The sequence below is a fragment of the Piliocolobus tephrosceles genome, chromosome 9 (assembly GCF_002776525.5).
Source record: "Piliocolobus tephrosceles isolate RC106 chromosome 9, ASM277652v3, whole genome shotgun sequence".
Classification (NCBI taxonomy): Eukaryota; Metazoa; Chordata; class Mammalia; order Primates; family Cercopithecidae; genus Piliocolobus; species Piliocolobus tephrosceles.
The window spans coordinates 97,743,163-97,806,674 of record NC_045442.1 but is presented as its reverse complement, the minus strand read 5'-3'; the positions used below and the strand labels follow the sequence as shown (position 1 = coordinate 97,806,674).

The window sequence follows — 63,512 nt, the reverse complement described above, 5'->3', positions numbered from 1 at the left end:
GGGCGTGGTGGCACATGCCTGTAATCCCAGCTACTCGGGAGGTTGAGGCAGAAGAATTGCTTGAACCCGGGAGGCAGAGGTTGCAGTGAGCCAAGATCGTGCCATTGCACTCCAGCCTGGGCAAGAAGAGTGAAATTCTGGCTAAAAAACAAAAACACCACTGACAATGATTCTGTGGTCTGGGACAGCCTGATGATTTGCATTTCTTACAAGTTCCCAGGTAATGCTGTTGCCCCTGGCAGGGAACAGAGCTTCAAGAAACTGCATTAAGAGACTGGGAAAACTACATTTAAATACTGACAGATGACACGAAAAAAATGACTACATTCTATCTCAGTATCTATATAAGACTGTGGGGCAGCCCTGTAATAGAAGAAAGAAAAATGAACCAAAATAAGAGAAACAGTTTAAAATCCATTTGAGGTCCCAACGACTTGAACTACATATACTTAAGAACATGTTCAGAGTAATTTCAGGATCATCAGCTATCATTTTCTAGATTTTTTGAAGGGTAAATGATTTGACCGAAGCAGGAATGGAACAACTTGGTTTCTTTTTCTAAATGGAAAAAGGAGTGACCCTGAAAAACCCTGGGCTTCTAAGTTTAACTTCGCTACATAGGAAGTTAAGGGGAAAAGACCGAGGAAATAATCACAAAATCTATTGTCAAGGCCTTGAAAAGAACGGGGCATTGAGTAATAACAAGGATGGCTTTCCAAAGAAAATGTGCTTTCCAACCGTTTTAGATTTGAAAAGGATCTTAGAATCACATGATCCAGGCAGCTTATTTTAAAGATAAGAAAACTGATGTACAAAGAGATTTTTGTCCTCAAGGTCATACAGCTCGTTGGCAGCAAATATAGGCAAGGATCCAGTCTCTTGGGCCATTCACTGTCCTCACCATCCTGAAGCAGCTGTGGGTTCTGATGACTTCCACTGGTAGCCTCAGCTGCACCTAGGTCTTGAGCTAGTCTGATGAGGACAGGCCACATATTGGGAGTCCCTGGGTGCATCATGGCGAGGTCAGCTGAGGCCTGGCATCCAAAGAACTCATCACCAGCCTTATGCCATATGCCACAACAGCCATCCAGACTCTTCTGGTTATCTGGGACAGAGGTGGCAGCTGGCTGTTCTGGGAAAGGCGGCATCTAACTGTGCTGACTTTAACAAGACTGTTCACTCTGTTTGTATAATTGGCTCATCAGTACCCCAGGGAAAAATCACCTAAAGTGTACGTTCATTCAGCCCAAAAAAGTAAGTACTTACTATGCCCAAGGAGGCATTGCAGTGAACAATGTGGAGCTTCAATCGGAAATAAATTCCTCTATCCCTAAATGCTGAGTGGATACATGGCTTATCAGACTGAGGCAGGAGAATAGGGTCTGGAGCCAGGGAAACTAAGACCCTTTCCCACTGACTTCCTGGAACTAAATTGAAAGGAAAACCCTAATTTTCCATGTCTAAGTAACATAAGGACCAGAGGCCACTCCCTTTGCAAACCCCCACCTTTTCTGTGTGGCAGATGGGAAATTGAAAGTACTTCTGATTGGTTGCTTTTTGCAAGCAATGAGATGTTTGCATAGGAGTGTAATTTTATAACTTTACTTCTGCCTCTGATTGGTTGGGGAAAGCAACCCCAACCCAAATTGTGAGCCAAGTCTTCCTTTGCATAGAAGTGCAACTTTGTAACTTCACTTTAGCCTCTGATTGTTTGCTTTCCGCAACCAATAAGACTGCTTTGCACCACTTCATTTACATGGGGTGAACACCAAGTGGCCAATGAAAGACGTCTAAGCGGGTATTTAGATTCTGTATCCTGGACCCTTGAATGGCTGCTCGGCCTGCTCCCACCCTGAGGAGTGTACTTTCGTTTTCAATCTCTGCTTTTGTTGCTTCATTCTTTCCCTGCTTTGTTTATGCATTTTGCCTAATTCATTGTTCAAAACACCAAGAACCTGGACACCCTCTATGGGTAACAAGATGATTGTACATTGTTGTGTCATCAAATGGACACTCCAGATTCATGGAACAGCATGAGTGTGTTCCATGCTTAGCATAGCACTTAGCACAGCCTTGGCAAACAGTGTACAACACAAAGAAAGTTAGAGCCCTTCAAGGCTCATACCTTCAGTTTTCAGGTGTGGAAATTATAGTGCAGAGAGGCGAAACAGCTTGCATAAAGTAACAGCTCTTTGGTGAAGAGCTTGGGCTGCACTCTGATGTTCTGGCTCACAACTCAGATTTTTCTACTTGACTGCATACTATGAAGACAGATCATATTAATATAAATTAAAGGCCTTCATATTACTTTCAAAGGGAAAGGAGAAAACGTTTGGAATATGTGTGTTGGTCTCTCTGTTCTGTGAATAACAGGAGTTCTTCATAGCAAACACAATTTCTCAACCAGCACAATGGAATCACCCAGGAACCCTAAGATAACACCGATGCAAGGAATCCAACCAACAGATTTGAATTCAATTATTTTGGGGACAGCCTGAGCACCAGGGGCTTTAAAAGATTCCAGATGATTCTCATGTACAGTCAAAGTCGAGAGCCACTACTCTGCAGGAATTACCTTGAGTGCGTTTTGGCTTAATAGAGCCAGAGAGCTTCAGAGATTCTGGCAATGAGGCATCTTGCAAGGACAGCATAGATTTCGATAAGGAATGAAATCCAAAATCCTCTGGTTTCTCTCTCTCTCTCGAAGAATTTCTGGGCAAGGGGAAGGGAAGGACGACCAAGGGGCCTCTATTTACTTCCCTGCTTCTGTGTGTCGCTACTTCCTTAAGGGTCTTTTTTTTTTTTTTTCTCTCAAGGCTCAGATCAAATTGTAGCCCTAAACCCCATTCCTTGGTTCCTGTTTGTGAGGCTGATAAAAGCTCTGACTTCCTCACATGCATTGTAAATATTACTGAAAATAAGAGACTAGAAGCACAGAGAGTATCTGGTATATGATATCCTGGCTTGCAAAGTACAATATTCAGAGTCTACCATAGCTAGCTTGCTCTCTGAGATGTACAGACTCGGTTCCAGCTGTGAGTCTAGGAAAGAGGCCTCTTCCAAGGAAGCCTCCTCTCCATTCCCTTTTAATGTTTTGTCACTTCTTCCCAATTGAGGTCGAGCTCTATGTGTGGCTCTCCAGTAGAGCTTTCTGAGATGACAGAAATGTGCTATATCTTCTCTGTCCGATGCAGAAGTTGCCGGTCAATGCCAGTGGCATGTGGTGACTGAGCACTTGAAGTATGACTGGTGCAACTGATGAACTCAATTCTTATTTTATTTTAATTAAATTTAAATAGCCACATGTGGCTAGTGGTCAACATGTTGGGCAGCACAACACGACCATGCTGTCTAAAACATGCAATTATGTACTAGCTTACAAGAGCATTCATGTAGAAATAAATTTTGCAGTACAGAAATGAGAAAAAAGATAGGGCTCTTTAGTGGAGTTTTGTCAGAAAGAAGGGCAGCGAAATATAGTTGTGACCTCAATATAAGCTAGATAAAAACCAGGTAAAAGTTAAAATGCAATGCTAGCTTCATCATTGACAAAAACCTCTCACAAATCAACAATTTAATTGAACCTAGAGAGCAAATTCAAGGAGAAATGATGCAACAACCATCTTTTCAACTGTTCCCAGGACTTCTTGATTTCTTTTGTATCAAATTACTCTGACCATCACATTCCTCTTATATTAGCACTTCCTGGTTCCATAAGGACTAGAAATAGACATTCGGGATCCCCAAAAACAAACAAAGCAAAACACCAAGGTTTTGTTTTTAGTAACTTAACCTTCTGAACCTCCTGTAGTGTTCATTCAAATGTGTAACAAGGGATGGAGTTAAATTCTCTGATAATCTGAAAGACAAGGGAAGCAGTATTTAATTCAGAGAGTTACAAAGAAAAAGATTATTTTAGATCTGCAATTAGCATCTGAACCCATTTAAGCCTCTAACAGTTGCCTTGGCCTGAATTGACTTGTTCCCAGTATTCCATTGCCTTCCCTATGTTTCCCTGCTGGTAATCCTCAGGGAGTTTTGCCTGCCTTCTTCTCAGACTGGACCCTAGGCAGTGTACAAAGTTCACAGCCTCTGGACTCAGATTGCCTGAGGTTGAAAACTCACTCCACCAATAACTGCCATCTTGGGCAAAGTACTTAACTTCTCTGGCTGCGTTTGCCTCACATACTAATGGGGATGTTAATAATATCACGCATAAAGTTGTTTGGTAAAGAAATGAATTAGTTATGTGCAGTGGCACATGCCTGTAGTCCTAGCTACTCTGGAGGCTGAGGTGAGAGGATTGCTTGAACCCATGTGTTCAAGGCTGCAGTGAGCCATGATCAGTCACTACACTCCAGCCTGGGTGACAGAGCAAGACCCTGTCTCTAAAAAAATTACTAAGAAAGAAATGAATTAATGTTTGTTGAATGTGTAGTATATACGTGTTTTTTTAATACACATGTACCCTATTGCTATTAGTGAAATTAAATTTTAGTCAGAGAGCCTGAATTCCTGTTCGGCAACCTACTAGTTGTATGCTCTTGGTCTAGTTACTTCTCCACCCTGACTTGCAGTTTATACTCATTAAAAAATAAGACTATCATAATCATTCTCGAAGAGTTGCTGTGGAGACTGAATGAGAGTATCTGCAAAAGTGACATTAGATGAAATTCTATCTGCAGAACCAGCCCAATCTGGTTCAACTTTGTGTAATAAAAGTGGTGAGTTGTATTTCAGTTGCCATGAACACCCGGTTGCAAGTTACATGATATGAGCATGCCCGGACAAACCAAGTGTGCAACCACAGACAGAATCTAAGTGCTTGGACTGAGGAACAGGGACAGAATTAAGAAGGATCCAATCAGATCAAGCTCTGAAGTTACCCCATAGCAGGATCCAGTCAGATCGTGACTCTCAGCATCACCTCATTGCAAGATCCAGTCAGATCATGCCTCATTACCCTCTGACTATAAAGTGCCCCAAACCCAGCTTGGGGAGACAGATTTGATCCTGATTCCTGTCTCTTTGCCTGGCTGCCTAGTGATAAACCTTTCTTGTTGCAAAAATCTGTTTCTTTGGTATGTGGCTTTCTGTTGCATGAGGGTAAATGGACCCAGTTTGGTTCAGAAACAAAAGTTCTTACGGTAAAAAGGTTATGCTCCTGTATCCCCAGGGAAATGTCTACTGGGCTCTCAAGGAGCTTCAGGGTATCAAGGCCTGTGGTCTAACCCTCTGCTTTGCAGATTCAGAAATCTGAGTGGTCAGCATGTGTATTAGTTTGTTCTCATGCTGCTAATAAAGACATACCTGACACTGGGTAATTTATAAAGGAAAGAGGCTTCACTGACTCACAGTTCAGCATGGCTGGGGAGGCCTCAAGAAACTTATAAGCATGGCAGAGGAGGCAGCAAACACGTCCTTCTTCATGTGGCAGCAGCAATGAGAAGTGCAGAGCAAAGGACGAGAAGCCCCTTATAAAACCATCAGATCTCTTGAGAACTCACTATCATGAGAACAGCAGCATGGGGGTAACCACCTGCATGACTCTATTACCTCCCACTGGGTCCCTCCCTTGACATGTAGGGATTATGGGCACTACAATTCAAGATGAGATTTGGGTGGTGATGCAGCCAGACCATATCAGCATGTGAGAACACACCCATCATGCAGGAGTGGACAGGCTTCAACCAAGCCATGAGACTGAAGAATGCAAGCTGAATGCCCATTTGCTCATTTTTCATGAGAAATATGCCACTATCTCAGGCAAAGGAGGTCAACCAGCAGAGTCTCGCTTTGTAGCCATTACAAATCATGTCAGATCTGAATCAGAGGCTTCTTTAAGAATGAGTACAAAGACAAAGGGGTTGGTTACGTAGTCCTGACATTTCATGGAACTGGGAGATAATCCCTGATGTGTCCCTCTGCAAAGAATGCCAAGCAAGGGGATCAAATTGGTTCCATTCTCAGGCCTGAGCACTGCCTCTCTTGTTCAGTGTATAAATAGTGCTATCAAAAATCTTGCACCATCCCTTTTCTGTTTCTGGAGTCCTGCACCAATTGCTGACCAGGGTATTCCTTCCATAGATACACAAATGCCCTTGTGGCATTTTGCTGGTCCTGCTGACCAGGAAGTCTTTTAGTGCCTTTTCATTTACCTCCATGAGCATCCATTAGATGTCAAAGTCATCATTTGAAGCTCAAAGAGTAATCTTTTGTTCTGGTTCCTAAGTCCACGTAACAAAAGGCAAAATATTTATGTTATTGCTTTTATGTAACTAGTGATTTAAGGTTATAGTTACCTAATAAAAGAGTTTAAAACCATTTCTCCCCCAGGTTGCATTTGTTTGTTCATTTTGTGTGCTGGATGTCTTCTCTTTGACCCTCTGATACCTCCTAATTTGTGTGAGCCATCTGCTCCTTGTTGGTATCCTTGATGATACATTTTGTTTTGGGTTTTAATGTTTGTGATCATCTGTGTAGATATATGTACTGTTAACATTTTGAGTGAATGAATGCTGTGTGAATCAGCTCATGGCAGAAATACTGATGGCATGGGAAGCATGAACTCTGGGCTCCCTAGATCAACTCAGATGACACCATCCACTACCCAGAATCTCCACCCACAGCCTGGTGCCCCCGTCTTCTGCATGACCCAGCAGTGGCTGCATGGTGAGGAAGCAGCAGGGATGTGGGGGGAAAGGTTCATCAATGTGCGAGGCCCTTTTACTGTCCAGAAGAAAACCAGTCAGGTCCATGAACAACAGCAGCAGTAGGAGAAATCACATCCAGTGCATCTTCACAAATTATTCACTGACCATTTTTAGACCTAGAAAGTTCTTTAAAGACCTGAACCCTTCATTTTCCATGTGAGGAAACAAGCGCAATGCTGTGAAGTCATGGAGCTAAAACATTTCAGAGTCTGGTCAGGGATTTTCAGCGGATTCATTTCCAGTCCAGTGACTTCCAGAAGGCAGCTGCTGCACCTGAAGATTTAAGCAGCAAGAATTCCATCAGAGGTTTTTAAACATTTAAGACATTTTATTTGCTTCATGCAAAGAACAATTTTCTTTCTTTTTCTTTTTCTCTTTTTTTTTTTTTTTTGAGACAAGGTCTCACTCTGTCACTCAGACTGCAGTGCAGTGCCGTGATCACAGCTCACTGCAGCCTTGACTTCCCAGGCTTGAGCAATCCTCCCACCTCAGCCTCCCGAGTAGCTAGAACTACAGGCACACATCACCATGCCCGACTAATTATTGTAATTTTTGTAGGACAAGGTTTCCCCATGTTGCCCAGGTTGGTCTCAAATTTCTGGGCTCCAGTGATCCGCCTATCTGGGCTTTCCAAAGTTCTGGGATTGCAGGCATGAGCCACAATGCATGGCCTTAATGTAGAAATTGCATCAACTTGCTTCCCACTTAGACTTTCATTAAAATACATCAAAAAGCATAGAAATAAAAACTTTTTTGTCTAGACCTCTAATCACTGAAAAAAAAAATTTTTTTTTAAATATGTATTCATTCAGGCCAGGTACAGTGGCTCACACCTATAATCCCAGCATTTTGGGAGGTCAAAGTAGCTGGATCACCTGAGGTTAGAAGTTCGAGACCAGCCTGGCCAACATAGCAAAACCCCATCTCTACTAAAAATACAAAAATTAGCCAGATGTGGTGCCACATGCCTATAATCCCAACTACGTGGAAAGCTGAGGCAGGAGAATCTCCTGAACCGAAGAGATGGAGGTTGCAGTGAGCAGAGATTGTACCACTGCATTCCAGGCTGGGCAACAGAGCAAGACTGTGTCTCAAAAAAAAAAAAATATATATATATATATATATTCATTTTTATTTATGCATATGTATATGTATCGTGTGTATACATAAGCATGTGTATATACATATGTGTGCATGTATGTGTGTATATATCTATGTGTGTATACATATACCCACACACACACACACACACACACACATACTTCCTGTTTTTCCTTACACTTCGCTCTCATTAGTTTAGCTTGCTTGCTTTAACGCTGAGCATGTGCTTCTTTCCATGGGTGGTTTAGCATTAATACTTTGGGAATTTGGGAATTGTGACAGGCTCTTTCAAACTGTGAGGAGGGAGCTCGATATTCAATAGAAAAATAACCTATCAAATCACATTTTTCCTGATGTGCGTTAACTTACAAAAAAGTAAGTGGAGTTATTTCTCAAACTTGCTATCTGAGGGTAATAAGGAACCCAAGGCAATGCCAGAATACTGACATTTGGCACAACAGAGAGGTTGGGGTTCACCAAAGCCTTGTCTCATACACTTTGTCGTTTTAATCCAAATTCTAAATGGAGTGACTTTTATGCATTTGGAGTCTCTTCTTGTCACTTGAGAATATCACAAACTAACATTTTCTGTTTTGATATAGTTTTCCTATTTAGATAAAATCAAGTTTATTTTCTTATTTATTTTTATTTTTTGTTTGTTTTAGGCAGAGTTTTACTCTGTTGACCATGTTGGAGTGCAATGGCATGATCTCAGCTCACTGCAACCTCTGCCTCCTGAGCTCTAGCTATCCTCCCTCCTCAGCTTCCCTCCTCAGCCTCCCCAGTAGAGCAACTACAGGTGCATACCACCATGCCCAGCTAATTTTTCTGTTTGTTGAAACAGGTTTCGCCATGTGTGCCCAGGCTGGTCTCAAACTCCTAGCCTCAAGTGGTCTACCAACCCGGGGCTCCCAAAGTGCTGGGATTACAGGTATGAGCCACTGTGCACATCCAAAATGAATATAGTCATAAAGCACATATGTCAAAATTAATATTTTCAGAAAGCATATTGTTTCTGCAAAAGATTTCTCTGCAAAAGCATATTTCGCTTAAAAATCCAAGACTTTAGCTGACCTTAAGTCCAACCACCTAGGGACCCAAACCCCAGAAGCCAGGGAGTGGGAATTCCTTCTCAACTGTCTTTCCTCTCTGTTGACCTGGGAGACACAGTGCTGCAAGAAGACGACTGGCTCTTGGTTCAGCAACACACATACGAAAGTAGCTCTTAAAGAAAAAATGGTGGAGGAGAACTCACTGGAAGGATACTGAAGGCTCCCTGACCAGAGGGAGGCTGAAGGAGCCACGTTGGAAGGAACCCAGTTAGCTGGAAAGGTCCAAGCAGTACCTCTGAGCAGAAACAGTCTAGAAAGCTGCCACCAGCACTGCACACCCTCTTGTTCTCACTGTAGTTTCTATCCACCTTTTGTCATGAAACCGCCTTTGCAAAATTATGACTGAGACAGTGAAAGAGATCTAACTTAATCAACTCCATCTTGCTTCTCATCTTCAAGCTGTCTTTGTTCATTCCTGGGCGTAGGCTGAGCTAACTCTGGGAGAAACTTGGTTTATAGTTTAAAACAAAGACAATAACAGCCCTTTCCCAAAGCAGACCTCCTTCTTGCATGGGGACTAGATTGCCTTTGTAAGACTAATATTAGCCATAATGTTAGAAATTATGGCTTAGGAGTCATGCAGCTGAAGGCTATAAGATTCTGACCCTCTCTAAACTGCTCCTAAGATCAATGCTTGAGATATTTTGCAGACCCTGCGCTTGATGGATCAGTTGGCTCCGCCCAGATCAATAAACTGGCTCATCTGATCTTGTGGCCCCCACCCGGGAACTGACTCAGTGCAGGAAGACAGCTTCTACTCCCTATGATTTCATCCCTAAACAATCAGCACTCCTGGCTCACTGGCCTGGGTTCCCCCTACCCACCAAATTGTCCTTAAAACCTCTGCTCCCCAAATGCTCAGGGAAACTAATTTGAGTAATAATAAAACTCCAGTCTCCCACACAGCCAGCTCTGTATGATTATTCTTTCTCTATTGCAGTGCCCCTGTCTTGATTAATCAGCTCTATTGAGGCAATGGGCAAGGTGAACCCACTGGGCAGTTAGTCATATGACACAAGCCTTATGTCGAGAACCCAGGCAGGAAATTCTAATGGCCAGACCAAGGCCACATGTTTAAGGCTTGGACTTCAGGGACAGGGAGCAGGAAGGTATACCCACCTTCTTTTACTTTTTGGGGTAGGAAAGGCACACTATACCACCAAAAGTACAAAGAATGAAAGGGTACCACAAATAGGCAGCGTAGTTGGATACTGACCAACCAAAAAGCCTGAAAACATAAAACAAAACAACTGTCACTCGACTTTCTAAGGGAGTGGCACCAGGTTAAAGTGTCCTCCACCTGAGGCACAAGGGTATTCTTTTGTCTCTAAACTCAGGCGAGAACTCCCAACCCCTTCACGCGCAGAACTGGAATCGGGGTGTGAGTAGATCTCCAACCCACATGGGAGATAGTCCTGAGAGCATGGGCTTTGAGCAAGAGCAACAGGGTTAGTCTGCTGGGCTTGCAATGTATCAACCACATCACCATAAACAAGTCCTTTTACCTAACTGAGCCCAGCTTCCTCCTCTGTTAAATGGAGCTGATAAGCATTGTTCCCCTCTTGCACTGTTGTGAAGATTCAATGAGGTAATACATACCAAATGCTGTCCTTGGGACAGAGTTAACCTCAATCACTGCAGCTCTTTTCATTAACATGAGTCTCTCTGGTAGGGTATAAATGCAGTTCAGAATTCCCCCAAACACACTTTCATTTGGTTCATATTACCACTTCCCTAGAATTATGAGTTAAAAATTTCTGTGTTGTCATCCGGACATTTGTCTCTCATTGTGCTACCCAAATAATTCCCCAGGAGAATACCTGGATATCACCTTCTTACAATGACCTCAGAATGGGTCCCATGCTCCAATATATTTTATGCACTTTGCCTGAAACGTATTTGAAACCAGCATTTAAAACATCATCAGTTTATTTTTATTTATTTATTTATTTTTTGAGATGGAGTCTTGCTCTGTCGCCCGGGCTGGAGTGCAGTGGCCGGATCTCAGCTCACTGCAAGCTCCGCCTCCCGGGTTTATGCCATTCTCCTGCCTCAGCCTCCCAGGTAGCTGGGACTACAGGCGCCAGCCACCTCGCCCAGCTAGCTTTTTGTATTTTTTAGTAGAGATGGGGTTTTACCGTGTTAGCCAGGACGGTCTCGAACTCCTGACCTCGTGATCCGCCCATCTCGGCCTCCCAAAGTGCTGGGATTACAGGCTTGAGCCACCGCGCCCGGCCCAACATCATCAGTTTATACAACAGGAATGTTTCTACTGATCTCTTTAATTCTAGAAAAGTTCTTCCCTTTGGGTTGAACTTGGGTTGGGTTGAATGTTCAAACATTAGCATGGTTTTGAGGCCTGGGAAAGAGCACTGCAGGGTATCTCAGTTGCTATCTGCTACTGCTGATATGCTGATGTGTACAAGGAGGAAAGCTCAAGTGTCTGGCTAAATGGAATGTGTAACTGCTGCCTGAAGAGGGGGAAAATCAAGAAATCACCCAGTGATAGGGGCTGTCCAGTGAGCAAGTCAGCAAAGGGCTGCAGAAAGTCAAGAGAGACATTTATTATAATACCTAGGGCTTGTATCAATGATTCCAGAGCTGTTTCCAGCAGCTATTTCCTGTGGATAATAGCTGGTGTCTTGGTTCATGGAAAGAAAGTGAAGCCTGACCCTGATGTGCAGTTTTCCAACTTCCCTCCCAAAGCAGCAGTTGCTGGGCTGGAATCTCCAGGCCTGATTTCAGTGGGTAGAATGGCTCTAGAAGGGGACACCAAGACTCAGGCAGATGCAGTATCTGGGACACAGCTGCGACGGAAAGCGAGCTGGACCATCCCAAAGGGGCATCTGTCTGCAGTGGCTGTTAGAGGCAGGTCCAGGTGCAAAGCTACAGGAAATCAAGGACACCCAAAGCATGAGTGAAAGACATTGTAATGAGGGCTGGGGTGGCATCTGGAGAAGCCACCTGAGCCACTGGGGGCCCAGCAACAAGGATGTTTTATGACGTGCTTAGGATGGGTTTGCTAAAACATCTTGCTGCCGCAGAGACATAGAGGGCTTCGTGTTATAAAGCAGTTTCTCTTCATCTGGCAAATTGTTCCTCCCTCAGCTGGACTTGGAAATCTACCTACTTAGAAAGCCAAACTAGGATCAAACAAATGCACAAAGGAGAGTCTGATGTCCTCTAGTACAATTGGTTGGCACAAGTTCAGGTGGCATCTGGAACACAAGAGTGACTTGAAGTCAGACCCTGGAGCAGCACCCGGGATATGCCCTCAGCTTGTCCTGTGGAGTTCGTACTCACTGAAAACTCCATCATCCTCTTGTGGGTTCGGGCACAGCCTGTCTCAACTGCAGAAGCCTCCAAATGCCGTAGAGTTAATATAAGCCAGATACACTCAAGCCTGTAATCCTAGCACTTTGGGAGGCTGAGGCAGGAAAGTCACTTGAGTCCAGGAGTTCAAGACCAGCCTGGGCAACATAGTGAGATCCTATATCTACAAAAAAAATTATTTTAAGCCAGGCATGGTGGTGCACACATGTAGTTCCAGCTAATCAGGAGGCTGAGCAGGAGTATGGCATGAGCCCAGGAGTTCAAGGCTGCCGTGAGCTGTGACTGTGCCACTGTACTCCCACCTGGACCAGAGAACAAATCCCTGTCTCTAAAATAAGTAAATGACAAAATAGAATTAATATGATTTTTAATTCTTAAAAATCCAGAGGGATCCTCCAGCTATGCTGGTAAGATCCTCCAGCATATACCTCTGTGGGGGTTTTGGCAAAGAGACTCAGCATTGCAAACCACAGTGGAGAATCTCATGGCTCTGAGACAGTCACTGAGGGTCAAGGCTGTATCCTGCAGGTGCATTGGGGTATAGAAATGGATGCAAACACAGCTTTCAGCAGTTGCATTCCTGACCTCATAGTTCCCTGACCTTTATCTCCTCTCCAGTCACATCCCCACATGGAACACTGAGACACCAGCTGACCCTGAGGCACTGGGGACCGTCACACACATCAACACGTACAGACTCAGGTACCTATTCTTCAAAGCTGATCACAACCTGCTGTTGCTCATCTTCCTCTTCCCATTTTTATGTATATTTGTTTTGCAGCTGCCACAGTGTTTTGTTTACAATGCAGATAAACAAAGGGTCTGTCTGTTTGAGAAGTGTGCTTCCTCCAAAATTATAAATTTTGAAAGAAGGCAAAAAAATAACAAGAGAATCAATTCAAGTAGAGCCACTCAAAGGCTAAGACCTGGATATGTTAAAACAGTATCAGGTCCTGCCCTGGCTCTCAGGATGCCAGTTCTGTGATTGCACTCCATGTCTGTGCTAGAACCCTCTTGCATTCCAGGAAATTATGAGTTGGAAAACCAAACAGGCATGGAATAAAGGGAATATCTCCCCTAATACTGGGAAGGCCCTCAGGAGGCACATTTAGCTTGAAAAACTTGCCCAACCACTCAACCAATGCATGCCAGAGACTTCAAAACCAGTCCTGATCATGTTTAGGGCTCGGCACCTCAACTAGAAAACAGTCCTCTCAATTTCCTAAGGAAACTGGTAGAGTATCAACGCCCCTTCCTCACTTACGTGCTGACATTTTTCCTTAAGATGTTGAACCCCTCGTTGAACAGACCGGCAAGTAATCACCAAGAATTATTTCAGGAACCCGTGTTTATTCATATACCTTCCTCTTTAGTTCGGAATGTTTTTAATCTTGTGAATCAGTAACCAACCAATGTGATTGCTGCTGATTTTAAATACTTATGTTGTTTTTAATGCGTTTTACAGAGCTGGGATCTGATGAGTATACATGTAATAAAAACACATCCTCTTATCTTTTTTTTTTTCTTAAACACATTTTCCTTGTACGATTTGGCAAAAAGACAGATAACTTATAGAGCAAGTTCTTTTGCTGTTTATATTTCTCCTGGCAGATTGCCAAACAGCATTTAGCAGCGTATTAATCAGGTAGAATGTGAGCTCCACAGACCACTGCATTTTCCTACTGCACCTGAGAACTCCAGTGGAAGTCTCAGAAACTCTTGTTGAGTCAGAAATCTATTTTCAATGGATATTGAATTCATAGATTGTATATTTTCACCTTCCACATCCAGGTGAAGGCTGAGACCACTAGCAGGACCTCCCAACCCAGGAAATGTGGCAAACAGAGAGCCATCGTGACTCTCTGGACATATTAGTGGGGAAATGTTGTATTCTCTCTTACTCATATTACATCTTAGAAACATCTACCAGCATTGCCTATAGATTTGTAAGATGAGCAGAGTAATGAAAATGACACAATGTGATTCGTTATATTCTCATTGGTGGTGACTTCTCACAGAGGTGGCAGGGCAAGTGAGGCAAATGAAGCTAAGCTGTTTAGGAAGGAAGGAAAGAAGGAAGGAAGAAAGGAAGGAAAGAAGGAAGGAGGAGGAGGAGGGAAGGGGGAAGGGAAGGAAGGAAGGAGGAAGGAAGGAGAGGAGGGAAGGAAGGCAGGAAAGAAGGAGGGAAAGAGGGAAGGAAGGAGGGAAGGAAAGAAGGAAGGAAGGAGGAAGCAGGAAGGGAAGGAAGGAAGGAGGAAGGAAGGGGAGGGAAAGAAAGGAAGGAAGGAAGGAAGGAAGGAGGGAAGGAAGGAAGGAGGAAGCAGGAAGGGAAGGAAGGAGGAGGGAAGGGGGAGGGAAGGAAAGGAAGGAAGGAAGGAGGGAAGGAAGGAAGGGGGAAGCAGGAAGGGAAGGAAGGAAGGAGGAAGGAAGGGGGAGGGAAGGAAAGGAAGGAAGGAAGGAAGGAAGGAAGGAAGGAAGGAAGGAAGGAAGGAAGGAAGGAAGGAAGGGAAATGGAATAAAATAATGACATGAATTCAGGATATTTCTGTGCAAGAAAATCCAAAAGGTCAATTTATTACATCTTTCATTATTAGATTTGATGCAGATCTGGGAAATACTATAAATTTAAAATAATCTTGCAGCTTTTCTCACCATGAGTATGTTGAGCTTTTAGGTCTTTCGAGGAGAGGGCTTATTCCTGCCTTGCCTGTTCTTCTTGGAGACTTTCTGTGTAATAAGCTAAACTTGTGAGTTATCAGACCTCAGTTACTCAAAAGGAAGGGAATGATGATCCCCAAGGCACTGGGACCTGAAGCAATTGCTTCAAGGGCTGTGAAGTCATCAGCCTCACCTTCATGTAGGCACTAGTCTAGCACAACCTATGATATGCCCAGTTCGGGCAGGAATAACTCCAAAGAATATCCACATTTTGACAGTCTTAAGACATCAGGAAAATTAGACTTCTCCACATCAGCAGTTTTTTTGTTTTTTGTTTTTTTGGGTTTTTTTTTTTGAGACAGAGTCTCTGTCTCCCAGGCTGGAGTGCAGTGGTGCAATCACGGCTCACTGCAAGCTCCGCCCCCCGGGTTCACGCCATTCTCCTGCCTCAGCCTCCCAAGTAGCTGGGACTACAGGCGCCCGCCACCACGCCCGGCTAATTTTTTGTATTTTTAGTAGAGGCGGGGTTTCACCGTGTTAGCCAGGATGGTCTCGATTTCCTGACCTCATGACCTCAATCACCCGCCTCAGCCTCCCAAAGTGCTGGGATTACAGGCCTGAGCCACTGCACCTGACCCACATGAGCATTTTTAAAAATTGGACTCGGGGGCCCTACTTGCAAATTGTGTGCATGTGTATGTGTGCACACACAAGAATATGTTTCCAGGATATTTGAATGCAAACAAAACTATGCAATGAAAACTTGATTTGGGGCCTGGAGCGGTGGCTCATGCCTGTAAACCCAGCACTTTGGGAAGCCAAGGCGGGCAGATCACTTGAAGCCAGGAGTTCGAGAACAGCCTGGCCAACATGGTGAAATCCTGTCTGTACTAAAAATACAGAAATTATCAGGACATGGTGGTGCACGCCTGTAGTCTCAGATACCTAGGGGGCTGGGGCAGGAGAATCACTTGAACCCAGAAGGCAGAGGTTGCAGTGAACCAAGATCACACCACTGTACTCCAGCCTGGGTGACAGAGCAAGACTCTGTCTCAAAAAACAAACAAACAAAAAACCCAAAAACCTGGTTTGGTTTACAAACTGCCCCAAAACAAACTTCTGAGCATAATCTTCTCTTAAAGATAAGTCTTGCATGTAAGAAAGGGTCGTATATTTGTATATTTTTTCTGACTTTGTTTTATTCTCAGCAATCTGAGGAGTTTGTTCCCTGGAGCCTATTTATAATGATGCTTCAGGTTCTGCTGCGTGTCCCCTTTGGCTTTCCTCCTAAAGCAGAGAAGCATTTGCACAGAGCACACCAGGTGTTACTTTCATATTCTCAGACATACTAGAATATATTAACACAAACACTAAATCAAAACACAGCAAAATTAGTGATCATTGCCAGAGTATGTAGCCCAAACTCCTTATGACAGCTCAGAATCTTAGTACCCTGCGTCTCTGTTCTCACTGTCTACATGATTGTACAATTTGATACTGATAGTAATTGACATTTTAACTATTAGTTGGGTTCACATAAATTATAGACCAAAATTCATCTCACTTAGTCAGCATCATGTCGACCATTTCCTTTGGCTTGGTAGATAATGACATATCCAAAGACCAGGTTCTTGGGGTTTCATGTTGCTGGCTTGCACCCAAAGAAAACTCACTCCTCTGGCCTGAGCCCCAATTTCATGCTTGGGAGCTAAAGCACATGACAGCCATTCGTCATTTCCATTTCTTTTTCTTTTCCTTTTTTTCTTCCTATGATCTGGAAACCATTTCACCAAAGGAAACTGGTAGAAACTCTGGTAAAGCATTAAAGAAACTGAAATGTATGGGTGTAACTTTCCTAAAGAGGACAACATTTCCAAAGGACACAGCGTTCCTGGGCATTCTGTATGCCTTTTTAACTGGATCTAACCAACCTAGATATGGGCACAGTCCTCTCAGGGGTCAGCTACCATCCCATGCTCCAAAAGCAAAAGCATTCATCACCTGTTACTTTTTGTTTCTTTTTTGAGACAGGAGGTCACTCTGCAGCCCAGGCTGGAGTGCAGTGGCACAATCTTGGCTCACTGCAACCTCCACCTCCCAGGTTCAAGCAATTCTCTCACCTCAGCCTCCAGAGTAGCTGGGACTACAAGTGCATGCCACCACGCCTGGCTAATTTTTGTATTTTTAGTAGAGATGGGTTTTCACCATGTTGGCCAGGCTGTTCTCGAACTCCTGACCTCAAGTGATCTGCCCACTTCAGCCTCCCAAAGTGCTGGGATTATAGGCATGAGCCACCATGCCCGGCCCACCTGTTACTTTTCTATCCTTCTATTAACTGTAGTATCCTCTCACAAGACACTAATGCAAATGTTTCAATGTAAAATACCATCTTGTTAATTATACTTTCTGAATTCAGGCATGGTAGCCAAGCAAAAGAGAATGTACACTTTTCTAAAATCTAGATATCAGGAAAACAAAACTAAGACACCTTGACTCATCCAGCTCACAAAAATCACAGAAGTAAACAGGGTTGGTTGCTATCAAGAGAGGAATACAAACTAATGAATCTCATTCAAAAATGTCACTAACAGTGTTTTTCCTCCCTCGCAAAGGGATAGTCAGTTTTTCTCTTACAATGGCAGTTCAGGAGTGAGGAAGATTCTTCTGTTTATCCATTGGAAAAAATACTGTGAAAGAATTTGATCTATAGGATCCTTGGGAGACCACCTTTCTGAAATCCAGGTGCAGCTCTCTGTCCAAGATAAATCCAAATAACATTCCTAAGAAAGTCCCTTAAAGAACAGAAGCATGTATTGAATGATAGGTGAGCAAAGGAGCAAAGGAGATGGGGGGTTCCCAAAAGAAAACAGAAAGATTTATTTATCAACGGAGGAGGTGGATATTGCTAAAATTATTGAGTTAAAAGTTTGCCCTTTAGTTCACAAAGGAAGCTGGGGAGAGATATCAGAAACAGATGGCAATTTCCCAACTGGAAATGGAAGAAACCCTGGAAGAAATGGAAGAACAAATGCTCCAGTCTCACAGTCAGTCAAGGACTTAGACTTCTTAGGAGATGGTGCAAGTTCATTGACCTACAGAGCTCTAAATTCTAAAGTAAAAGGAGGATAAAATGAACATAATTAACCTATTTAAGCTTTAATATGTAACTAGAATTATTTTTTTGAGACTAGATCTTGCTCTGTCACCCAGGATGGAGTGCAGTGGTGTGATCATGGCTCGCTGCAGCCTCAACCACCACCCTCACCAAGGGGTTCAAGCAATCCTCCCACCTCAGCCTCCAAAGTAGATGGGACTACAGGCGTGTGCCACTACACACAGCTAATTTTTTGATGTTTTGTAGAGACAAGGTCTCACTATGTTGTCTGAGCTGGTCTTGAACTCCTGGCCTCAAGTGATCCTCCCACCTTGGCCTCCCAAAGTGCTGGGATTACAGGAATGAGCCACCACATTTAGCCTAATTATTATTATTAGATTGCAAAAATGTTTTGATGAGCCGAATGGCAAGAAAACATATAAACAAAAACAAGGCATCGCTTACTTCTAGGTCAGTTAGTGGTGCTCATGTAGCAGTGCTGCCTCAACCTCCCAAATTCTCTTTCTCTGTTCAAGACCTACTTCCAGACACTACCCTGCAAAGGAGTTAATGTTTGGTTCTTTTTCTGGGTTCCTAGGATCAAACCCAAAGAGAGGATGCCTACAACAAACCTGCCTGCATCAGAAATTGATGCAGGTGTTTCATTCTTACTCTTTTTCCATTGGATTCACTTTCATTAAAACCACAAAGCATCTGGCAGGCACTCGGTACGTGCTAAGCCCAGTGCAGGACACTGGACAGAAGAAGATGGACAGGACCAAGTTCTGTCCACAACATGCTCAGCATGTAGTTAGGGAGAGAGACAAAGAGACAATCCTAAGACAAGGTGATTGGTGCAGTTAGGTGATTAAAAGGAAGAGCAGAGAAAAGGGTAGACTCTGGTTTTGTTTGAGGGAATCAGGGAAGGCTTCCCAGAAGACACAAAAGATGTAACTCAGGCCAGGTGCAGTGGCTCAGGCCTGTAATCCTAGCACTTTGGGAAGCTGAGGCAGGCAGATTGCTTGAGCCCAGGAGTTCAAGACCAGCCCGGGCAACATGGCAAATACTCTGTCTCTACAAAAAATACAAAAATTAGCCGGATGTGGTGGTGCACACCTGTGGTCCCAGCTACTCAGGAGGCTGAGGTGGGAGAATTGCTTGAGCCTGCGAGGCAAGGTTGCAGTGAGCCGAGATCATGCCACTGCAGTCCAGCCTGGGTGACAGAGCCAGATCTTGTTTCACACAAAAAAAGATGTGACTCAAAAAAGGTGCAGGGAGAACAAGGTAGAGAACGCAATCAAGAGAGAGGACAGCAGCATTGAAGGCACCAAAGAGGTATTAGCATGTGTCACATTCTGGACACTAAGGCAGTTTGATGTGGGTAGATTTTTATATCTATAGAAGATGAGGGGAAAGATAAGACGACAGAGGCAGGCAGGACCCAGATGGAGCCAGTCCTTCCATGGTGGACTGAGAAGTCTACATGTATCCGTAGATGATAGGGCCATTAAATGATGGTGAGCAGAGAAGCAGCACCGACAACTCTGCCTTGAGGAAAGTACATCCCTGGTGCCATTGTAGTATCTGAATGGGAATGAGGCAAAACCAGGGGGTGGAGTGGATATATAGTTACTGTGATACTCCAGGTGAGACAGCAAAGCTTGAAGGTGACAGATCACCAAGAGTCCTTCTGATGCCTCAGATACAACAGGCAGACATGAAGGAGTGGCCTGATGCCAGAGCCTGCTTTCCTTCTTCATGGGATGGTGCTGTGGTCCTCAGAACTGACAGGTGAGGTGGGCAGGTAAGGAACACCTGGCAACGTGGAAAGAGAATGATCTTATCTGGGCTGCAAATGACCCTTAAGAAAACCATGGAATTGGGTCTGCATTCATGGCACCTGCCACATAGTTCCACTGTTGTCAGCCCTGGTGTGACCGGAGGCCTCCGCAGTCCTCCCCCAGAGATGGACACTTTTGTGGCTCAGGCGCCTGGCTCCACATCCTGCAACAGCACCAGCCAGGGCAAAAGCCCCCAGGGCCACCTTCACAAAGGCAATATTTTGAGTACCCCCACCCCTAAAATGAATTGTTGAATTTTGTGAAATGATTTTTTTCTGCATTTGTTGAGATGCTCATATGGAGTTTTATACTTTACTTGTTAATGGAGTGAATTGCGGCCAATTTAAATATATAATTCAACTAAAAAAGTGACAACAAAAATGTAGTAAAATGTTTCTTTCAATGTGATTTTCCCAAGGTTTAGAACATCCTTACTTATCAACCCTACCACCTAAGTCAGGAAGTAAAACAACATAAACATTGTTGTTTTCCTGACTGCTTAAATAATGAGCAGTGGGATTTTCCCCCATCAGAATATTCTGCCTCTCCTATTCAACACTCAGAGCTTTAGTTCACTGATGTGACACAAATTAAGGCAGGTTTCATCAGTCAGTAAGTTCACAAATATTTATGTCATGCCTCCTGAGTCAAGATGCTTTCAGTGGCAGAAAATGAAGACCCAATTAAAAGTGGCTCAAACTATCATGGAAATGTATTATATCACGTAAGAAGTTTGCAGATGGAGTGGTTCCAAAGTTGGTTCAGCAGCAGTTGCTCAGTGATGTTGTCGAGGCCCCAGAGTCCCACCCGCTCCTACTCTGCCATCATTGTGGTGTTAACTTGTGCTTTTGAGCTGGCTCTCCTCATGATGCCAAGGTGGCTGCCACAGATACAGCTATCACATTGCTCTTTTCTAGGAGCAAAGACAAGTAAGTGTTACAAAAGCACAGAATATGCCCACTCTTAAACTAATCACTGGCAGCAAGAATAGAAAAACCCAGGATTAATTTAGATGGATTTCAATACACACGCTGGGCAAGGAGGGGCCCAGCCATGTGAAGTACGTGGTTAAAAGATGCCAGACAAAATCAGGGTTATGCTGGCAAAGAAACAAGAGCAGCGGCTGATAGGCAACCAATATTGTCTACCAGCCACTATTCTGAGTACCAAGGACATGTCAGCACACAAGCCCCACAAGGTTCTGCTCTCAAGAAGCTTACCTTCTAGGACAGGCACGGGAATGTGGGTGGATAATGTAAGACAGCAGAACTTGCAAGGCAATCGGACTGGAAAAGCAAAGCAACATGACCTATACATCTTTCTATGGGTGGGTTTTAGTATCACCAGGTATATATTTAAGTACATTAAGTGGGAGTAGAATTGACTTGGCAATTGTGGGAGGTTAACACTTTAGATGTGGGAATGAAATAAAGAGGATGTGAACCAATCAATTCCCATGTAATTTCTGAATTTTTACTGCATGCAAAGCGTTGTGCAGGACTGGAAAAGATATCAAATAGAGGCCTTGGCCCTGGGAACATCAGTATAGCTGGGTGATGATGCATTTGTGATGGACATGAAGTACAATGGGCCTTCAGAAGAGGATGAGAGGAGAGGCAACTAGGTTGTCCTGGAATGAATCTTGCCAACTTTATATTTTGAAAATAATTTAAAAGGAAAGAATATAAAGGTAGTATTTTTTAATTTTTTAAAATTGTTTAAATCTGAGGAGTAGCTAAGAAAGAAGACAACAAAATTAAAACTGGAGGAACTAAGAATAAAAGAGCAAGATTAAAAGTAATCCCAAGCGCCCCCAAATAAATATGCCTTGGAAAAATAATAATGGTAATAATCCCAATGCATTTATAGTCAACTGATTTTTTTTTTTTTTTTTTTTTTTTTTTCCCGAGACGGAGTTTGGCTCTTGTTGCCCAAACTGGAGTGAGCTCAGTGGTGCGATCTCAGCTCACCGCAACCTCTGCCTCCCAATTCAAGCAATCCTCCTGCCTCAGCTTCCCAGAGTAGCTGGGATTACAGGTGCATACCACCATGCCTGGCTGATTTTTTTGTACTTTTAGTAGAGATTGGGTTTCACCATGTTAGCCAGGCTGGTCTCAAACTCCTGACCTCAGGTGATCTACCCACCTCGGCCTCCCAAAGTGCTGGGATTACAGGCATCAGCCACCATCCCTGGCCAGTCAATTGATTTTTTGACAAAGATTCCAAGAACACACATACAGAAGAATGAAATTTGACCCTCAACTTACACCATATACAGAAATCAACTCACAATAGATTAAACACTTAAAGGTAAGATCTGAAACTGTCAAACTCCTTGATGAAAACATCTAGTTCTATGACACTAACCTGAAAAATGATTTTTTAAATGTGGTATCAAAAGCAGAGGCAACAAAAGCAAAAATAGACAAATGGGTAACAAGAAACTAAAAAGCTTCTGCACAGGAAAGAAAACAATCAACAGGGTAAAAAGACAACTTATGGGATGGAAGAATATATTTGCAAATCATACGTCTGACAATGGGTTAATATCCAAAATATTAAATGTATAAGCAACTTAATAGCAAGAGAACAACCCAATTGAAAAATGGGTAAAGAACCTAAATAGACATTTCTCAAAAGAAGACATGCAGGTGGCCAATAGGTATATGAAAAAATGTTCAACATCACTAATCATCAGGCAAATGCAAAATAAAACCACAATGAGATATCACTCACGCTTGTTAGAATGGCTATTATCAAAAGACAAAAGATAAGAGTTGGTCAGGATGTGCAGAAGAGGGAACACTTGTGTGCCATTGGTGGAAAGGTAAACTATTGTAGACATTTTGGAAAAACAGCTTAGAGAATACTCAAAAAATTAAAAATAGAACTACTATATGAAATCAGCCTAAGTGTCCATCAACAGATAAATGAATAAGGAAAATGTGAGATAGATGAAAGATAGAATAGCTAGATAATAAATAGATAGATAGATAGACAGATAGATACATACATATAATGGAATACTATTCAGCCTTTAAAAGGAAGAAAATTCTGTCATTTACAATAACATACATGACCCTTGAGAACACTGTGCTAAGTGAAATGAGACAGGCACAGAAAGACAACAGTGTTTTGATTTTACTTATATGTGGAATTCAAAATAGTCAAGTCCCATAGGAACAGAGGATAAAATGGTGGTACCAGAGGCTAGGGGGTTGGGGGTAAAGAGATATTGGTCAAAAGAAACAAAATTTCTGTTAGTGGGAATAAGCCAAGAGATCTATTGTATATCACAGTGACTATAGTTAATAGCAATATATTGTATACTCGGAAACTGCAAAGAGAGTAAATTTTAAGTGTTCCCACTACAATGAAAACACAAGTATGTGAGGTAATGCATATGCTGAATACCTTGATTTAGCCTTTCCACAAGGTATGCATATATTATATCAAAACATCATGTCATATACCATAAATATATACAATTTCTATCTAAAAGCTAAATAAAATAGTCCCAATGCATATTATTAATGAATGCAGCTAGGAAAATTAACTGTATAAAAATGTTTTGTGGGCCGTATGCAGTGGCTCACGCCTATAATGTCCGCATTTTGGGAGGCCGAGTCGGGTGGATCACCTGAGGTCAGGAGTTTGAGACCAACCGGGCCAACATGGTGAAAACCTGCCTCTACTAAAAATACAAAAATTAGCCAGGTATGGTGGTGCACTCCTGTAGTCCCAGCTACTTGGGAGGCTAAGGTAAGAGAATCACTTGAATCCGGGAGGTGGAGGTTGCAGTGAGCCGAGATCACGCCATTGCACTCCAGCCTGAAAATGTTTTATGTATATCAAGCAACATTCATTTGAGAGGTAACTACTGGATAAGCAATGCTGATGTAATACTATTAATAAGAGCTTACATTGCATATCACTTACCATGTAGCAGGGGCTATTCTAAGCACTTTACATATTGGCCCATATAATCATTACTTCAATCCCAAGAAGAGGGGTGCTTTTGTCCTTATTTAATGTGAGGAAAATTCAGGATTAGAGAGATTAAGTAATTAGCTCAAGGTCACACAAGCAACCCAGGCAGTTGGGCTCCCAGGTCTCCAGTTTTAACCACCATATTAGACAGAATGAAAACAAGGCACGAAACAGCATGATTATTAAAAGAGGCAGAAAGCTCACCCGGCGGTTTCCTTCTCAAGATGGAGAGAGGTCGAAGTGAATTTGGAATACGATTCTTTGTATCTCTGGCCATCTATGTAAAAGCTGTTTTGGAAATGAGGTGCTCACAGAGGTGCTCCACTGCTGTCAGGGATTCGGGGAGGAAAATCCCTCTGAGTTATCCCACAGATTTAGCTAGACTAAGAAGAGAAACAGCCCACTCAAGGCAGTCGCCACTGGGAGTTTCTGAATCAGGGTAAAAAGAACACCCACTTCTTAATAGAACATCAAGCCTGAAAGGATGTTACCTCCAACTCCCTCCTATAGAGAATCACAGAATGAAAAGCTAAATGATAACAGGGCCCTGCAGCGTAGACAGCTTCAAGAGCAATGTAACTCAGACAGCGGGATGGGGCGGAGGCTGCGCAGTGGCTGGCAACAGAGGCTCAGCCACCCCTCTCGTTGGGCTCACTCTCTGCTGGGTTGCCACTGGCCTATTTTTTTGGCAACACTGTTGCCTATTTCCTGCTGTGATCATCTTGTCCTACATGTCATGAAATGACTCCACTGAGCTCTTTCATAGAGGCTCTGCAGCTATTCTGTGAATGGGAATTGGGACACATTGGCCATCACACAGATGCTAAAAACACAAAAAAGAATGGATGCTTTCTCCAGCTGCACATAGGTCCTTTATCCTAATCCACTTATAGATACCCTTGCATAGTGAAAAGAATCCTGGATTAGGCTTCAGTAGGCCTGGTGCACAAACTCTCAAGGTGATTTCAGACCAATTACATAAATTACATAGGCTTTTTATGCCTCAGTTTCATCAGCTGTAAAATGGCAATAAAATGCCCTAACTCCTGCAAAGGGCCATAAAGGTATTATGAGAACCAAATGAAATAACATGCATGAAAGCCATTTGGAAGGAACAGATGACTGTACAAGGGCAAGGGGTTATTATTTCTCTACACCTGTTACTACAGTGCCGCTGTAAGAAAACCCACATGCCTGCACAGGGGCCCAGCTTTGCAAACTAAGGATTGGAACAGTGAATTAGTCAGCTCTGGTTGCCACATGAGGTACCACAGATCTCACAGACTGGGTGGCTGAAAGAACAGGAATGTAATTTCTCACAGTTCTGAGGCTCGAAGTACAAGGTCAAGGTGCTATTAAGATTGGTTTCTGGTGAGGCCTCTCATCCTGGTTGGCAAATAGCCACCTTCTCACGGTGTCCTCACATGGCCTTTCCTCTGTGCTCATGCATCCCTCGTGTCTCTGCCTCTTTTTTACTTTTTTTTTTTTTTGAGACAAGATCCCACTCTGTCACCCAGGCTGAAGTTCAGTGCAGGCTCAGTCACAGCTCACTGCAGCCTCGACCACCTGGACTCAAGCAATCCTCCTGCCTCAGCCTCCTGAGTAGCTGGGACTGCAGTTGCATGCCACCACGCCCTGCTAATTATTTTTTATTTTTTGTAGAAATGGGATCTCACTATGCTGCCCAGGCTGATGTCGAACTCCTGGGCTCAGGTGATTCTCCTATCTTGGCCTCCCAAAGTGCTGGGATTGGAAATGTGAGCTACCAGACCCAGCCTCTGCCTCTTCTTATAAGAACAGCAGTCCCATGGAATTAGAGCCCCATCCACATAACCCCATTTAACTTTAATTATCTTTTTAAAGGCTCTGTCTCTAAATACAGTCACATTGGGTGTTAGGGCTTCAGCAGATGAAGTTTAGGGGGACACAACTTGGTCCCTACATGACAAACACCCAGAGGGAGGAGCCGTTCGGCTGCATCTTCTTTGCACAGTCAGATGGTCTCTGCCCTATAGGGTCTTCTGTTGTCTGTAACAAAGTGTCCTAGCCGAGTGCCAGGCTGAGATTTTGTTTTAATTTTATTTTTTATTTTTATTTTTCTTAGAGACAGGGTCTCAATCTTGTCCCAGATTGGAGTACAATGGCACCCTCATAGCTCACTGCAGCCTCAAATTCCTGGGCTCAAGAAATCCGCCCAGTCAGCCTCCCACGTAGCTGGGACTACTAATGTGCGCCACCAAGCTCTGGCTAAATTTTCTTATTTTTCATAGAGACAGGGTCTCACTGTGTTGCCCAAGATAATCCTGAACTCCTGGGCTCAAGCAATCCTCCTGCCTCAGCCTCCCAAAGTGCTGGGATTACAGGCATGAGCCACCATGCTGGGCTGGGATTCTATTTTGACTGTTTCTGGAACTAGAGAACTGACTGTCACTTCAGGTATCCATTTACATAAATCAACATTTATGAGGGTGCTGTGCTTTAAAAAAAAATTTTTTTTAATTTCTGTAGGTTTTGGGGGAACAGGTGGTATTTGGTTACATGAGTAGGTTCTTTAGTGGTGATTTGTGAGATTTTGGTGCACCCATCACCCAAGCAGTATACACTCAACCCAATTTGTATACTGTATATCATTAAAATCCATCTCACAGTATCATGTGATCATCCCTTTCCCACCATTTCCACCTGAGTCCTCCAAGTCCACTGAGGCCTTTGCGTCCTCATAGCTTAACTCCCACTTATGAGTGAGAACATACAATGTTTGGTTTTCCATTCCTGAGTTACTTCACATAGAATAATAGTCTCCAGTTCCATTCAGGTTGCTGCAAATACCATTAATTCATTCCTTTTTATGGCTGAGTAGTATTCCATCATATATATATGTATATATATGTGTGTGTATATATATGTGTATATATATGTATGTGTATATATACACACACTATCATATACTGTACCATATATCATTATATTATATATATATATAGAGAGAGAGAGATGGAAAGAGAGGGCTTTTCTGGTTATCATTGTTTCTTATTTGATTTGTACAGAACTGAGAACATGGTAGGATGTTATCTGCCCCAGGATAAACTTCATGGTTGGCTTGGAGCCTTGTGCAGGGAATGGTTAAAGGAGCAAGCTACAGGTGGGCTTAGAACCCGTTACTCCTGGTACTTCCTGGATCAGAAGTGTGGGCACCCTTAAAGATCAGCATCTCCAGCATGGGAAACTTTTAAGCATGAAAGCTTTTTCCAGTGGGTTCATGACCACAGGATACAAACAAAGAAGAGATGAACAGAGCAGGTGTAGAGAAGTAACTGTTTGGATAGGTGAATGCCCCAGATTTCAAGAGATAAATGGGAGAGGAGGAGGAGGGACAGAGATCATCTTTACAACGGCATGAGCAAGAATACTTAAATATCAATATTTCTTTGACTTGTCCCCACAAGCTGGTGAGGCATGGGGCATTCGGGTTGTTAAATGCTCATAATGTTAGATCTTAGGAAACAGACAGAAGAGGGGAAGGAAAAGAAGCAGAGAGGAGAAGTTTCTGAAGGTGACTGGGACTTATCTCCCCGGTCTAAGTAAAGATGAATCTTGCCCATATTGACAGACAGATTTGCGGTGGACTTTACTGGCCCCGTATATCCTGGGACCAGACACCTTAATCAACCGGCACTAGGGAATCCGCCAGTTCAAGGGTTGTAGCCCAATAAAGGATCCAGGATTTCAGGGCTCTCATCTCCCCTTAAACAAGGTCAACAGAGTCAGAATGCCTGTTCTGATCTTGGCCTTTTAAATCTGACCAGAGAACTATATACTTGCTCTACCTGCTATACCAAGGGTGTACAGCACAAGCTGCCATGCCTATGGCCCAAATAGACACCACAGTGTAGAGATACCCTTGAACTTTGCTAATGCCTTAATGAGGGTAATGGTTTCCTTGGTTAACTCACCTGTTCATGCAAACACCACCTGAACAAAGCCCACAGCCTCAGCGCAGAGGCTGAGTGGCAATAGCTAAGTAATCTAGGTGTCCGCGACGGAGCCTCAGGAACACAACTGTCATAGGCTCAGTATCTCCCTGGGCATGGCTCTGTCACCAAAGGAGACAGCCGGAATGTGCAATGACTTAATTAGAATCCCGCACTCCAGCCAACAGGGGCAGGTGGGCGACACGTTTGGAAACTGGCCTTGGGAAATGCCAAGGAGAATAGCATCCATCTCCGGTCGGCTAGAAGATCTCAGGCAGGCAGGGAGGCTGGACCCTGAAGGAAGCTCATAATTTCAGAAGAAAAGAATCTTCATTAAGATCTCATGCTCACAATCTCTGAATGAGCTGAGTTTTATTTCAAGAACACATTTTCCCCCAGCCCTGAAATAAGTGTGAACCGAACTGTGAAAAACAGACCTTGACCATATTGTTGTCACTACCAATTCACAGCAACAGTCTTCAGTTGTGAATTATCACCCTCTATTTCTCTTTTGCATTGAAGGATTTGGAGATTACAAAAAAAAAAAAAAATCTCTCGCCAAGATGACTCAAAAAATTTCCATTTAAAAAATCTTGATCATTCTCATCCCCGCCTGCGGATCTGCGGTGTGTCACATTCTCCCATCAGCAGTGCTCACTGGTACATGCCTAATGAGAGGAGGCCCTTCCCTGGGCTTCTGGAGAGGTCTCTACAACATAGCCGTGCCCTACATAATGAGAGAGAACTACCTGGGGAATTCCAGTCCTTAGCAAACCTCAAGTACAAACCAAGCTTGTTCTTTTCCATCATGTTCTAAGTCAATCTGAATGCATTACAAACCACAGAGTTGCAAATTGTATTTGATTATTTATAACCATAAAATAAATGGAATAATGTAGGTCTTGTGAATTTTTTTCAATGACGGATAAGGCAAGGAACAGAAAATTCCCCAGTGGGGCTAAATGATTAATGCATGATGAATTCATAACATCCTTGCATTTGACAATCTTTCTTGAAGGAGTTGAAACCAGTTTCCAAGGTACAATACGTACAGTTTTCCAAAACTTTTAAGTTTTTCTAGCCCTGAGCTCTCACATAAACCACAGTAGTTCAGAGAAAGATATAAATTTTGAAGAAGAAGACATATTTCTTTACTCTGCACAACTCATCTTCTCATGGCAAAGGTCACAAAATAGCATCCTCTCACCTGCTTCTAATTTGGTATAAAGGCAAAAAAAATAATATGCCTAGGTATTTACTTCGAAAATCATGCTATAAGAATATTTTGAGATGAAAGCGAGTCTTATGAGTTACTATCTGTCATTGGCTTCCCATGATGAAAGGCAGGGTACCTATGCAACTGGACAGACCACATCAAAGACTTCATTAGGCCTGCAGGTACAGTGTCATGTGGTGCTCTGAAGTTAATATACTTTCATTTGATTAAAGTCCAGACTCCTGCCAAAATAGCAATATGGAGACGGCAATGCTGTTCTCTGTTCCCTCCCCTTCGATAGCTCTCTTTTTTGTGAAGCTTCTGATAACTGGACAACAAACTCTTTGTGGTGGTGGTGGTGGTGTCATTGTTATGGCCAGCTTGTGTTAACTATATGCTCCCCACTGTGCCCAAACTTTCATACATTTTATCTCATTTACTCATCACATGATACTGTGAGATGGATTTTAATGAGAAAATAGTAGGTGGATGTACCACTGAAAGGAAGGGACACAGCCAGGGGGTGGAGCATGGACTGTGGAGCCCAGGCTAGAAAGAAAGGCTAGAAAGAAAGGCTAGGCTGCCGTTTTTTTCTTTTTTCTTTTTCTTTTTTTTTTTTTTTTTTAGACAGAGTCTTGCTCTTGTCGCCCAGCCTAGAGTGCAATGGCACAATCTCGGCTCACTGCAACCTCTGCCTCCCAGGTTCAGGAGATTATCCTGCCTCAGCCTCCTGAGTGGCTGGGATTACAGGCGCCCACCACCACACTTGGCTAATTTTTGTACTTTCAGTAGAGACGGGATTTCACCATGTTGCCAGGCTGGTCTTGAACTCCTGACCTCGGGTGATCCGCCTGCCTCAGTCTCCCAAAGTGCTGGGATTACCGGCATAAGCCACTGCGCCCAGCCTAGACTGTCTTTCTGTGCCAACTTCCTACTGTCCACTTCAGCAAGCGGGGAAGAAACCCAGATCAGATTTGCCAGTAAGGTCATTCAAGTCCATGGCCTCAAAGGCCCTCTCTTCAGCACAGAGATATGCAAAATATATGTTGATCTGAGAAATGGCAGTTGCTATCATTTAGAGCGAAATCTAAGGAGAAAAAAAATAGCTGGCTTGTTTCTTTCTGTTCCTAAACTTCAACATCCTGACAAAGCAGTCTAAAGGAGTTCAAGCCCTGCCCTACCCTGCTAAAGCATTCATAATCTTATCCTATTCCCCTAAGGGTTACGACAACCAAGATCTTACATTCTAGCAGAGGGGAAGGGGGAAACAGTACATAGGAGAAGCCTCCTCCCCCACAGTGCAAGAACCCTTTTCAAGAACACCTGCACTTCCATGGGCGGACATGGAAGCTGTAAGTAATTGCCTATAAAGCAAACATTAAGGCTGTGAGCCCTGCCAACACTTCCCTCTCACATGTGCAAATGGGTTACACATAGGATGCACAAAGCTATTCCATCGAGAGAAATCTGCTCCATCAGCCATACGCGCAGAGCCCTGCACATCTTCTCCCCTGAGCAGGGTAAATGACAGTAACGACCCTCACCTCCAGACGCGAATGTGTTAGAAATCTAGGACCTCTATTATACCTAGAATTAGGAACAGAATATCCAATGGGCCTACACGAGCAGCTGTGCATTCTGACCTCAAACAGCAAATTGACATGAAGTTGCCGCTGAAACAAGTACGTTTGCCACAGTGCTGTGAGTACAATGCCCTTTCTAAGTAGCAGCAAAACTCTGTGGTTTCACAATCAGATCAGCACCATTTGTACCCCATCTGTATGCTCCTGTTTTATGGCATTCTCTGACATTATCCAAAGTAAACTGTCCACATTTTAATGTATTTTCATATGCTTTATTTTCCCGAGTTGGGACAAGAACAAGTAACTTTTGCCTAATGCAAAATTCAGTTGGCAGGTATCCAAACACCCAAGTACTTTCCTCTGGCGACATTTTATGCGGTAGGAAGACAGAAAGGTATACAAAAAACAGCCAGGAGGCTGCAGGGATGCTGATGTCTCTGAAATTTAGACTTTTTTTCTCCTTATTGCTAACTTTCAGAAGTAATTAGGGCACTCATTTCTAAGCTAATGCCTTCTAATGGTCACTTAATTCTGGACAAACTGCAGAGTAGAATGCTTTTGAAACTAGAATTAATTGTTTAAAAGACATTATTGGGATTAGTCTGGTAAATGTAGAAAGAAAAAAAGACCTTTTACTGAGACATTAAAAATAATGAAGTTCCCTCCAGTCCCAAACCTAATACATTTTGTAGGTTTCTTTTTTTATTTTTCTGTTTTTACTTTTTTCTTCCTGGAAGTAATGGGCCAGGGAATGAAGCAATACTAGAGACCTCTCCACCTGCTTATGGGCGTTCAGTGATGTTTCCTACCATCATATCAGATCAGTCCTACTAAGAAACAGAAGACACACAGCTAAGAGTGGCATGCTGCAATTATTTTTCTCTTTTATTTCAAAAACATCCATCTAATCACTGCTGTGCTGAGAGTTCTTGAGAAAGGTGTACAATGTACAAAGGGCAGGAAGTGACAGTCCCCTGAGGCTCACAGTCTGTTGAAGGATAAAGGCATATAAATAGCAAGGAACTCCAAGGCATATGCTATAATAGAAGCATGGCTAAGATTCTATAAGAGTCAATAAAGTGAGGGAATTTTGAATGGAAGAAAAAACTACGAAGGCTTAAAATCTTTAAGTGCATTTAGGCCCCCAGTAGTTCAGTAAAGAAAGGAAGGGACTATGCCAGGCACAAGGACAGCGAGAGCAACACCACAAACCTAGAAAAGTCAGCATGGAACACAGGGTGTGGGAATGAGAGAGGGGCAGCATCACGGAATACAAGGTTAGACTGTGGCCATGCCAAAGAAAGTTTCAAATGCTACATAAAGAGTTGGAACGTGGGACATGGGACATGGGACATTGGTATATAGACAATGGTGAACGGTTTTGAGTAGGAAACTACCATGAAGTGATGAGTTGAAGTTGGTGTGTTGAGTTTCTTTCTTTGCCCTGGGAGTGATAAAGCAGGTATAATTGAAGCGAGATGAGGAAAAGGGAGGAAGAACCACTGGGAGAAAAAGACAGAAAGGCAGAGCTAGGATCACCACTCACGCACATTTCTGCTTTGCCATCTTGGTTGGAGCAAGCCTGTTCATTCTCCTTTATCTCTTTTCTTGTGTCCTCTTTACTGTTAAGTGTTGACTTTCTCGTCTCTTTAACATCATTACAATATTTAAACATCACTTCAAAATTGAGTCACCAGACCTGACTTCCAATGTGAGCTTTCATCCCAAACTTCTGCATGCCTGCTTGACATGTGAAGAGGGATATTCTGTTGATCCTCAAACTGGACAGCCAAATTGAATTGATCTTCAACTAGATCCCTGATTTTCTTCCATCTTCTCATCGTTTAACACCACTTCAATCCCCCAAATCACCCAGAGTACAATTACAAAGTTATTTTAGACTGCCTTCTCTCAACTCATCAACATACAACATGTTGTCTAATCCTATTACAAAACCTCTTTTATTATCTATACATCTTCTGGCTCAATTCATCTCCTCTAGCATAGATTGATTTCAAGTCTACCTGCTTTATTTACCCCCTAGACTCTCAGAATAGTTTCTTACTTGGTTTCCTTGTCTCCAGTCTCTTCCCTCACTAATCTCTCTCTCTCGTTACACAGGCTGAAACACAGATCAGATGGTGTGAGGCTCTTCCTCACAAGCTTCGGATGTCTTCCCACAATGAAGTCAACCACCTGAGTGAGTAGCATCCAAGTCTTGAAAGATTGGCCAAAGCCTCCAACCAATCTCTCCATGCTTTCTGTACCCCCATTCCCCAAACACATTGTTCAACTCAATGTCTTGCCTACACCTATGTCTTTCTCTCCAAGTCTGCCTGTTGAAATTCTATGTGTTTTTCAAGCCCTAGCTCAGATATTGCCTCTTCCACAAAACTTTTCTGTCTTCCCCAGTCTCAGATCAATCAATCACTACTTTCTCTTTGCATATACACAATTATCCAATAGTATTATTTCTGTCTGCTATTTACCATTTTATACGTGTTTTTCTCCTCAATTATAAATTCCTTGAATGCGGGAGACATGTCACATTCATCAATATATTCCGTGCTAACTGGCATAGCGTTTTGCAAGTAATAGGCTCGAAAGAATAAATGCCAATTTGTTTATTTTTAAATTTGTTCCCAGGCCTTAAAATTTCTAGGATTGTAGGTTTCGTGATGGAGATTCAGATCACCTATCAAAAGCGAAAGTGTTCGCTAAGTAATTTAAGCCTTAAATTTCCAATAGTTAATCAAATATATATGAGGTCCTAACTATTCATTTCATTAATAGTTTAGTTACTCACTAAAAATATTCACTAAACATTTACTTTGCTCCTAGTACTGTTCTAGATGCTACAGATCAGGTGACGAATAAGACTAGTATGGTTCAACTTCCTCTAGTTTGCATTCTAATGAGAAAATTGATTTTTTTAAGTAATACATTACAACAAGTTTATATAGAAATACAAGGTGGAGGCTGGGCATGGTGGCTCATGCCTGTAATCCCAGCACTTGGGATTACCCAGCCGAGGCAGGTGGATCACCTGAGGTCAGGAGTTCGAGACAAGCCTGGCCAACATGGTGAAAACGCATCTCTACTAAAAATACAAAACTTTGCTGAGCATGGTGGTACACACCTGTAATATTAGCTACTTGGGAGGCTGAGGCACGGGAATCACCTAAACCCGGGAGGCAGAGGTTGCAGTAAGCTGAGATCACACCATCTTACTCCAGCCTGGGTGACAAGAGCCAAACTCCATCTCAAAAAAAAAAGAAAGAAAGAAAGAAAAAGAAAGAAAAGAAATACAAGGTGGACAAAGAAGATAAATCAGAGTAATAGGACAGAGAGTTACTTGGTTGGTCAGGGAAAGGCTCTATAAGGAGATGACATTTCAACTGATTCATAGGCTATTCCATCATTCTATAAAGCCAGGGGCTTTTGGGTAATGTGGATATTGCATGATAGAACTAGTGACTCCCTAGTGATGGGCAACATAGGTCACATGGTCACCTGCTGTTTGTGATTAAGCATTCAATCTGTACCAGATCCCAGGGATATCAGTCTTCTCCTCTTCTTCCTCCTCTTCTTCTTTCTCTTCCTCATCCCCTTCTTCTCCTTTGTCTCTAAGTGAGTTCCTGGGTCACAAGCAGTGGTGTATGGTAGGCTATGATGATGCGTCCCATCCCTCTTCAAGATGGGAAGCCTGCCACCAGATTATTACTGTCTGTTCACATCCACCCCAGGGATATAATACCATATCAAAATTTCAAGACTGTTCACTGCTGCTGATTAGGCTCTTGAGATGGCAGCATCCAGATAAACTTTACTGACTGAAAGTCCAAGTTGTTGAAGCTTTCCTCAGTCTCCATCTTTACCGTCATGCTTCCTTTGGTCAAGAGCTCATGAAGGACCCTGAAATATTTGGACAATGAGGTTAACTAATAACCACAATGATGCTCTTCTCAACAACCTAACAACTGAGGCATATTTCTGTCATGGAAGCATTTTGGTGAGCATTCATATCAGGAGCAAATATCTCACTCTGGACCCGTTCCAGTAAATCCATCTACACATTTCCCTTCAAATTTCATTGTCAACAGTCCTCTAATATTTTTCCTTCCACATCTCCAACTATAGAGCCACACCACAAACCACTGCACATGCCCTGAAATAGATTCTTATCTCAGGCTCTCTCTTCTTCCTGACAGTGCAGTTACGAGATCTTCTACCCAAAGTTATTTGTACTGGAAAGATGTTCTTTTTCCACTCCCCTCAGGACCACCTGTGATAAATGCAGCTGTAATAACACAGCAGTCCATTTCCAGGGGGACCAGCACACTCATACTAAGCAGAGCATCTGTAAACCAGGCTTTAAAATTGTTCCTCTGTAGCCATCTTTTCACAGGGACCTCTAGTGAGGTATTAAGGCAGATTAAAGAGGGGGTTGCAGTGAGACAGGAATAGCCATACTGCGAATGTGAGCTGTGTGCTTATGGAACTGACCTGTGCTTTCACAACCTGCTTGATCTCTGTCTCATAAACCGTATTTTTGTATGATGAAGACACGCTGGGCATACCAGATTTTATGGCAATGGCAATCCGACAATCCTTATTCATATTGGGCAACATGAGTCACGCGGTCTCCTACTGTTTGTGATCAGGCATTCAATCTATACCAGATCCCAGCATTCAAAAAACAAAACAAAACAAAACAACAACAACAATAAAAACAACTGTTTCTTAAAAGGAGCATGAGTCCTTCAGGCCATTAAGTAAAATAAGGATAAATATTTGTTAAAGAAGGTAAGATTTCCCTCCAAAATTCTCGTGATTTCCCTTTTGATGGTACCAGAATTTCATGCAGTATTCCCATTTTCCAAGACACTTAAAGCACCAGAATTCTGCTCAGCCAGAGGACTAAGTAATAAAATGGCTTGTGACCCAGATTCCATTGGCCAACCTCCTGCTCTAGTCCCTGCTCAAGCCTTTCAGTTCACCTTATAGTGGGTTAGACTGGAACACACAAATGTTTCATGTATAGTAGACCCGTGCTTATTCATGGTTTTGCTTTCTGTGGTTTCAGTTACCCACAGTCAACTACGGTCAGAAAATATTAAATGAAAAATTCCAGAAATAAGTAATTCGTGAGTTGTAGATTGTGTGCCATTCTAAGAAGCATGATGACATCTTGGGCTGTTCTGCTCCACCCAACCCAGGACACGATCCTCCCTTCTCCCAGCATCTCCATGCTGTCTACACTACCCACCCGTGAGTCACTTAGAAGCCATCTCGATTATCATATCAATTGTCGTGGTATCGCAGTGCTGTGTTCAAGTAATCCTTATTTTACTCCATAATGGCCCAAAGCACAAGAGTAGTAATGCTGGAAATTCATATATGCCAAAGAGAAGCTATAAAGTGCTTCCCTTAAGTGAAAAAATGAAAGTTCTTGACTTCAGGAGGAAAGAAAGAAAATCGCACGCTGAGGTTGCTAAGATCTATAGTAAGAACAAGTCTTCTATCTGTGGCATTGTGAAGAAGGAAATAGAAATTTGTACTAGTTTTGCTGTCACACCTCGAATTGCAAAAGTTACAGTCACAGTGCATGAAAAGTGCTTAGTTAAGATGGAAAAGGTGTAAAATTTGTGGGTGGAAGACATGAACAGAAAGGCGTTCCACCTGATGGCAATCTGGTTCGGTACTACCCAGGGCTTCAGGCATCCACTGAGGGTCTTGGAATATATTTTTTATGGACAAGGGGAGACTGCTAAAATACCTCCAAAATCTGGGGAGACCACCTCTTAGTGGTATGGAATTCAAAGGTATGCTGTTTTGTCAGGTGCAATCCCCATAATGTTACTAAGGTAGCTGTGCCCTATATTTTCATGGAATTTATGGTAGAGCCTCTGGCTTGTACGTGTCTTCTTGATGCATCTAGATCTGCTACTTTCACTGCAGCAAAACACTGCAAACTTACTGAACCAGCCTGATGCTGTGTGGGGTGGAGAGAAGATCAGTGTCACTGGCTCATATTGTGGCCCACAGTTAGAGGTAAAGTAATAACTTCTGACAAATCTGTAATCCTTTCCAGGTGAAAACAAATGAATTCTAGTGTTCTTTGTTTAATGAGACTAAGAGAAAGTATTTTTTTTTACTTCATACTGTATACCAGGTGCCAGGGATGCACTAATTTGCTTTAGTAAGGAAATCACATCTGAAACAGCAACTAAAATGAAAGTCACTATTTGATTAATCAAACAGTAATATATTACGCTCCAAGACCCATCAACAAGTCACCGTGGAACATGAAACTAGAATGTTATAAAAATCACTATGCCTGTGCATTTTCAAGTCTCTAATTATGCAAGGTCGCTTTTGTAGTATTATTTTGGTAAAGTAAAGAGGTAAAGAGGGAGCTATCCAGAGACATTCACTTGGTCTTGGTCTTCCCTTCACAGATCTGGGAGCTGGTGTGCATGGGTTCTGTCCATTGTCAATGTTACCTATGTTTAGACTGGGGAAAACACAATGGGATAGGTCGAAGATTCCATTGGGTATAACAAGGCAGACTTGGTTCAAAACTCAGTTTACACTCTTACCTGACTTACTGCTTTTTATCATCTTTTGATAGCTTCTTATTTTCCTTCAGCATCTCTAATTGTCAGAGTATGGAATCTATCAGGGTTTTAGTTGGTGTTCATTCCCCCCTTCTCTTTCCTTTTCTTTTCTTTTCTTTTCTTTTCTTTTTTTTTTGGACACAGAGTCTCATTCTGTCACCCAGGCTGGAGTGCAGGGGCGCAATCTTGGCTTACTGTAACCTCTGCCTCCTGGGTTCAAGCAATTCTCATGCCTCAGCCTCCTAAGTAGCTGGGACTATAGGCGCATGCCACCATACCTGGCTAATTTTTGTATTTTTAGTAGAGACAGGGTTTCACCATGTTGGCCAGTCTGGTCTCAAACTCCTGACCTCAGGTGATCTGCCCACCTCAGCCTCCCAAAGTGCTGGGATTACAGGCATGAGCCACCGTGCCTGGCCCCCTCTTCTTTTCTATGTATACTTTCTTGTTAGGTTATCTTACCCAATCCATGACTCTCAGTAATATATATATATATATATATATACACACACACACATACACACATATAAAACATATATAAATGTATATATCTCACATATACACACATGTATGTGTGTATGTGTACATACCTACATACCTACATGCACATACACGCCTGAACTTCTCCTTGAGCTCATATATTCTCCTGGCTACTAATTATCTCTATTTGGATGTTAATAAGCATCTTAAACTAATAAAAGAGAGCAGTTCATTTTTGTTCTCCACTCAGCAAACCTATTCTTTCCCAAGCAAGACTTCTACCATCTGCCTAGTATCTCAGACTAGAAATCTTGATTTTATCCTTTATTCCACTCCTGTGTTCACATTTAATTCATCCATAAGTTCTATAAATTCTACTACAAAGTGTACCCCAAATTTGATTACATTCCACAATCACCACTCCTGTGACACTTGTCTATCCCACCATCATCTCTTCTTTGACTAGCATCATAGGCTCATAGTTTTCAGTTTTCACCAATTTTTGCATTATTCTACCCAGAATCAAAGGTAATTTTTCTAAACATAAATCAAATCATGTCACTCTTGTGCATAAAATTCTCAAATGGCTTTTTACTTCAACCAGAATGAAATCCAAACTCTTTATTGTAGCCTATAAGATTCTCTGGCTCCTGTATGATTCCGATATCAATTATTTCTGTTTCCACCATCTTCAATATACTGCAACCTACACTGGCCTCATCTTTCTCCCTGAAGAGTAAGACACATTTGTTTCATCTCAGGGTTCTGTTTTCTTTGTTTGGAACTCTCTTCCATGACTGTCTCTTCTTCATAATTTGGGCCACTGGATTCAGGACTCAACAGCTGCCTTTAAGTCACTCTTAACTATGTTCCTTCTTTTGTCCGTTTTAGAGCATCTATTTGTCCTGAAAATAGTTTGTTTGTTTATTTATTAACTCTCTACCCTACTGTAAGCTTCACAAGTACTCCGTCTTGCTCACCAGTGTATTTTCTGCATTTAGAACAATGCCTATCAGACAGTAGTTGGTCAATAAATATTCATCAGCTGAATTATTGACCCTCTACAATTCTTCCTTTTGCTTGGTGGACTGCAGTATTACTTGAAGCACCAGAAGTTAATGTTAGCTCAGCCCAAGGTCTAATGACTAGTAGAAGAGTTGGGTATTTCCATTGCTTCAGTGGATGGTTGCTCTAATTTAAAGTCTTGTATTTCCTTGAGGAAAGCGAGAAGGATGTTTTATTGTCCCTACTTGTGATTGTATTGCAGGGTCTTCAAGGATTCTGCCTTTTCCCTTCACTTAAAGGTTTCCAGAATGAACACAATTCTGGGAATAGGATGAGGAGCTTTTACATCTCTCAATGTGGTTCAACAGGCCTCTTTCCATGAATCCTAAAGTTCTGTTTTCTTTTTTTTTTTTTTTTTTTTTGAGGTGGAGTCTTGCTCTGTCGCCCAGACTGGAGTGCAGTGGCCAGATCTCAGCTCACTGCAAGCTCCGCCTCCCGGGTTTACGCCATTCTCCTGCCTCAGCCTCCCGAGAGTAGCTGGGACTACAGGCGCCCGCCACCATGCCTGGCTAAGATTTTGTATTTTTTAGTAGAGACGGGGTTTCACCGTGTTAGCCAGGATGATCTCGATCTCCTGACCTAGTGATTCGCCAGTCTTGGCCTCCCAAAGTGCTGGGATTACAGGCTTGAGCCACCGCGCCCGGCCAAAGTTCTGTTTTCTACTTAACAGAAAGAGAATTTCTAATACAAAAGAGGACTTAAAGGAATCTCTGTCTTTCTCCTCTCCCACCTCAGTCTTAAGTTCCATCCTCAATTAACGACCTTGCACATCCCAGGCAGGACCTATAGCCTATCGTGCTCACCCTCCCCTCTTCGCCTCTGACCATTATCCATTGCTGGTTGGTCTCTTCCACTCTAGAATCCTTCTGCCACACTGAAATGAGGGATCACATTTTCACTCAGGGCTCACAGAAGAGGGGCACTAGTGTGTTTTTCAAAGATGATAGTACCATTTCAACAGCGTGTTTCTCAAGTCCTTAATGAATGAAGACCTTCTAGAAACTCACAGAGGAGAAGAAAAGAATAAGACAAATTACAAGAATAAATTTACTCCAGCATTTCTAACTCTGAAGAATTTGAACTCCCCACTTTTTATTTTACCAATGTATATCCCTCTCAACTTCATTTAACATAGTCCCCTGTGGAATCTAATTGAGAAAGCAATTAAGTCACCACCAGTGCTTAAATTAACTCACTACAGAAAGCACAGTCTTACCTCTCACTAAGCTCATACAGTGGTGAGTGCTTACCCAAGTAGAAAGGGAGATTCAGATTCTAGGCAGGTACAAAATGACAAATATAAACTATGCAATTTTTGGATTTTATGTGAATTGCAATGAAAAGCTAATGGTATATTTTAAACAGCGGTGAGGGAGAAAATATATACTATGTGGAAGATGGATTATTGAGGGAAAAGGGTAAAAGCAGGAAGCTAGTTGTGGGGGAAATGGCAGCTGTGGAGGTGAGAAAGGATGGTGGTTTGTCTAGGTGAGAAAGGATGGTGGCTTGGTCTAAGAAGATAGCCAATAAGGTAGTGGAAAGAGGTAAGACTATTAATGTATTTTGGTCATAGAGCTGCCTGGACTTGTTCTTTGAAGAGAGGTAGGTAATAAAGAGAGAAAGATCAAGAATGATGCCTCAATTTTTGGCATGGTGCCTGGAATCAAGGCGGCAAACACTTGTGCATTATGGGAAGTGAAAAGAGCATTCCAACTTTGCCTTGAAGCTTCCAATCACCTCATATCATGTCTCTCAACAGACACATGTACACAGCTAACAAAACATGGTCAATTCCAAGTAGTGACTGAGGTCATCACAGATACAAGAGAAGAGTCATGGCTACGATCTGTTAGAGTGGGGAAGGGCTTCACAGAAGAGCTGGAGCCAGGAGCGGAAAGAGCAGGACTTCAACTAGGAAGGAAGGCGAGTATGTATCCAGCCTCAGGGAGGAGGCGACCTACACAGGGACAGTGCACTCAGCTGTGTACTGCACAACTCCACAGGGTGCCATTCCCATGAGCTGTGTGTGAGTTCAGGCCTGGAAAAAGCCAGGCACAGTGTTGGGACGGTAAATAAACCAGAGTCGTCAAATCAAAAACAGAGTTAAAGAAGTTTGGCAGTGTTAGAAAGATCAATAATTCCAGAATACAACCATTACAGCATTCATTTTTAGGCATATTTGAATGATCCTTACCCCACAGAATCCAACAAGCACGGGAAAGAGCAGGCGTTCTACGTTTCCCAACTGCCCTGTTAACTAATTATCAAATATTAGCTCATCCAAGCTCCAGTGGCAGAGGAGCCATAACATTTTTTATGAGAAGCTTTTCTTTCATCCGTTAAGGTGAGACAGATGAATCCTCTAGTTCTTGTTCCAAGAAAGCACTTTAACTGCTGAGACTAGACTTGGTTTCATCAATAAATGAGCTGTTAAAATTGATTTCTCCTCATTGACAGGCACTTCATTCACAAATATACTCTGCCACATGGAGACCATTTTAGCCCACAATCTGGATTGTTCCAAACGGAGCTCTTTCATTGCAAGCATGCCTTTCAGAACGCTTATTGGTGTTGTCACTGTGTAAAATCCTATTTTTCCACATATTCGCAGTACCTCCAACTTGAATGTCAGTCAGGATTTCAGGGCTTTTTCATCTTCAGAAACAATACTTTTGTATATAGAAAGCATTTTATTCCTGTCACGCCCCCCAGTGAACTATTTGGAGAGGATAAATACTACTTAAGGAAAGCTGGCTTGCAATTGCCTTCTCTGAGTCTCACAGTAAAATTATTCCACGTGGTACATGGGCAAGGGAACATTTACTATATCACTGCCATTTTCAGAGAAATTAAAACAACAACAACAAAACTCAACCAGAATACTGTTGGTCATATTTTTGGAAATCAGGAAATTGTACAAAAACATTGCTTTAGAAAAATATGTTGTGTGGTGAATTGTATCTTCCTTGTTTGACAGACAAGCTTTAACAAAAAATTAACAAGCTAGCATGGGGCTGGGAGACCTCTAGAGTGGGAGATGCCTTGTGGACAGTGCTTCTATGTCTCCATTTTTTCCTGTTTATTTTGTTTCATTCAGAGATTCAATGAGGGAATATGTAACAATGCATAAATTCAGTGGTGAGCACATTTAAAAAGATATCTGGGATCAATGCATTTTGAAATAAATATAATTGTGACTAGTGTTCTGAAACTCCCTGACAAGAATGACTTAAATTACTCAGTCAAGATCGTTAAAGCTTTTCCATGAGGGCAGGACCCCAGACTCTGCAAACTCCCTCCTGCCACAGCAAACAGTTCGAGCTGATGGTTCCCCTGACAGTCAGAGGTGGTCACTCCCTTTGCTCTACTTCCACACGTAGAAAGCGTTCGCTATTTGTCTGTGGCAAGTTCCATATGTTTCTTGTGGCATCTGCTAGCATTTCCACTTAAAATAAAAAAGATTGTTTTAATTTCCAGCCATATCTGTTCCCATTTGGGGATGTAAGCCATTTTGCAATGCTTTGTCCTTGAAGATTGTGATTTGTTTTGGTTCTCTGTGCAATATCTTGTGTTTTTCTTTAATGCCTTTTTTGAAGAAATATTTGAAAACAATCGGGGAGGAGGAGCAGCTGCAGCTCAAGCACTGCGGTAGATGTTAGACAATGCAAGGCGCTTTTATTCTTCACCTTTTGCTTTCTGTCAACCTTTGCAATAAGGAAGGAAGGGCAGCTTTTGTTCCTTAGAAAATCAGAAGAAAAGAAAAAATTGATTATTCCTTGCAGATTATGGGTGGTCAGCAATTATGTAGAAATGGGACAAACATTCAGACGGGCCAAACTATTCTATCAGCGCAGCTGCACAATGACAACCATGTGCTCTGGCCTGAGGGGTTAACTATTACATTGAAACTGATTAGCATAGTTTATCTTCCTGGAAAACAACTCCATTTAGACTGATCAAGACCAGCATTAGGTGAACACCAATGGGTTAAGATTTTGCTTTACATCCCTCCAACTGCTTTTAGAACAATATCCTGGTTAAAACAATTAACGATTCAATCAAACCTAAATTCACATAGTAACTTTATGCAAGTGTCTTAATAGCATGAGTTCTAGGTGGCTGGTGGCTGTAAGGAATCAGAGAAAGTTACAAGGCAGGAAACTGTCCATGGAAGGTTTCCATCTCCCTGCTGCACCATGGTAGAGACACAGAGTCCTTGGTACATTAGGCTAATGGTTCTCAATGGATGCGGGAGATTAACAGTTATCTAGACAGCTTTTTCAGATAACTACCAGGCCCCTGTACTTGCTGTCTTCAATGCCAATATGTCTTTTTGTATGATGAAGCTAATATGTATGTGTGTGTCCAGACCAGCTTTATTTTTTTTCTCCAGAATTACAAAATACATGGGTGGGCCCCCCAAAAAAGCAGCTTCTTTTCTCATCGATTGATTAACTGACTCATCCATTCATTCCATGATATACCTTCAGACATTGTTTTAGGTTTTGGGATATAGTGGTAAGCAAGATATATAAAGGCACTAAATAAATGACATGTATGTAGGTTTATCCTGAACCTAAGAAGAATGGCAACAATCTCTAAAATAATCAGTGTCATACGGAAATGGTAAAATGATGATCAAGTTTATCGTTAATAATAACACCTTATGCTTGGGTAGCAATTTAATGTTTATAAGATTTCAATTGTTTTGAACTATGATCATGGTGTAGGCCGCCTGCATACATTATGTGCGCGAGCATATAATGACTCATATGGCTAGTTCTTATATGTGTTTATGTGTGATATTCCTGTGGAAATTACCAATCTCATGAAGGCAGGTACTGTGCCCTTCATTTTTTCATCTCTCCTAGTGATGTTCTCAGTTCAAAGCAGGTACTAAAATATTGCCCCTGGATATTGTTTGGATATTTGTTCCCTCCAAATCACATGTTGAAATTTGACCCCTAGTGTTGGAAGTGGGGCCTGGTGGGAAGTGTTTGTGTCATGGGGGTGGGTCACTCATGAATGGCTTGTTGCCATCTCTGCTTTATGAGTTCTCATGAGAATGTTAAAAAGGGCCTGACACCTCCTCGTTTTTCTTTTTCTCCTCTCTTGCTGTGTGACACCTGCTCCCCCTTCACCTTCCACCATGATTAGAATATCCCTGAGGCCCTCACTAGTAGCAGATGCTGGCACCATGCTTCTTGTGCAGCCTGCAGAACTGTGAGCTAAACAAACCTCTTTTCTTTATAAGTTACCCAGCCTGAGATACTCTTTTACAGCAAGCTTATCTCACCCACAGCCACAGGCGGCCCAGAATGGCTTTGAATATGGCCCAACACAAATTTGAAAATTTTCTTAAAACATTATGAGACTTTTTTTGTGATTTTGTTTTAAGCTCATCAGCTATCATTAATTTTAGTGTATTTTATGTATGGCCAAAGACAATTGTTCTTCCAGCGTAGCCCAGGGAAACCAAAAGATTGAATACCCCTGTTTTGTATCAACACAAAACAGACTAAGACAGTCCCCACTTATATGGGCCTTGATAGTTTTCAAATACTTTTTACAGACTATTTTTATTTTTATATCTTGTTTGTGGATTTTTAATTTTTTTCTTCTTTTTTATTTTTGTCTTTTCACTTTTTGTTTATGAATTTTAAAGATGAGAAATGAGAAGCCCAAAGAAGATACATTATTTATTTACTTAAGATCACATAATTAGCTAGGAACAAAGCCCTATCTCTTTTTTATTTTTATTTATTTATTTTTGGTCTAATGTTTATTTTCATTGTTGTACACGTGTATCAGATTTTTCAGGCATATAATATGTCAGATATATATAAAATATCTACTTATATACTGTGAGGAATAAACTCATTTTCGGGAATTAGGCATGAAAACAGAGAAAATGAGTTGGCTTGATGCATATATCAAGCTGCTTCTCATTGGGCAACCAAGATGGTTGACAATTACGGGAGAAGTGGCAGAGATCCGACTGCACAAGAGCTGCAAACACAATGCACTCAGGGCATCCTTAGAATAAGTCATAGGCACATGGAACTTAAATGACGAGCAAGTTCTACCATCAAAGAATGCATTTCAGGTTGTGGCAGCAAATGGTGCTGTGGAAAATGATAACAGAGCCCAGGTGAAGAAGCTACCCCAACCTGCAATCCAGCCATGCTCCTTATGCCTTCTCTGGCTTTTCCAAAAATGAAATGTCAATACCACTCTAGGGTTTTCATCTTAATTCATGCTAGAAGCCCTCAAGGCTTGTCATAGAATATGTCAGTGTATCTGCAGAACATGCAGTCTGGGTCTGATTATCAAGCAAGAGGTGTAAAAACACTTTAAGCTTCTACCAACTCAAGAACTCGCGATGACAGATAGAACACAAACTGATTATGTTTCTACCATTTCTGAACAACCCAAAGTTCCAACTAGACTCAGGCTTATTTGTTGGCAAATGCACACATAGGAAATTACTCTGGGATTAATGTCTTGCTTTTCTACAATTTGACAGCAAGCATCAAACAGCAGCAACATCAGCCATGGGACCTAACTTTTATGCCAATTTCAGCTATGCCCTATAAAGTTTTCTTTTTCTTTCAAATCCATTCTTTTTCAACTTCAATTGCATAGCTTAAATGTACAAATTAAAATTCCATTTCCTACATCCCTTCCATTCATAAGAAGCAATGAACGTAGAGTATCTAATATACTCTATGGTCCTGGCAAGGGCATTACTCTTCATATGCCTCAATGGGCTATGCCAAAATATCTCTTTCATTTATTAAAGCCATTTGTGATTGCCACTGACTTTGAGCTGAATGGCATCCCAAGGCCAAATTTGTTTATTCATCCACTTGTTTTTAAAAATGAAAATCACTAAAGGAGCCATTGATTGATTAACCTGTAGCAGTTCCTTACATTAAGCATATTTGTCTGTGTGTTGAAATAAACTATACAGTAAGCCTCTGTAGAATACACAAAGTTGTGCCAACAGTCACAGGGACATGATTCTATGGTTTCAGCCTTCTGTTCAGATACCCAGGGTTTGACTGCCTATGGCCATGCAGCCTCAGAAATCATTGGATACTATCAAGCTGGGCTGCCTTGGAAGGAATAGGAACCCACCTGCCCATCCTCCCTGAGCTGCTCGTCTTTGCAGGCTAGGACACAGAGGAGGCATATAGAATGAGATGGAGGCCCAGGGAAGGAGATTCATGGTTTTACTGTGCTGGAGGCAAGAAAATGTATACTGATTTTTCTATTTTGCAGGTCCTTTCTCTCTCTCTCTCTCTCTCTCACACACACACACACACACATACACACACACACACATATTTGGCAGGCCCTTTCATATATATATATATATATATATTTTTTTAGACAGGGTCTCTCTTCACTGCCTGGGCTGGTGTGCCATGGCACAATCTCGGCTCACTACAACCTCTGCCTCCCAAGTTCAAGTGATTTTCGTGCCTCAGCCTCCAACGTAGCTGGGACTACAGGAACGTGCCACTACTCACAACTAATTTTTGTGTTTTTAGTAGAGACAGGGTTTCACCATGTTGGCCAGGCTGGTCTCCAACTCCTGACCTCAGGTGATCCATCCGCCTCAGCCTCCCAAAGCCATCCCAGATGTAATCCCAAAATCACATCTGGGATTACAGATGTGAGCCATTGAGCCTGGCCCCTTTCACATATATTATCGTACTTATTTCCCATAACAACTGTGTAAAACATGTATTATTATTATTCTACTTTGCTGATGAAGAAACCAAGTCTCAGAAAGTAACTTGGCCAAAGTCATAAAGCTAGTAAGTATAAAGCTGAAAAGACTGAAACCCAAGTCTAGCTTACTCCAGTCTCTTTCTACTCTAACAAATTTCATTCAAATGTGATAGAATTCTTGAGTCATAGAAAGCATTTATATACATAGTACAAGAGCAACATCACACTCTAAGACAGCACCTGCAAGCACAATGTAAAACATCAATAAAGTGGAGACATGTGTGTGGTCTTCCAATGTTGTCTTGGATAGTTAGAGGAAAAAAAAAATCATGTCATTTTATATTTCCTTAAGCTCCAAATGTCAGGAAATAATAAAAAAACACTGTATTTGAGAGATGTAGTCACTCAGAGTCCTCTACTTTACAGTGAGTCCCCAAAAACTTGCCTAAAGTGAAGGCCACTTGATAACTCAAGCAGAAATTGCCCAGCTTCTGAGAACCTTCAAAATGGGTCTAATGATAACTTTTTGAAAGTATTTTTTAATCAAAAATCCTTAACATATTATTCATATAGGTTGGGTGCATGGGCTCACAATTGTAATCCTAGCACTTTGGGAAGCCAAGGCAGAAGCATTGCTTAAGGCCAGGAGATCAAGATCTGCCCGGGCAACATGTGAGACCCTGTCTCCACACATATACAAAAAAATTGTTTAAAATTAACTGGGCATGGTGACATGTGCCTGTGGTCATAGCTACTTGGAAGGCAGGGGCAGGAGGATTGTTTGAGCTCGGGAGTTGAGGTTGCAGTGAGTGAGCTATGAATGTGCCACTATATTCCAGCCTGGGTGATAGAGTGAGACCTTGTCTCTAAAAATGAAAGTTAAAAAATATTCATTATATAGGAAATCTACTAGATTTTATGTCTTAAGAAAAGTGATCACGTCTAATCTACCTTTAAATTTTCAATGTATCTCAGTGTATAGTGGGTGTTTATTAAGTTGAGAGAAGGAATATTTGCCAAGAGAAACTTACCTTTGGAAAATTAATGTGGTATCAGCTGGCTTGACTGGTTCAGCCTCTACTGGAGGCCCAACAGCTAGGTAAATTGAGCACAAAATCACATAGCCCCACTCCACCATGGAAGAGGTTAACACTGTATCCTGGAAAGAGACATGCTTTTTAAAATGCACACTACATACCAAACACTCAGATTTCAAAAAAGTGTAACTGAGTTCATTATACTTGAGGTATCTTCTTGACTCACAATGATTCCTCCTTCTCAGGGAAATGATCAGGAAATGCCGAGATCTTTTCTTTGGAGAAAGCAGGTATGTCCCTATAATACACCCTGTCCCCTTGGCTGGAAATAATTCATGTAAGATTGAGCAATTGGGCAACCAAAACTAAACTGGGTCAATCATATTCTTCTCTGCAGGAAATCAGGATTTTCAATCAAGTTTCTCATGGGATAGGGGCTCTTGCAGTTGAATAATATTAGTAGCTGTGCTCTAGAAAGATTTATGTTGTCTCGTTGCTGAAGTCACTGGAGCTGCCCTTTTTCTTCCCTCTGAAATTCTGTTTGTTCAATTCTTTTTGGATCTTATGATATATCCCACTGTCCTTCCAGTTCTTGCTTGAGTTACTCAGAGTGAGTTTCCATTACTTGCAACCAAAACTTAAATGATTCAGAAGTACAGATGAATGGCTCTAGGAACTGATGTAACAAGAACTAAGCAAGTTGAATCGAGAAAGAAGACAAATGTGCAAAGCTGAGCACAGGAAAGAAGAAACATTTTTAAAGTACGACAGAGTAGGAAAAGCATCCCAAAGTGGAGGAGTGACCCAAGTAAAATGTAGAAAATTGGGACTCAGTGGGTCCATCAAGAATGGGGAGCAAAGCTCCCTGGCTGGAGAAACATAGGATCCATGCCAACACTCAGGAGAAGTTTCAATGACGGAGGAGGCTGGCCAGATGTTGGGGGTAAATTTAAGGGTGTCGTTTCAGAGTTTTGGGGTTTCTTTTTTGGCCTGGGGCTCTATGAAGTAACATTCCATTTCTATAGGTGGAGACCACAGTAACTTTGCCCTGCAGTTTCACATCTCAGAACATGGCTGATTTTGCTATGTGAAAGGGTATTTAATGTAGAAAGTCTTGAGTAGAACTTTAAGTTCAACAGACTTTTAGGGATGAGTGTTCCCAGTGGTTGTCACTGGGCACCTGAACCCCACCTGCAGCACAGTATGACCCGGTGCTCTGACAAGGTCTTCCATGACATAGCCCCAGATCTCCAGATCCTCTCTGGTGGCTGGGATGAGCTGAGGATTGGGTGGGGCTGTCATGGTCAAACTCAACACCTTCCTCAACAGGAGAAGAAGACTTAAGCCACACACAAGCAAAATTCTGAGAAATGACTCGATTTTTAGTTTTCTTCTGAAAGATGCAGACCAAGCATTTTGTTTGCCCTGGGTGACAGATGGGTCCAGCCCATCTTGGTGTCAGGATGAGGGTGTGACATCATGGTTACAGGAACCCTGACTCCCAGCTCATCAGGGATCTCATTTCTTCACATCATCATCCATCCACTGCTGCAGCTTCTGGGTTCAGTTCTAGTGCCATCAGCTGGGAAGGCAGTAACAGGATTTTATTAACTGTACTGTTAAACTTAGTGGAAGCAAAGTTAGAAATATTTCACATAAGAAAGTCTTAGTTCCAATACCCAATTTTCACGAACCAAGTTAGTAAATATCACAAGCCCCACAAATTAGAATCCAGCATAGTTTTTATACCATTTCTGGTCACATCTTTTATTCCATAAAGTCTTACAATGCATCCTTTGAACCCTCCCAGTAAACTTTCTTAAACTAAGGGGCTTGAGGTCAGAAGGTAATTTCAATTGTGGTGGCTGCATTTGGCGAGCTGGATTTTATGAAATTAAAAGTTGGGATTTTATGAAATTAAAAGTTGAGACTGATATAAAATATTGCACTCCAAGTTAAAAGCACTTAAATAAAAGGATAATGCATATTTTTTTTTATTTTTTTATTTTATTATACTTTAAGTTCTAGGGTACATGTGCATAACGTGCAGGTTACATATGTATACATGTGCCATGTTGGTGTGCTGCACCCATCAACTCGTCAGCACCCATCAATTCATCATTTATATCAGGTATAACTCCCCAATGCAATCCCTCCCCCCTCCCCCTCCCCATGATAGGCCCCAGTGTGTGATGTTCCCCTTCCCGAGTCCAAGTGAGCTCATTGTTCAGTTCCCACCTATGAGTGAGAACATGCGGTGTTTGGTTTTCTCTTCTTGTGATAGTTTGCTAAGAATGATGGTTTCCAGCTGCATCCATGTCCCTACAAAGGACGCAAACTCATCCTTTTTTATGGCTGCATAGTATTCCATGGTGTACATGTGCCACATTTTCTTAATCCAGTCTGTCACTGATGGACATTTGGGTTGATTCCAAGTCTTTGCTATTGTGAATAGTGCCGCAATAAACATACGTGTGCATGTGTCTTTGTAGTAGCATAATTTATAATCCTTTGGGTATATACCCAGTAGATAATGCATATTTTTAAGGTGATAAACAACCATTTTTTCCAGTGGGTTTCTAGGAATGTAACTTTCACCAAAGACTAAAGTTTTGTTTTATAAATTTGAGGGCTAAATAAAACATATACTCCAAACTCCAGTCCAGTCTCCATTCTGGCCTGAAAGGATTTAACTAACACCTTTTTAATTGCATAACTTTATATTTTTTCTTTTTGTTAGAGGCAGAAGTGGAGCACAGAAGCAGCCCCGGAAAGTCTACTCTCCTGATATTTACAAAATTTCTGACAGTCTCCCAAGAGGGCATCAGGTAAGTTCTATGAAATGTCCAGTGTGCTGTAGGATACTTATCCTCACCCAAAACTTACTTTTTTAAAAAGGTTTATCTATTCCTAGTCTCAAGTTTCACACTGGATTTTTCCAATGACCGCAGAAATGTAGCAATAATCTTTGCCTAAACCTCTGAAGAAAATATTAAGCATCTAAAGCAGAATTATGAATAATAACAGCTCTTACACAATCAGTACATCTTAATAACACATCTTCCCCGCCGCCAGCTTTCCAAAACCGTTCATATTTGGAGTTTGTCTTTCGATATTACTGCTTTGAGAACCAAAATTTCTCTGAGCTCCCCTTGTAAGATTAATTAAAATATACATATCATCAAAGCACAGATAGGACTAGAGTTTCTTTAATATAAATGCTTGTCATGGCAACATTTTCTATAATGTAACTGTGACACCTTGCTTTATTTCTTTAAATATTAAGCAAACAAATAAGGGAAGCAAGCAGACTCTTACTGAAGAAAAGAAATGGTACCAGCTCCATTTTTTATGGCTAAGATATTAAGTGACCGCTCTGTGGTGATATAAAAATGGCACTAAATAGAAAAGACAATGGCCAGGCACAGTAGCTCATGCCTGTAATCCCAACACTGTGGGAGGCCAAGGTGGATGGATCGCTTGAGCCCAGGAGTTCAAGACCAGCCTGGGCAAATGGTGAAACCCCATCTCTACTAAAAATACAAAAAATTAGCCAGGCATGGTAGTGCACACCTGTAGTTCCAGCTACTGGAGAGGTTGAGGTGAGAGGATGGCTTGAGCCCAGGAGGCTGCAGTGAGCTGAGTTCGCACCACTGCACTCCAACCGGGGTGACAGAGTGAGACTCTGTCTTAAAAAAAAGAACAAAAAAAAAAAGACATGACAAGACTGGCATTAGTAAACCAGGTACACCAGTAATAATCAATATAGAAAGAGGTACTTTCTGAAGACCATGATTGCCAAATCATTGCAGGCAAGACAAAGTTAACACTTTGAATAGCTTACCTGGGGAGTAGAAACTGACATGGGCAACGTTAATTATTAAATACATGACATATAATAAGTTATTCCTGAAGATGAAGTTATTTCTTTAGATTAGGATAGTTGGAAAAGGCTTAGACAAGGAAAGAATGAGATATTCAAATTTAAACATTATATGGAAAGTCAAAGAGAAATAGAGAAGTCATTCAAGAAAAATGCAAGACCCATTTATCAGAGAGTGAATAAATAAACCATATAGATTCAACTGTTTACTTAACAATTTTGTATATATATATTTTTCTTTTATTTTTATAATTTTTATTTAAGACAAGTCTCACTCTGTCACCCAGGCTGGAGTGCAGTGGCGCAACCATAGCTCACTGTAGCCTTGACCTTCCAGGCTCAAGCAGCTCTCCCACCACAGCCTCCTGAATAGCTGAAACTACAGGTACATGCCACCTCACCCAGCTAATTGTGAAAATTTTTTTGTAGAGACAAGGTCTCACTATGTTGCCCAAGCTGGTCTTGAATTCCTGGGCTCAAACGACCCTCCTGCCTTGGGCTCCCAAAGTGCTGGGATTACAGGCATGAGCCATCACACTCAGCCTTCAACAATTATATAAATGTCAGTTTCCTTCCAGTAGTGAGCTAAGTGTGCAAAAATGAGGGCAGTCCTAGACCTCAAGTAGCATTCAATCCAATAGCAGGAAACACACACACACAGAAAAAAAACAATACAACAGAAAACAGAGGCACAGCTAGGGCATTAGAGAAGCACAGAGGAGTAGAAGAGTAAGTAATGTTATTTTAGGCAGAGGGGGCCACATTGAGGTATAGAGGTGTTAGAGAGCATGGTCCAGTCATGAACTCAAAGTAATGCCATCTTCCTGGTGCACAGGGCAGATCGAGAGAAATGAGACAACTCCAGTCACAAAGGCCTTGTATATCATGCTCAGGATATCAGACTTCACCCAATAGGCTATGACAAAACACAAACACATTTTGGAAAAGAAAGGGTTTGGTCATACTTCTTGTTATACAGATGGCACTGGCAGCAGAATGAAGGCCTCAGGGTGGTTGGTCATCCTAAAGGTAGAGAAACTAGCCAGGAGACCTGAAGAGCAGCCAGGTCTCTACAAGGGTGTTGACAGTGGGATTGGAGAAGAAAGGACAGACTCAAGAGATATTTAATTGGAATAAAAAATGGCCAGACTTTGATGACTCACCTGAGAATATCTGTTGGAGGTTAGGGAAAGGTAGCATTCTAATATGACTGCGAAGTCTGTGGCTTGCATGATACACTAAACCAAATGTGGGAGTAAAGTATGGTGAACAACCAGTTTGAGGAGAGAAATTATGAGTTCAGGCTTGGAAACCCTGGGACAGGAGTGCCTGAGACGCCCCAGTGGAGAAGTCTAGTGGAGTTGGAGCATGTAACTGGAATTCAGCGGGGCCTTCTCAGATGGAGATCTAGATTACAGAAATGGGCTCTGGGGCATTACATAGAATTGTTATTATGGTTGAGATCATCCAGGAAATTGAAAGAGAGGATTGCTGAAGACAGGTCTTATCAATATTAATCCTGGAACAGAGGATGTATTACATGAGAAACAAACTAAAAAGAAGCATTAGAGAAGTAGAAAGAAAACCAAGAGAGAACAATATCATGAAATACAGGAGAAGAAAGTTTCTGAAATGACAGGATGGTCAACAGCCTAAAACCCTTTGGAGAAGCCAGGGTCTAAACGTGTGACATCTTAGAAAGCACCTGGTCTCACTCCTCCAATGCATTTATTAGGAAACGAAGACCAAGAGACGTGAAGGCGCCTGCCCACAACCACACTGTCAATCAAGAGAGAGCTGACTAGTAGGCAGATGCCCTGACGCCCTGCTGTGCAGCTTCAGCTTTATCCAGCTGCACTTTTGGTTTGATTGAACCCAGACTTCACAGAGGGAAGTAGTGGGAGATAAGCCTTAAAAAGGTAGGTTAGGGCCAGGCAGCAAAATTGCTAAACTAGGGGGCTTAAATGTTATTCTGAGGAATGGGGTACTCACTAAAGAACTTTGAGCAGGAAAGTTATTCTAATCACAGAGATATTTGGGGAAATTTTAGGTGGGAGTTTTCAGGGATATTGTTAATATTTTGCTAAGATAAGTCACAAATTAAGCAATTATGAGAACCCCTCCCCCCAAATAATTGTGAGTTGTAGTGAATAAAACTCCTTAATTATATTATAAATTAATAAACAATAAATAAGGAAAACTCAATTAAAAATGAAGTCATCTATTGCTTAGGTGCATGAGACTATCTTAAAATGATCTAGAAATAAAAGGAAAAGTCCTATGAGATTCGGAACCATCCTAGGTATCATGTCCAGCTCTGGGGAGGGGGTGGGGGTGGACCTGAGTACACTGCAGCCTCATGTATCCATGCTTTCATAAGTCTATTAGGACCAATGATTAAGGCCATATGAGGATGTATTATTTTATGTGATTTATCCTTCTTCTTCTTTTTCCCCTGTACATATGCATTGGTTAAAAAGGTGACTAAAAAATGATCCCTGTACTTTTGGAAGAATGCCTTGGGAGAGATGCCCATGCCAGGGACCAGCTTTCTCTAACTGAGTTGCCAATCCTATTGCCAAAGGCCTTCGAACCAGAGTGACCCTATCATGACCAGGGTGCTAAATGAGGCTGAGACCTATTGAGGTGCATTCCAAGAAGGTTAGGCATTCTAAGTCATGGGAAGAGACAGAAGGTCGGCACAAGATACAGGTCACAAAGACTTTGCTGTAAAACAGGTTGCAATAAAGAAGTTGGTCAAAATCCACCAAAAACAAGATGGTGATGAAAGTGATCTCAGGTCATCCTCATTGCTCATTATATGCTAATTATAATGTATTAGCTGCTAAAAGACACTCCCACCAGCACCATGACAGTTTACAAATGCCATAGCAACATCAGCAAGTTACCCTATATGGTCTGAAAACCGGAGGATCCCTCAGTTTCAAGGAAATCCCTACCCCTTTCTCAGAAATCTCGTGGATGACCCACCCCTTGTTTAGCATATAATCAAGAAATAACCATAAAAATAGGCAACCAGTAGCCCTCAGGGCTGCTCTGTTTATGGAGTAGCCATTCTTTTGTTTTTTTTACTTCTCTAACAAACTTGCTTTCACTTTATTCTATAGACTCACCCCAAATTTTTCTTGCACAAGGCCCAAGAACCCTCTCTTGGGGTCTGGATCAGGATCCCTTTCCGGTAACACTATGACCTGGCTGCACACAGTCCCCCTGAAGCCACAGGTTGAGCTATGGCAGGACCCAAAGACACAGGGGCCCCAGCAACTTCATCCTCTCTCTCTCCCCTCGGAGTTTCACGACTTTGAGGTTCTCAGACGCCTAGATAATGGTTTGCTTCATAGGTGGCAGTACAACGGTAGGTAGAAATTGACCTGACCCCACTGAAACCCCAAGGTCCCATGATCCCTTAAGTCTGATCTGGTGGTTCATTGCAAAGACTAACATCAAGCAAGGGAACACAGAAAAATGTCACAAACAGTGCTTGAAATTGATTTGAGGGTCAGAGCAACCTGAACTTCTGACCCTGACTTTTAACCTCCTCACTTCTTGCTCTCCATCTCTGCTGTTACGATGATAGTGCACACTCTGTGCAGAAAAGACGACTCCACTTTATATGTACCCAGGCAGAATACTACAGTGGGACTGTTGCCGGGCAACCACAGCTAGAACACTTTGTTTGGGGATCATTTTGAGAATGATTACACTTGCAGGATTGGGTTGGGTTGGTTGGGGTTTTTTTATTATTATTATTATTTTTCTTTCTTTCTTTCCTGTGGTACCTATTCCTGGATGTTGTAAATATTCATCTGAGTTTTGCATAGATGAGGAGAAGACGTTATTTAAATGAGTTTGGGATTGTAATTTGCTCGGGTGCATCACTACCCTCTTTTACGTTTTGCAGGCAGTCTGCTGCAGAAGGAGAGAAAGTGCTTTTGTGACCATTATTGACTTAGATAACAATGCTATGCTCGCTTGTTTCAGTTACATAGAACAATGGGAGCAGAAAAAAGACAATTTAGCAAAGGCATTTAGCAAATTATTAGTGGATGGGGAAGATACAAAAGCCCCAGCTAAGTCATCAGGCACATTGCCTTGTAACGTGGCTGCAGTTACTCTCCTGGTCCCCTCTAAACCCCACTCAGAGAGGAACGCTTCCTCTTCCTCTTGTTAAGTGACATCGACACATTGAAATACAGCTCTTGGCTAAACTCCGGAGAGCTGACTTTGAAAGGTAATGGGAGGAAACATTTCCTTTCAAAGGGAATCTGGCAGCCTTTGAGTCTTTGAAACGCACCCATTTCAGATGAGTCTGAGTTGGACAGAAATTGCAAATACTTCAAAAATCATCTGTGTCAATATTTCCCCCACCCCTGGAATATTAATATGTACACACACCCACGCACTCCCCTGGAGATGTGTTTATTTCACAATTCACAAATGGTGATGAGACCTTTCTGAATTTTTTTCTTAAGGACTTGGGAAGCCAGCATGAAAATTGTGATTCTTCCAAATGCTTTCCCATATGCCTTAAATGCCCCATTAAAGTTAATTTTCTCAGTCCACACACATTCTCTGTGTCTTGGTGACCACCTCCCTGCCTACTGTAAGAGACCCTTTTCTTGAGGGTTGCTATGTCCTGTCTTGGTTATGACTTGGTCAGGAGCCTGGGCACCATATGGCATAATTCAGGGCCCCAGCCAAATACAGCAGTTGTTTACAGGGCACAGTCAGTGAGGGACTCGATCTCTTCACTCTCAGGGAAATGTCTATGGATAGTAAATTCGCCTCTGGGCCATGGACAGTTTGGGCCCCAAAGCTGTTGGGCTTTCAGTCCAAAGTGCATTTAGAAAGCTCCCCCATCTGAAGGATCCCCATCCTGGTGATACAGAAGTTCTGGGAAGAGAAGAGCGTGGTCCCTTTAAATGATACCAAAGTGGAAAGGGAAGTGCTGGGTAGAGGAGGGTGTGGTCCCTGGTTAGGGCTCCACCCCCAGGGACCTAGACCAGGACAGGAACTCCTGTCTTCCTACCCAAATGTTGCATTTTCCAAGACCACCCTGGGCCTGTCATGCTCCCATCCTGGGCCTATAAAAACCTGATACCCTAGTGAGAGGTGACAATGTGCTAGCAGCCCTCACTCTCAGCGCCTCCTCCACCTCGGAATTCACTCTAGCAGGCTTGAGGAGCCCTTCAGCCCACCACGGCACCCTGGGAGCCCCTCTCTGGGCTGGTTGAGGCCAGAGCTGCCTCCCTCTGCTTTCGGGGAGGTGTGGAGGGAGAGGCGCCAGTGGCAACCAGGGGGCACTCGCGGGCCAGTGCAAGTTGCAACAGGCACTGGCAAAGACTAGGCGGGCCCACACACGGAGCAGCCGGCAGGCACCTCCAGCCCAGGGCAGTGAGGGGGTTAGCACCTGGGCCGGCAGCTACAGAGGTTGTGCGGGGTCCCCCAGCAGTGCCTGCCTGCCAGCACTGGCGCTGCACTCAAATTCTTGCCAAGTTTAGCTGCCTCCCCATGGGGCAGGGCTTGGAACCTGCAGCCCTCTATGTCCGAGCTCCCCCACTGCAGTGGGCTCCTGCACTTGAACCAAGCCTCCGGGACGGGCATCGCCCCTGCTCCGTGGAGCCTGGTCCCATCTACTACCCAAGGGCTGAACAGTGCAGGCATGGCTGGGGACTAGCAGGCATGCAGCATCCACTAGGTGAAGCCAGCTGGGCTCCTGAACCAGATGGGGATTTGGAGAACTTCTATATCTAGCCGGAGGATTGTATGTGCACAATCAGCGCTCTTTTTCTAGCTAATCTGGTGGGGACTTGGAGAACTTTTATGTCTAGCTAGAGTATCGTAAATACACCAATCAGCACTCTGTGTCAAGCTCAAGGTTTGTAAATACACCAATCAGTACTCTGTGTCTAGCTCAAGGGTTGTAAACACACCAATCAGCACTCTGTCAAAATGGACCAATCAGCTCTCTGTCAAATAGACCAATCAGCTCTCTGTAAAATGGACCAAGCAGCAGGATGTGGGTGGGGTCAGATAAGGGAATAAAAGCGGGCTGCCCAAGCCAGCCAGCGGCAACCTGGGTCACCTTCCACACTGTGGAAACTTTGTTCTTTTGCTCTTTGGGTCCACACTGTCTTTATGAGCTGTAACACTCACCGCAAAGGTCTGCAGTTTCACTTCTGAAACCAAGGAGACCACAAACCCACTGGAAAGAACAAACAGCTCCACCTGGGCTGCCTTTAAGAGCTGTAACACTCACCACCAAGGTCTGCAGCTTCACTTCTGACAGCGAGACCACGAACCCACCAGAAGGAAAAAGTTCCAGACACATCTGAACATCTGAATGACTGAACTGTGGACACACCATCTTTAAGAACTGTAACACTCACCATGAGGGTCCACGGCTTCATTCTTGAAGTCAGTCAGACCAACCCACCAATTCCGGACACACTAGCAGGCAAACACAAGCAGCTGGATGTTGTGAGGAACACATCAGCAGAAGAAGACACAAGTGGCTGGACTTGGAGGGATGGGCATGTTGGCAGAAGAGCATATGCACAGACACCGGCAGGCCAGTGACCAGCACAATTGAGAGGTGACAATGTGCCAGCAGCTCTTGGTGCCTCATTGACCTCAGCGTTCTCTCTGTCTGCACTTGAGGAGCCCTTCAACCTGCCACTGCACTGTGGGAGCCCCTCTCTAGGCTGGCTGAGGCGGGAGCCAACTCCCTCTACTTGCAGGGAGGTGTGGCAGGAGAGGCCTGGGTGGGAACTGGGGCTGAATGTGGTGCTTGGGGGCCAGTGCGAGTTCTCAGTGGGCGTGGGCCCAGGCCCGGCAGGCCCCACACTCAGAGTGGCAGGCCAGTGCTGCAGGCCCCAGGCAGTGAGGGACTTAGCACCTGGGTCAGCAGCTGCGGAGGGTGGGCTGGGTCCCCTAGCAGTGCCAGCCTGCCGGCACCTTGCTCAAATTCTCGCTAGGCCTCAGCCGCCTCCCGGCAGGGGCAGGACTCCGGACCTGCAGCCCGGTATGCTCAAACCCTCACCGCTGTTAGGCTCCCAGGCAGCCGGAGCCTCCCAGATGGGTGCCATCCTTGCTCTGCAACATCCACTGCACAAGGGCTGAGGAGTGCCAGCGCTGGGCGTGGGACTGACCAGCAGCTCCGCCCACGGCCCCGGCATGGGATCCACTAGGCAAAGCCAGCTAGGCCCCTGAGTCGAGTGAGAACTTGCAGAACTTTTATGTCTAGCTGGAGGATTGTAAAGGCACCAATCAGCACCCTGTGTCTAGCTCAAGGTTTGTAAACACACAAATCAGTGCTCTATGTCTAGCTAATCTAGTGGGGACTCCGAGAACTTTTGTGTCTAGCTAAAAGATCGTAAATGCAACAGTCAGCACTCTGTCTAGCTCAAGGTTTACAAATGCACCAGTCAGCACCCTGTGTCTAGCTCAAGGTTTGTAAATGCACCAATTAGTGCTCTGTATCTAGCTAATTTGGTGGGGACTTGGAGAACTTTTATGTCCAGCTAAAGGATTGTAAATGCACCCATCAGCACTATGTCTAGCTCAAGGTTTGTAAATGCACCAATCAGCACCCTGTCACAAAGGAACAATCGGCATTCTGTAGAATGGACTAATCAGCTCTCTGTAAAATGGACCAATCAGTTCTCTGTGAAATGGACCAATCATCAGGATGTGGGTGGGGTCAGATAAGGGAATAAAAGCAGGCTGCCCAAGCCAGCAGCGGCAACCCGCTCTGGTAACCTTCCATGCTGTGGAAACTTTATTCTTTCACTCTTCGTAATAAATCTTGCTGCTGCTCACTCTTTGGGTCCGCACCACCTTGAGCTGTAACACTCACCGTGAAGGTCTGCAGCTTCACTCCTAAAGCCAGTGAGACCATGAACCCACCAGAAGGAAAAAACTCCATACACATCTGCACAGCTGAAGGAATAAACTCCGGACATACCATCTTTAAGAACTGAAACACTGACCACGAGGGTCTGCAGCTTCATTCTTGAAGTCAGTGAAACCAAGAACCCACAAATTCCATACACACGATGCAGAGTTTGGCCTGAGTGGTTGGAGGAGAGTTAGGCTGTGGAGCAGCCCAACTCCAAGGAAAAAGCCATCTCCCTTCTGGCTTTCCCATCTGCAGAGAGCCACTTCCACTCAATAAAACCTTGCACTAATTCTCCAAGCCCAGGTGTGAGCTGATTCTTCTGGTATACAAAGGCAAGAACTTGCAATACAGAAAGCCCTCCGTCTTTGCGACAAGGGAGAGGGTGTAATTGAGCTGGTTAACACAAGCCTATAAATGGAAAACTAAAAGTGCAAAATTAAAAGAGCACTCTGTATGTAACACACGCCCACTGGGGCTTCAGGAGCTGTAAATATTCTCCCCAGAAGCTGTCATGGGGTCAGAGCCCCACAACCTGCCCACCTTATATGCTCCCCTAGAGGTTTGAGCAGCTGGGCATGGAAGAAGTGAGCTACTCCCCCTGTTGCACACCCTGTGCGGGGGATAAGGGGACTTTTCCTGCTTCACTGGTCTTTCAAGATCCCCTGGTGAATGGTATAAGGCTCTCTGGCACATGAGGCAGCGTGTGGCACAGGATTCAGTAAAACTCTTCCCAGCTCCTGGTTTTACTCAGGAATGTGAGTTAGATGTGCAGTTGCATTCTGCAGGGAAGACCACTTAATTATCCAGCTGGATAATTGGGATAGACCAGTAGAGAGAAGGAGGAGCAAAGACTTACTGGAGGAGGAATTCAGAAGGGAACTTAGTATCTTTCATCTTTGGAACTGGGACAAGCAACAGTTCACTCAAAAGTTTCAGTCTGAATACAACCTTCAAGATGGAAAGGAAGGCCCAAACCTTCCATATTTCCATCAAACACCCTTCTGTTTATCGAGAACCAGTTGTGTGCAAGGCACTCTTATGCTACTGCAAAGGGGTCCAGATCCAGACCCCATGAGAGGGTTCTTGGACCTCACCCAAGAAAGAATTCAAGGCGAGTCCACAGAGTGAACTGAAAGCAAGTTTATTAAGTAAATGAATAAAGAATGTCTACTCCATAGGCAGAGCAGCAGTGTGGGCTGCTCGACTAATTATACTTTCAGTTATTATTTTATTGTATGCTAAACAAGGGCGGATTATTCGTGTATTTTCTGAGAAGAGGTGGGCAATTCCCGGAAAAGGGTTCCTCCACTTTTCAAACCATATAGCGTAACTTCTTGATGTTGCCATGGCATTTGTAAACTGTCATGGTGCTGGGAGGAGTGTCTCTTAGCATGTAACTGTATTACAATTAGCGTACAATGAGTAGTGAGGATGACCAGAGGTCACTTTCATGGCAATCTCAGTTTTGGTGGGTTTTGGCCGGCTTCTTTACCACAGTTGTTCTATCAGCAAGGTCTTTGTGACCTCTGTCTTGTGCCAACTTCCTATCTCATCCTGTGACTTAGAATGCCTAACCTCCTGGGACTACAGCCCAGTAGGTCTCACCCTTATTTTACCCAGCCCCTATTCAAGATGGGCTCGCTCTGGTTCAAACACCTGTGACACTAACAGGGCTTGCATAGCCATAAAAAGGGTAAAATGGGCCAGGCGCAGTGGCTCACACCTGTAATCCCAGCACTTTGGGAGGCCAAGGTGGGTGGATCACCTGTGGTCAGGAGTTTGAGACCAGCCCGGCCAACATGGCGAAAGCCCATCTCTACTAAGAATATAAAAATTAACTGGGTGCGGTGTCACATGCCTGTGATCCCAGCTACTCAGGAGGCTGAGGCAGGAGAATCGCTTGAACCTGGGAGGTGAAGGTTGCAGTGAGCCACGACTGTGCCATTGCTCTCCAACCTCTCCAACCTGGGTGACAAGAGTGAAACTCCGTCTCAAAATAAAATAAAATAAAATAAAAGGTGGGGGGCTGGTAAAATGCAGGCTCTTTCTTCAAGATTGCACATTGCAGGGATTCTCTTGGGTTAGAGAAAGAAAGTTGGCCTCAGGTGATTGTACCTGCACTCAGCCAAATACTGCAACTGTAACACCCCAGCCTCCATGATGAGAAAAGTCACTTCAACTCAGAGATCATCTGACTTCACTGAAAATACCCAGCCTCATCGGTGTTTGCTTTTTTTTTGAAAAATGCCCTGTGTCTTTTGATTCAAGGTTTACATCCAGGAACAACCCCTTTCTTTTGCTATATCTCTAGGCAAGGAACATATGTCAGAAATGCCATAGCCATATTTAGACTCGGTCTGCTGTTCAGCTTCATTGAGCCCACCGCCAAGTTACCTTTTACATGGCAATTACTCATGAAATCTGAACACTCCTGCAAATTAGTGTTAGGTTGCTTTCATTTCCCAATTAACTGCCCACCTGCTATTATAAGATTCAGGTTAGTCATCGTCAGCCTTTTCCCACTTCAGCCTTTAGGAAGGGGGAAATAAAAGTACCCAACTTCTTTATGCAGAGAATAATTAAGGTGTGAAATGGCCTACCAAAGGCAACAATGAAACAATGCAACTGTGAGGATATTCAAAGAAGAGCTAGACAAGGAAGAAAAAAATTCCATGATACCAACATTAGACAGACAGGTGGATGGGTTTGGATAGACCATATGGCCCCCTTCTGTCTTGAAATGTACTGTAAGATTATATCTTGCGAAGTCCCGTTAAGAACCAAGTTGATTTCTAAACAGTAAATGATGGCAAAGAAAGTGCTGATGACACCTCAGCTATGTCCGTTATTCCAATGGCAAGTTTGTATTTCTGGGGAGATATTTTCAAGACCAAACTAACACACTCGTCACACAGTAAATGAGACGGCAGAGGGCAAGGTGGAAATACAGGAGAGAAGAGTTTATTCTCTTTCTCTTTTCTCAAGGGAAATAGATATGTACTTTCCAAATTCATAGCAGAGAAAAATGCTGATTCCCCACTGCAGCCTGTGGAAACAGCCAGGAGGATGTGAATCTAATGTATTCAGCTGAACAGCAGACGTGAGATGCACCCGATCATGAAAAACAGTCTCATTTCTGCAAAACATTAAAGAATATTTTTCTCCCCCTCAGGAAGACAGAGCATATGATTCCCATTCTCACATTGTGACAGAAACGCTGCATGCACTATATGTGGAGGATTGCCACTTGAAATTCCAAGACACAAGGCGTGGTGGGGACCTCTGAACATGCTTCTTCAAGCCCGGTTTAATTGACACCCTGGTTGACAAGATAACGCAGTTTTGACAGCAATTCTGCACTAAAAGAGTTTCTCTCTGAATTTTCAAAGAGGAATTTTTGCTTTTAGCTTGAGAGACAAAAAATTCACAGCCTTTCGGGCCCATATTCTGTGACACCATTCCAGCCTGGGAATAACAGTAGGATCACTCTGCCATGACAAAATGCTATTGCTGTGTCCTGGCTCTCCTCTGACCCCCCATTACTGCAGAATGGCCAGTCCCCTCAGATTCTCATGTTCCTTTCTGGAATATGAGAGATTATTTCTGTGGTGCTTGAGCTCTGTAAGTTACTGCGTGGCATCTGCCACTGTCCTTTTCTCTGATTTTTGGTCAAGATGCCATCGGTGGCTGCGGACATGAAGGCTACAGTGATACCTGCCAGTGGGACTGCTCCTTCCACCAGTGTCTAAAGGTGCTACTGCAACCACGATGCTTCCGAGAAGGTCTCAAAGATTGCAGTGGTCAGTGGAAATGCAGCTGAAGGAAGGCCCTCACAATGCGCTACTCAGTGATGTAGCAAAGGTACCACAAGGGCACCTTTGCTGGAGCAGTTTCATATCCCAGTGATAAAGGGAGAAAGTGCCCACTGTCCACACCAGTGGCTGAGCTATCACATAGGCCATGGCCACAATTCCTGGCATGTGATATACTGGTGTTAGGAAAACAGCTCTTTCCTTTGTCACTCAGATCTTTACTATAGCTTCTTCCTTGGACTGCTGTTTGAGCCCTTGGGAATTTGGGTGAATGAAATTAGAGTGGCAGATATTATGGTGGCCTTGGAAATGTGCCCCCATGAGCTTCAAGGCATGCTTTAC

At 42.9% G+C, this 63,512-nt stretch overlaps 1 long non-coding RNA gene across 1 annotated transcript; it reads right to left on the bottom strand.

Moving 5' to 3' along the window:
- Window positions 1-41,647: 41,647 nt before the first annotated feature.
- LOC111546638 lies at window positions 41,648-55,082 on the bottom strand. The gene is made up of 3 exons (XR_002732853.2): window positions 54,572-55,082; window positions 47,549-49,136; window positions 41,648-42,515 (listed from the first exon to the last, which is right to left on the bottom strand). It is a non-coding gene; the product is annotated as an uncharacterized LOC111546638 (long non-coding RNA).
- Window positions 55,083-63,512: the final 8,430 nt, after the last annotated feature.